General features: G+C 20.7%; 2 protein-coding genes across 10 annotated transcripts; one reads left to right on the forward strand and one right to left on the reverse strand.

Annotated features, from left to right (window-relative positions):
* The first annotated feature begins 5,634 nt into the window (after window positions 1–5,634).
* On the forward strand, window positions 5,635–36,578 carry LOC129610826 (rho guanine nucleotide exchange factor 18). 7 transcript variants are annotated; one of them, XM_055523571.1, is made up of 27 exons: window positions 5,635–5,777; window positions 5,887–5,999; window positions 6,151–6,329; window positions 6,391–6,514; window positions 6,599–6,738; window positions 8,590–8,661; window positions 9,407–9,513; window positions 10,318–10,429; window positions 13,364–13,438; window positions 19,405–19,464; window positions 20,216–20,381; window positions 21,186–21,358; window positions 21,472–21,587; window positions 24,283–24,431; window positions 24,528–24,784; window positions 24,855–24,990; window positions 25,367–25,524; window positions 25,662–25,771; window positions 26,318–26,341; window positions 30,989–31,200; window positions 31,288–31,452; window positions 31,546–32,112; window positions 32,293–32,452; window positions 33,280–33,385; window positions 34,704–34,809; window positions 35,409–35,500; window positions 35,581–36,577. In XM_055523571.1, the coding sequence occupies exons 1-27, from the start codon at window positions 5,717–5,719 to the stop codon at window positions 36,137–36,139; spliced, it is 4,299 nt and encodes a 1,432-aa protein (XP_055379546.1). In that variant the 5' UTR covers window positions 5,635–5,716; the 3' UTR covers window positions 36,140–36,577. The 7 variants fall into 7 exon arrangements, 6 of the variants coding, with proteins under 6 accessions (XP_055379546.1, XP_055379549.1, XP_055379547.1 ...); XR_008697107.1 differs by lacking the exon at window positions 34,704–34,809 and having other exon boundaries at window positions 35,581–35,637; XM_055523574.1 differs by lacking the exon at window positions 8,590–8,661 and having other exon boundaries at window positions 35,581–36,578.
* An 11,051-nt stretch (window positions 36,579–47,629) lies between these two features.
* LOC129611064 (zinc transporter ZIP11) lies at window positions 47,630–52,221 on the reverse strand. 3 transcript variants are annotated; one of them, XM_055523988.1, is made up of 9 exons: window positions 52,081–52,221; window positions 50,894–50,962; window positions 50,591–50,825; window positions 49,191–49,235; window positions 48,871–48,980; window positions 48,700–48,805; window positions 48,566–48,632; window positions 48,227–48,484; window positions 47,630–48,153 (listed from the first exon to the last, which is right to left on the reverse strand). In XM_055523988.1, exons 1-9 carry the CDS (start codon window positions 52,117–52,119, stop codon window positions 48,075–48,077), a joined length of 1,008 nt encoding a protein of 335 aa, XP_055379963.1. In that variant the 5' UTR covers window positions 52,120–52,221; the 3' UTR covers window positions 47,630–48,074. The 3 variants fall into 3 exon arrangements, with proteins under 3 accessions (XP_055379963.1, XP_055379962.1, XP_055379965.1); XM_055523987.1 differs by having other exon boundaries at window positions 47,631–48,153; window positions 49,173–49,235; XM_055523990.1 differs by lacking the exon at window positions 49,191–49,235 and having other exon boundaries at window positions 47,631–48,153.
* Window positions 52,222–72,089: the final 19,868 nt, after the last annotated feature.

The raw sequence follows: 72,089 nt of genomic DNA on the forward strand, positions 1-72,089 counted from the left end.
AGCACTGAAAAACAGGATATTTTTTAAGTTGTTAATTAAATGTTTACCTTAATATTATTTTACAGGTTTTTTTTTATTTTTTTAAATGTAAATATTATGTAGTCTGAAAATTATTTACAGTTAATTTTTATTAGAATTTATACACTTAAGTATATATACATATTTTGGGTACCTACGAGTGCAAGCATACTTGAGAAGCCAGATAAAAATTAATGGATGTATGCATATATGTATGCGTGTACATAAATATGTAAATATCTATATGGTTAGCCCATTTAAATTCCAAATTTTTATAAGTAGACATTTAAATCTTAGTGATTTCTACATTGTATAACGTAGATGCATATTAAGTTTGTTAATATTTTAGTTTACTTACATACAATTCCAAGTACAGATGGTGCATTTAATATAATTTTATGTAGACATAAGGAAGCTAATCATGTATAACTACATTAAGCAAAAACTGTCAGTGTTTCTTTAAAATAATGTGTGTTTGCCATTTGAAAAAGAGTTCTTCTGAAAACTTCTTGTAACTTCAGTAACAGAATTAAATATAAATAATGCGCCTTTGAAATAACATATTTGTACATATTTGTAAATTCTCAATTTTAGAAAAAATAAATATATAATTTATGTCATTATCTGATGATTCTTTCTTACATGAAATTGGAAGCCCAATGATATGACAAATTAATATGTATTTTCCTTCATATTTATACTACACAATTTATATTTTGTCTATAATATTTTTAAATTAAAATTGAGTTTTAAATTACCGTTTTGGAAAATGGTTAAAAAATAAATAAATATATAACATAGTTTTTCAAATTCTGTTAAAAAAATTGATTAATTTGGATTGATACTAAAAATGTATTTTTAATATTTTACAGCCGTAATGTTAAACTATCATTATGCTCTAGTGTGCTTCTGAATTTATTTCATATCGCTTCCAAAATAATCCAGTTTGATAATTTTTTCTGAGAATTTATTTTTTAGATCAAACATCCACAACTATGAGAGAAGTAATTTTGATTGCCAATACCTTACTAATGTACGCTATAATTATCATTAAGAATTAATTAAAATTTACTTAATATAAATTTTTAAAATAACCATTTCTCAAACTGCAGTTTGTCAAACAACATGTTGTTCATTTTTATTAATTAAGTAATTGCCTTGCGCTCATTTTCCTGTTCGCTTACTAAATTTTCTTATCATTGGGAATATTATTAATATTTTTATTCATTTAAATAATTTTCGATAATAATAGAAATTTTTTTATACAATCATCACTGGCATTTTTCGTAATAATTACTATCTGGGCAGTCTAAACCAAATATTGAGACAAAACATAAATATTAGGTAAGGCAATTTACCTAACATTTAAATGAACTAAAAATTAAAACAAAAGGCAAAATTAAAACAAAAACTCGCTATCTAACATACTGTTTGTTTACTACTATAGAGTCATATTTAAAATAAGTAGTTGTACGTAATATACACCATAACACTTAAATTTTCAACGGATTAATCATAATTTTTCAATATTTGTGTATATACATATTAATATGTATATTGTTATATAAGTATATTTATACATATAAGAATGTAAACATGTAAAATATTTATGAGTATAATTATTTTTGCATAAATTTTTATGTTTTACAAAATGCATTTACTATATTTACAGTATAGTAAATGCATTTTTAAAGAAATGCCCATTCATAATTTGTCACCATGCATTGTAACCAAAATTGCCACTAAAGAATGAGTCACTTATCCATATTTAATTATATGCACACATAATATCGCAATATTCTTTTATTTCAATATCAAAGGTAACTTATTTGAAATAAAAAAAGTATAAAGTAAGCAATTAAATATAGTTTAATTAAAAACTTGTTCATTCAAATTGACAATCTTTGTGTATACTAAGCGAAAATTTGAGTATACCTAGTTAATTTGAAAATAATACAAAATTTTCAAAATAAATACTGGCATCAAACGCTCTATATCAAAAAATTAACTTGTTTTAATTTTTTGCATAAATAAATTTTATAAATTTTAAAAGAAAGTATAGCTATAATTATGTTTGAATTGTCTAACATCAAAAACTACTTATTAATGACGAGTACTTTTATTGTTTTATACTCTTAATTATAAAAAAAAAAATGCAGGAACATTATCAGTGCAAGATAACAAAGGTTAACATACACTTAAAAATTTCCTAAGCAATACGGAATTTGTGCTGAATATGCCATACGTGCAATAAAATTATAAATAATATTTTTGAATTTCCTTATTACTTAATACTAATTATAAATTCAATACACACCTCTAACCATAAAACTGATTAAAATTTTAAATATTTAAAAATTAATATTGAGGGACTACATAAAATATCATAGATATTCATTTTGATATTTCAATGCCTATTATATGGTCACATCAAAAGTGTATTTATGCTATTGAAAAAAAATAGTATACGGCTTTCCAAGTATGTATGTATATATTCTGTATTTCTGTAAACAAATTATTATGTTTAATATTATGTCACATAGAATACTTAATTTAGTATATGGGCTTTTCTAGAATGTTATTTATTAATAGTTAAAATTGAAATATTCAAAGACTACTTATTAAGTAAATTTTGAGATTTCGAATGGCTCATATAAATAACTTTTTATCAATATCTTTAATAAATATTATGTTTAAAAATTCATTTATAAATAGAGAACAGGGCAACACGCCGAAAACTACATTCATCCTAAGTTACCCAATACTTACAAAATAAAGTAATAATTTTTAAGAGCCCTATATAATATTAAACTGTAATTGGGACGATTGATATATTACTTATGATGTCATATATTATTATGTGATATTGATAAGATATTAATGAGGGAGTGTCAATAATTAATATACTTATGCACAAACATTTAGTAAAACATTGATTATTTATGTACTAAAAACGTAGTTATCCGTTACATATATTTTTTTTTCTTATTTTTCACATTACAAATCACGCGTAAAATATGAATAATTATTATGCATGTAGTTACGTACATATGAATAAATACATATACATACATACATCATATGTCAGGTGTCATAAAAAATCAACTCAAGTTAGTTCAAATTATTATCATTAATCAAAATCCATGAAATTAACACAAATAAAATTGGAACCAGACCAATGATTTGTAAAGTTGTTTGAAAATGAAAAACAATTTATTAATGTCTAGAATCTGCTGAAGTTTTTAAACTCTTACTGTTTAAAGGAAAAAAGGTCAACATTTACTTTTACTTTATAACACCATTTTGTATGGTGTTCCGCAGTAGGAAAAGCAGGTCTTCATTTTTCTACGTTTACGGAATTTAAAAAATGTTTGTGATTCCGAAATATTAAGATGTTTTATTATTTCTTTATTTGCATAGGAATTTTTTTCTATGCAAATAAGCTTCAGCACTTCAGGGTTTATTTGCGTATTAAGTTTCAGTATTTTGTCTTAAAAAATGTAAAAGTTTTGTATTAATTGACGGACATTTAAAAAGAGTGAAACTAATTTACAAATTTTTCCAATTTTATTGGAAATCTGATGAAAATTTAAAAGAATTGTGAAAAAATAATTTTATTTACTTTTCAATTTAATTATCTGAATAATGTAGGTTATTTTTGAATATTTGCAATTCTCACCTGTATATATTCCTCTTGAAAATAAAATTCAATAAAATTTGATTTCTTATCTTTTTATCGAATTTTGTTAAGTATAGCTATTATAAATTATTTTAATTATTTCATATTTTACTTTTAATTTTTTGCTTTATCTTTATACGATGGTGACCTATATATAGGGTTGCCCTATATATATAACTTTGTAAGTAAAAAATTTTTTACAACAATAGGCCTCTACCCTGACCAGTTTAAGAGGTAGATGCCATTATATGCAAATATTTTGTTCTTAGTTGATTTTATCGAAAGTAGCTACATTGTTTTAAAATATTTTAAATTTTACAATAATTTCCCGCCAAAAATTTTTTTTATCAAGTATGTGTATTTTTCTCAATGGAACGTAGGTCACTTATCAAAGAAAGTGGTGTAAGACTAGATTCTTCGACTAGAACTAAACAACTTTGTTCATTTCATTCAGATTCGATTTTCCAATACATGAATTGCAAGTGAATTAACGTGTACAGTAATAACGAACAGTTATTACTGTAAACCTATATTTTTACTATATGTATATATATTATAACTCATAAATGAAAAGGGAAATATGTTATTATCAATATGAAGTTATGAGACTATAAATTCCATTCTAACCATTCACGATAAATTTTGGAAAAGAAACAAGCTTTTTAAAATTTCAAAACCAATCTATGTTTCCAAATTCTAATTGAATAATTCGTATTCAAATTTAAATATTGTTGTGGGTGTCTCAAAAATTAAAATTAAAACACCAAATTTTTAATTTTTTTTTTGCTATTAACATATTTGCTCTTCTAGTCATAATATGAATTTAAGTGAAATATTTATGTAGCTAATACGAGAAGTTGTTAGAAATATTTTGTCACAAATATGTAAATAAAAGTATTTTTAAAATTTATTTCATTTAACTCCCAAATCATGGCTTTCAGGAAGAATATTTTAGTTAGAAATTATTCGTAACCACTGGCAATACATTATCATTGTTATATTTTGTTTATATATCCACAATATGCTTTTGTACTGATATATGTAAATATTTTTAAATCAATAAAATCAAATATGTTCGTACAAATTTGTAAATTGTTAACTTTAAAAACAAAATTAAATTTTCGTACTGTAAAATTATTTTATTTAATTTATTATAATCTAATTGCAAAAATTCGTAAGATGTACCTAAAAGCGCTAAGTTTTTAGTGAACTACTAGCAATAAAGTAGCTCAGCAAACTTGTATTTTGCGATTTGTAAGTTTATTAATAGTATAAGCTTTTGCAAATGGCCTTTGTTAGTATCTAAGAAAAATTATATAAGTATACTTATATTTTGTATAAATTGTTATAATTATTGAGTAGCCCATTAAAGATTTTGTAAGTTTTGTAACACTTTACCTTTGGTGAAATTTTAAACCAAGACTTTTTTTTCCAAACTATTAATATTTATTTATTACTTTTATTATAATTTGTTTTTTATTTTTATATTTATTTTCAGATGATGATAGTGATGGTGATCTTGTTACAGATTTTTTAAGTTCTGATGGTAATGATAGTATAATTCCACCACCACAATCATCTTCAGCGTTAATAACAGCAGCAACAACAACAACAACAACAACAGCAGCTACAGCACCCATTCAACAAAATATTTGTACAAATCCATTTTTAAGCAATTTTGATGAGCAACAATTTAATAATTTAACAAATACAACAAATAGTAATAATATTAGCAGCAATAATTATATAAATAATAATAATAGTAAACCAAATAATGTAATTGGAGTTGTGGCAGCTAAAACAATAAATAATCAATGTATGTCATCGTCAAGTGGAAATAACGTTCAACAACAATTTCAAAATTTATTTCAAAATAATCAGCAAATTTATCAACAACAACAACAGCAGCAACAACAAAAAGTAAATCAACAAAATCAACAATTGCATCCGAATTTTCAAAATATTCCATTGATAAATGTGCCAAGTAATCCGGCTCCATCGATAAACACACAAGTCAATATGGTTCCAATAATTAGTGTTACACCTCATAGTCCCGGTACAAAATACAGTAGTATTTTGGGTAAGAGATTTTATATTTTATATAGTTTTTTAACTTGTTGTGTATCAAATAAACTTTATCCAATATACCAACTATGCATAACAAAATTATATTTTTTTATTTTTTACAGAGGACTCATTATGTCATCTACAAAATATACGAGAGAGCGTAGTTCAAATGAAAAATTCAACAGTTCCGATGCATCATGGATTTGTTCCCACGTCTTTAGTGCAAAGTGCAGTGGTAAGTTACTTTAAATATTCTAAGCAAGTGTGTTTATAATTCTGAATAATAATTTTTTTTTTTTGAATTTTTATATTAAATTACTTGTTACTAGAAAATTCTGATATGGCACATTAATTTAATTACATTTTATTTTTATAATTAATTTCAGTTAAGTTCATCTCGTTTATTTTCATCTTGTCCATCATTATCGGATCTTTCAGCAAATAATTTAAGTTGTAGCATTTTTTCACCACAACAACCATTTTTCAATTCTGATAGAAGAAAATCATGGACTGGCATTGAAGATTTAACAGAGTGTTCACATAATACAAAAAGTTCTCATAAGAGGTATAAAAAAATAATAATTCCTATTAAAAAAATTTATTTATCCTAAATTTGAAATTTTTAGTGTTAGTCTTTCAAGTTTAGATAGCGAAGAACAAGAATCAATTAGAGTCGCTGAACGTCATAGAAATAGTCGTAATAGTACTGGTGGAATTTCAACACATTCATTAAATGAGGCTGAACTAGCGGTAATTCTCAACAAAATTTATTTTCTATTTTTAAAACATATTTTGATTTTTATTTTTTAAAATAAAAAAAATTCAATATTTTAGAGAGATTTCGAACGTATAGCAGCAAAAAGAAATTTGGCACCGACATTAATTAGTAGAATACCATTACAAAAAAGTATTTCAACTCCATCAATAGCTCCTTTACGTATTCCCGGTGCCAAAGAAGAGACTACAATAACAACGTGAGTTAAATTTGCCATTTTTTTCTAAAATCAGTTACAGTTTTGTTTTATTATTTTAATTTTTTTTGTTTTTGTAAGAGGTTGATGCTTTATTTCAGTTTTTTTTTTATTTATTTTATTTTATAAATACTTATATTTGTAATTTTCATATATTAAGTTGGTTGGCGTTATTATAATGATATTATTATAATCAAATTAATTAATTTAAAAAATTATTATGAAAGTTTAAAGTTGCTTTGGAATGTACAGAATATTAAAAGCTTTTATATAATATTATTAGTTAATTTTGTTTTTATAAAAAGAATTTAATAATTTAAAATATATAGCGCTGAATGATTATAACGCTTTTTTTTTATTAAAAAACAATAATTGAATTTTGGAAAAAGGTAGAAATAAATACTGCAAAATATGTAATTAAGTTTTACTTCATATTTCACATATTATTATATGAATACAAATAATTTTTAATAAATTAAGTACAAAATTTGAAAAATTGTAGATTAGTTTATTAAAATTATTTTTAAACAATTTTCAATTACAATTTTTCAATTCACTTTCCTTTTGATAACTTTATTAATTTTTTTTGTACCCCATTTAATTAATAAAATAAAATAGTCAGTTAATAAATTGACTCACGTTTTCTAAAAACTTAATGAAAATATTTTAAATTACTTATGATTATTATTAAATTAAGCACGATAGCTGTTTCAATAACATAAGAGTTTTGTACTTAATTTTGTTAATTGTTAATTTCAAAAGAATTTGTATTCATATTTCATTTATAGCAATTAATAGTAAGATAATATTGTTTTATATATATACATATATATTTTTTTTAAGTTGAAGTTTGAAATGTAAATAAGTAGAAACAAGTTTTGATGCAATTTGTATAGCTCAATGTATATAAACTTATCTAGATTATTATATATTCTTAATTATTAATTAATCATTCCAAAAAAATAATCTACTTAATACAATTTACTTAACACAAAGCTGCAAAATCATATTGCCCCTATTGAGCAAGTAAAATTCTTTACTATTATTAATTATTCAAAAAAAAAACTTAAAAAGCCTAAAGTATTCAAAAAATTAATCAAAGGACTGATTTTAAAATTAATTTTCTTCTTGTATTATTATATACATATAGTGTTAAATTTGAATTCTTGAATTTTCAAGATGCATAAGATCTTAAAAATCCAACTTTCAAATAAAAAATTACATATATTAAAATTAATTTAGGAAAGTAAAACCTTTAAAAAAACTATTATATTAAATAACAAAACTTGTTTCAATTCATTTACATAATTTATTTAAGTATGAAGGACGAAAACTTATTGTTTTGTTTTGAAAAATTTGTGAATGAAATTAAATTATTATTCGTTCATTATTGCCGAATTTAAATAGAAAATTTATATTTAAAAAATAATTTTTATATAGCTTTTTGTTTTAATTTTTTTTTTATAGTTATTTTTTTGTTTATAGTTCTTGATTTTTAATTTTGCTTATATTATTAAAATTTCTTATTATTTTATTTTTTTTTTTCTTATTTAATTCTTATGTGTGATTTTTTGATTTTGTTTTGGTCAACATCTGGATGTCAAAATTTTTAACAAATTAATTAAAATATTAAAACACAACAAAAAAAACAAAACCCGAATTTTTCAAAAAACCAAAAATAAAAAAAAATCAAATCATAAAAATAATTACGAACACAACTTTACAAAAATTCGAAATAATTGCAATTGAATAAACGAAATATAACTATCGATGTACGCAAAAAAAAAAATAAAATTCATTTCAAAAACATGAAAATATTCAAAATATATATAAAAAATATTCGAATACACTTAGTACCAGACATCTATCGGATAGTGAAGATGACCAACAAGATGATAGATCGTTACTTTGTGTACGAGATAAAAAGTAAGTATATTGTTCCTATATTCTAAATAGGGGAACAACTTAACAAAATTATAATGTTAGTAGTAAATTATATATATTCATTAACATGCTTCCAAATTGATATTTAAAATTTTGCACAAAAATTTATTTTTATTATTTATTAATTATTACTAATTACTACCTTTTTTTTTTATTTTTTAACGAATATTTTTTAATTTAATGAAATTTTTCTATACTTATATTTATAAGTTTTAATCTATGTATTTTAATTGTTTTTATCTATATATATTACGTAAATATCATAAATATATAATATTTATACAACTAACTCTATTTTATTATTTAAAAAATGCTAAAAAAAGAAATATCACAGTTGTTTTTTTTGTTTTTGTAAATTTTACTCGCACTTCAATTTTTTAATTTTAATAAAATATAAAAAGTTATATTATTTGTTTTATCTGTCTAAAAATTTTATTTTATGTATAAAGCTACATTAATTATATATATATATATACATATATATAAAATAATTATTTAAAATTAAATTTATTCAAAAACAAAAAAACAATTATCAAAATATTAAAAAATTATAAAATAAAAATGATAAATTAGTTTTGATAAAGAAAAACAATTTTTTTTTCTGTAATATTTGTTAAAAAATTTCTATTATTGTTAAATTTTAAAATATTTTGATAATTAATTTTAAATTCCATTCTTAAGTAAAAATAATAATATATTAATTAAAAACTTTTTAAATATTTTACAGTGAAGTATATGCTGACCATCCAGAAAAACGAAGAAAACGTGGTTCACTGTTTTTCCGTAAGAAAAAGGATAAAACAAAGACGAAAGGACAATCGACAAATTGTGATGGTACAAGTTTGATGAAATTTAAATTTTTTTTTATTTTTATTTGTAAATAATTTGAAGGTTTATTTTAAAATTAGAAGCTAAAATTTTATAAAATACCATTGAAAATTTAAATTCAATAATCTGTTTAAAACTATTGAAAATATAAAAGTTAATAATCAAATTGTTAGATTCAAGTTATAAAAACTAATAATTTACAAATATTTTTTGATGTTTTAAATTAAAATATATACCTATTTTTGCTCATATGCACCCACTGCTAACTATGAGTTATCCTGTAGCAGCATAAACATTATTCTAACTATGAGATAACTCGTACCAATAACATGCGATTACATTTAAAATGATTTCGATATAATTTTACTATTTGATTTTAGTACAACTTTCAAAAAATGTCTCGACACAGGTTTTATTTGAATTAAATAAAAAATTTTTAATTAACTAAAAAATTTTATCGAGATATTCCCTAAAAAATCTTAAATTTATGGTTTAACTACTTTTTTAAATAGTTTTTTAATTTTTTTAAGTTTTATTATTGCAATACCTTTTATGAAATCAAAATTTTGAATTGACAGCTGACGTTAAATTTATGAAAACGGCGTTGGCAGTGAATACGATTAAATTCTATATTTGAAAAATATTAATTGTCAAGATGGTATTAAAAATCTTAAAAAAAAAAAATAAAAACAATTTTAAATAAACTTTCATAAATAGCAATAAACAAATAAATTTTGTATACTTTGTATAAGTTACCTTATGCCTCAATTTTAAAGAGATTAATTGAAATTTTTAAATACTATATTTTAGCTTGTGGAGCTACAATTAATTTGGCAACAGTTAAAGATCATGCTGCTGAATGTAAAGGAAAAACATCAAAATTATCAAAATCAGGATCTGGAAAAAATAAATCAAGTACAAGGTGATTATTGAGGAATTTTTATTTTGCATTGAAACATGTGAATTCTGTTTAAGAAAGTTTTCGCATTAACATTTTTTTTTTTTATTATTATTTTTAAGAAGAAAATACAAAAAAAAAATAAGAATATATTTCATTAGAATTAATATAAAGTTTTTGTTTTTTGTTTATGTTTTTCATTTTTATTTCTGTTAGTAATTCTTATATATAAAAATATTAACATTAAATTATGAGTATAACATAATTTAAGTATTTTAAAAAGAAAATAAAAAAAAAAATATCGTTAAGTATTTTAGTTGACAAACTAATCTAATCATTTAATTTAATCGTCTTTTAAATTTACTTAAAAAAATACTTTAGTAAGTTTAAAAAAAAAGCAATTTTTTTTTTTGATTAAAAGAGAATTGAAATAGAATTTTTATTTTTGTTTCTTGATTTTGTTTTTACACTGATCGAAAATGTTTTAAGAAAATAAAACATAAAAATTTTCGATGACATTGTCAATTTATTTTTTTTTTTTTGATAATAAATTTAAAAAAAAAAAATCCAATTATCCGACTCCTCTGTTATATTGAAAACGAAAGGTAATAAAAATTTCATCAGAATTTTATATTAGTCATTTTATATTATTATATTATATACTTATACGCATAATTATATATACATATATTTTTTTAAATTAAATCATTTTTAATGAAATATAATATACTTATATATTTAATTTTTTATAATATTTATATATAAGTATATACAATAATAACGAAATTTTGTTTAAAAAAATAAAATATGTATTGTATAAAAATAATTATATATAAAAAAAAAAGATAATTTTAATTTTTATTTATTTTTCATTTAAATATCCGCTTCTTCGAAATTTTAGTTATATTTTTTACTACTTATATTTGTTTATAACTATTTAATTTTAGCAAGTAATTTTTTCTTTAAAATACTGTTTTTTTTTTTTAATTATATAATTTAACGTTCTTTAAATTTAATTGCTACCGGAATGTTTAATTTAATTTGAATAATTTTGTTAAAAATACGAAAATAAAATTATATTTAAAAAAAAAAATTATAGTACGGAAAATAAAACAAGAAATTTGGTGTATATGAAAGTAAATGAAAAAAAAAAAATTTATTTTAATTCATTATATTGATAATATTATTATGTATTTGTGCTATATGAAAGAAAAAAAAATATTTAAACTAATAACTAATATTTTTTTTTTTAGCTTTTTTACTATTATTTTATTTATACTTTTATTTAATTAATATTATACTTTATAATATTTATTTTGATTTGATTTTGTTCAAGTAAATTCTTTAAATTAGTTTAAAAAAAATATACAAGTGGGTTAACAAAATTTTTGAAATCTAAAAGAAAAAAAAAATTAAAGGACTCTCACTAAATTAGTAAATTTAGCGAATATTAATGATTAATGAATAAAAGAATATTAGTACTTTTATAAAATTAATTAAAATATATAATAGCATTTAGTATAAATTATCCAAACAGGTTCCAACTAAGTTTAAAAAGCTTAAATTTACTATTTAAATTCAAATAAAACCTGTTTTCAAACATTACCTCAACAGCAAGAAATATTTAAGCCAAATTGTGTTGTACGAAAATTTACTATTTAATTGAAATTATTTGTTTTATAAGAAGTTATAATTATATATTATTATAATATTGAAATTTTAAAATATTAAATGATTGAATAAGGATTATTTGAAAAGTATTCACAAAATTTATTTAACTCACTAAAAGTTTTAAATTAAAACAAAAAAAAAAAAAGTATTTTTGTTTTTCTAAAATTGGAGTAATACATTATAAACTAACGATATTATGACACTTTTCATGCTAGGTTTATAACTTTATACTTAATATATTTCGAAATCTTAAAAAAAAATTTCTTTGATTCTTTCATTTGTTTTTAGTCTACTTGAATTTTAAATCTTTTTATCACCTTTCACCTTTATATAAACCGAAAAAAAGTTAACATTTTTTTTAGAATCAAACTTAAACATTTCCCCTTTTTTAAATTTATATTTCCTCTTTTTATTCAATTAAATGCAATAAATTATCTTTTAATCATATATTTGCTAATAATTTTTTTTTTTAATATACCTAAAATTATTTTATGTAATGAAAAATATTTGAAAATGAATAAAACATATCATAATTATCCTTAATAAATGATGAAATGTAGTTAGAAATTAAAACGGCAATATTTATTCACGTAATTGAATTTTTTTTATATATATATATATATATTATATACTATTTGTGAAATGGAGTCACTAACTTTTAAAAAAACCATTAAAAATAAAACAGCTAGAAATAAAAATATAGTGCCTGCTGAATAAAGTAGAGTGCACATGTACAGAAAGCACTTTCCAATTAATTAATTTATCATAATTATTTTATTTTTATTATGAATTTAATACAAGACTAGGAAAAATTTTGAATAGATCCTAAAAAGAAATTATATTATATGAAACGAATACAAAATTATATGTATAAATATTTTGTTTTTAAAAAGAAGACAAAAGAGTATTTATTAAAAATTAAAAAGAATACTCTTTCTTTTTAATTTTAATACATACTCCGTTTTTTAATTCATTCATATTTGATTTTGATTTTTTTAATTTATTTATTTTTTCATTTTATAATGAAATTTTGGAAAAAACAAATATTTTCATTTTTGAATTTTTGTAAACAACGTTTCTGTTTTTTGTTTTAATTTCAAATCGTTATTTTTTTACTTGTATGTTCTTTTGTTAAAATTAAAAAAAAAATATTTTTAAAATTAATTTTTTAATGAAAATAAAAATTTGCTTACATGAAAAAAAATAAAACAAAAAATATATTTTTTTTTAAATATTCATTTATTTGAAAAAAAAAAAACAAAACAAACAAAAAAATTAAAACAAAAGCGGAAAGAAATTAACTGGATGCTACTCTCCTTGGAGATTGGTTGCTAACAAGCTAGGTGTGACTTCACACGCTAGGTAAAATACAACTAAAAATTCAACAAATAAAGACAACAAAAAAACACATATATTTTTTTAATTGTTATATCATTTTATATTATACAGAATACTAAGTATTACTACATTAAAAAAAAACAATTAATGAAAAAAAAAAACAAAATATACATTAATATTATATACATATAATTAAACAAATATAAAATAAATATAATAAATTAAAATTTTATAATTAAATAAAAAAAAATATTATATACATATGAAAAAATTTTTGTTCTTCAACAAATTTTATTTTAAAATATTTTCTTAATTTTATTATTCGAAATGTTAATTTTTAATTTTAATTCGAAACCTTTGTATGAGAAATTATTTTCTATTCTTTTTTCTCTATTAAGTCATTCAAATTTTTTTAAATTCCTCATTAATTCTTGAATTAAAACGAAAAATCTATTACACAATCTATTTGCATTAAGGAAAATATTTTTTTTTTCTTTGTTCAAATTTATTTTATTTTTTTACATTTATATCAATATAATTTTAAAAAAAAAAAGTTCGCATATAAAGTTGAAAATTTCAATTTGTTATTAAAACAATTTTGTTATTCTGTTTCTGAATTCTTAAATCATATTTTTAAAATAATAAAAAAAAAATCGTTTTTCATTTTTGTGTTTTCATCTACAAAGTAGCAGTATTAAAAATATTAAAAATTATTAATTATTTTTAAAGAATTCTAATCAAATCATGTTTTTTTTTCATCACATGAATTTGTTTCAATAAAAACCGCATTCAGAATTTAAAATTTACTAATTAATTTCGATTTTATTAACACAAATTTGCAAAATATTAAGATATCCTAAAATACAATTTTATTTCGAAAATATTTTAAGAGATTAATTTAAATTCTGAAGTATTTAAATAATAGATAAAAGTTGATTTTTAAAAAGATTGATTTTTGAAAATTTGGTTCTCAAAATTAAAAGAAAAAAATTATTTAAAAATAATATTGTAAAATTCTAATCAGATTTTTTTCCCTTCAAGTATTTTTAACTTCATTTGGTTAAAATTATTTTAATTCAACTTAATAAATTGTATTCTAAAATGTAATTTTATATACACGCATATCAATATAGCGACGTTTATAAAGTAATTTTATATTATTTCATACTGCTATTTTGTGTTACATCATTTCTAAAAAATTTATTTTTAATCAAGTTAAATAAAATTAAAATTTTATTAATCTTTCAATTTATATAATAAATATTTTCCATTTAATGCCTTTTTAAATTTATTTTGAACGCTTTATTTTTTAAAGTATGTTTCATACATAATTTAATACTTCATCATCATTAAAAAGAAAACTCCTGCTTTTGTAATTTGATTTTTTGTTTTAATTAAAATTTTTATAAAAATTTATATAAAAATATATTAAATAAGCAAATTTAAATAAATAAATAAATAAATAAGTAAAAAAAAAAAATCAGATTTACTACAAATACAGACATCATTTTTTCACTCTTTAAAACAATCTGAATTTGGTTTTTCTGTGGAAATTTTCTGAAATATATTATTAAAAAAAATTATAAGAAATTTTAAAGCAATTGTTGTTCAAATTTTGTAGTTTTGTTTCTTGAATTGGTATTTTTCTTATAAAGTATTATTTTAGTTTATTTTTTTACTTTCTTTAAATTTTTTAAAATTAATTTTTTTCATGTTGGTTTTTTTATTGAAATTTATGCAATTTTTTAAAAGTATTTTGTCATAATTTAATATTATAAAAAATAAATTTAAAATTTGGATTTTTCGCAGACAGTTAAATATTGTCTGTTATATAAGGGATGAAATACTAAGTATTAAAAAATAAAAAACGCTAGCTTTTAAATTTTCGCAATGTTGACTAACATGTTTTCAAAATAGTATAGAAATGTTCTATTCAAAATATTAAAAATGACATTTAAAAGAATTAAGAAGTACAGAATCACCAATAAATCTCGGTTTGCTATCAAGTGCATAATAATAATAATAAATATTAAGTAAGCTGATTTATTAATAACAATTTCGATTAGATTTCTTGTAAGATGTTATAATTTTTATAATCAACAAAATGTTCTTAATCTTTTTAAGAAAATAAGACGAAAACGGTAACCAATTTATTCTAAATTAACCGAACATCCAAAAATTGCATAAATTTTAATACATTTTTTGTAGCAAATCAAAAAAAAAAAAAAGAAATTAAAAATTAAATAAAAAAATTTTCACACAACTTAAAAGTAGTATCTATTCAAGTTTTTCGTGCTATCTTTTTTCTTGTTGAAACAGTTTTTCCTGCACCAATTTTATAAAAGGTTCTTATATATTTGTTTTTATATAAGTTATATTTACTTATTCGAGTAAAAATTTGTTAAGAATTAAATTCACACCCTTCTTTTAATATAATTACATATTATATATTTTTATATATATATATATAAATATATTATTATAACATATATTATAAAATTTAAAATATTAACCACGATTATTTATTATTTTAACCTATATATAATTATATTATAAACATATAAATATATAAATGTATGTTTGTAGTTTCTGCTCTTATTAATTACCTATGTAGTTGCAAATAAATACAATGTAATTAAAAAAAAAAAAGTTTAAAATGAAAATTAAAAATTCCTGCTTAATGTACATAACAATTTTAATCAATTTATTGAACTAATATCATTATCTAAAGAAAATTTTAATAAGACAAGACTATACGAGTTCATATTAAATAATTCGAATTAAATATATTTTTAAAAATAAAAATAGAAAACCTTTTCGGTTAAAAAATTAGGATTCTTATTTATTTAATATATAAATAAACTAAATTTCAGATCTCTTACTTTTATTAAATTTCAAATGGTTCATAATAAAATTTTGAAAACTACAAAATATTTGTAACAAATTTTTTAATTTTTTTAATTTTGTAAAATATTTAAAAATTTGTCTTATTTTCCTTTAGCGTCTTACAACGATGATCGGTTGATTTGCGTAGTTTCTTAATATACAATCAGATATTGAATAAATTAAATCATTTAATAGCAGATTCTGTTAAAATTTAGGATATTATTTGAAAAATTTATTATGAATTTTAGATAATTAAATATATGATGACAGAATTTTGTAAAATTTTCAATTTTTTTTAATAGTGCTTTGCTAAATTTACTAAGTTTAATTTTTGATTTAACAAATATTGTATTGCATACATTTGTATATATATTCATGTTCTAAAAAATAAATAATGCAGTGTATTATAGTAGTATTCAAGTAATAGCTTATAAATTAGCTTTCTGAATAAGAAAATCAACCTGAAAATGTTTTCAAATCTTTATTTACTTAATAGTTTACATTAGATATATCAGTGATTTTAAATACCGAAATAAACGAAATATGAAATCAGGCATACAAAAAATTTTATTTTAATTTTGTCGAATTTAAATTCTTGATCTTGTATATAATAATACAAGGTAAATTAATTCTCTTAATGAATAATGTCTCTGAAATTTGTTTTTTTTTTTTAATTTTCTAATTTTATGTTTGAATTAATATGTTGCAAAATATTACAAAAGATTAACAACACTATATGATATCAGGTTCAACTTTCACATTAATTTATGAAAAAAAATAATTAAAAGAAGATAAGGCTTTTTATTAATTTATTTCAAAAGTTAGGACAATATAATAAATATTATAGAAAATATAAAGTAAAATGTAAATTACCAAAAAACATGATTCTGAAAATATAGTTAGAATTTTTTGCTCTTCTATAATATAGAAATTTCATTTAAAACTATTTTAATTATAATAAGTAATTATTATTTTAATTATAGTATATTTTAATTTCTATTAATTTTGTAATTTAATTACAATTTTAAATATACAAAAATCTTTATATTTAAATGTAGGAGGAAAAATATAAAATATTGTCTCTATTTTTTTGTTTGTTTTTATTCTAAAATTTTATTTATTAATTTTTATAATTATTTGGGCTGCAAAAATTTTATTATTTTTGTTTTTTATTTTATTAAAAATTTTTATATTACATACATATATTATATATTTAAAAATATATAAATATATTTTTGAAATTTATAAATTTTATATTATTAATATTTAAATAATAAAAGAATAGTAAATTATCATATTATTATATAATCATGCTTCTAAATTCTTTCTATTAATATAAAATTCTATTAATTTAATTCTTTTTAATAAAGCATTAATTCGTATATAAAAATAATAAAAGAAAACATTTCTGATTAGATAGTTTATATTATAAGTGTGCCGTTTAATAATTTTTATTGAAAATATTTGAAATAAAAAATAAACAATAAGTGGATATTGAACTTCAATTTATATAGAAAAATTTATTTGCTAAAAATTAAATATTAGAAAAATATAAAAATTAAAATATACGGTTATTATAGTATAACTATATATTTGCATATATAGTTATGCTATAATAACCTGATTCGGAAATTCGTGCCGTGCAAATTTTTGAACTTTTCAATAATAATATATGAGTTTGCTTTCTTTTTAATTTTAAAATGTAACATATGTATTATTTTCTTATGTATAATTAATTATTTTTTTAATATAATTACAAATGTTTATCAAAAATCGATTTTTAATTATAAACATTTATTTATCAAGTTTTATTAAAATATAATTAGTTTTTGTTAAATAAAAATGAATTAGCAGCAATTTCGCATTTCATTAAGAATTTACTAATACAACATCATAGTTGTGAAATTAATTAATATTTATATTTAATTATCGCATTTCATATTTAATTCGAACAATTTTTGCGAACATATAAAACTTATTTATATTAAACAAAAATAATAGTATCGCGTTAATAATTAAGACCTGTAATAAAATGAAAACGCACGATTTGCATATTACCTACCATAACTTTCATAAATTTTTATATTATTTATTTTAATAAAAATTATTACAGTGGTTTATTTGCCTATATTAATACAAATATTTTTTGATAATTATTTCAAGTTACTAAATTATATTTCAAATATTTTCTTTAAAAATTTACAATTTTATTATTAATATTTTTTTTTTTTGTCATATATTTTGCTAGTGTATTTTTTTTTATTTATAAAATTTAATTCTCTCTAAAAAAAAAAAAAATTTTAATCATTTTATTCTAAGTATTTATAAATATACAAGTATAATACAATAAAAATAATATTATTTAATAATAGTATATTAATGCCGCTATTATATACCTATATATTATTTATTGTACATGTTTATATAATGTAATAAATTATACTTGTATATTATATTATTTAGAAACATTTTCGACTATTTCGACGTTTAATTTGCATATTAATATTTTTCTTCTTCTGCTAAATATTATAAAAAAAAAAAATATTCGAATATTGTTTTTATCTATTCATATATTTTAAATTTTAATATTAAATTTTTTTTTTGTTTAGTAATTTTTATTTCTTTTTTGTTTTTCTTCAAAATAAAAACTAAAAAGAAAACTTGTTTAAGAACATGTAAAAATGTTTATATTTTTTCATTGTTATTTTAATTGAAGAGTCCTTTTTCGATTTTATGAATATTTTTCTTTAATTTTTCCTCACTTTCAATATTAAATATTTTATTTTAATTCTTTTTCAAAAATTCTTTAATTTTTTAAATTACAAAATATTTGTATAGGAATAAATCCTTTTCTGATTAAAGGATTCTATGTTCTTTTCTATTCATATAAAAGAGATTTCCTTTTTTTTTTTTTCAAAAATCCTTTATGTTTCTTTACTATTATTTTTTTTTCTTCAAATAATTAAAAAAAATTTTATTTGTAATTGTTTTTCTTTCTATAATTTTTTGTTTGTTATTATTTCTGTCCTTCTTTTGTAAATTTTTTTTTTTACGTTTTTTTATTTTCGTTTTGATTTTTACATTACGCTTGCATTTATATTTAGCCATACTTCGCATCATGATGATAACCGGGACTACTATGATGGTCACAATGACAATTCAAAGTAAGTATTTTGCTATGAAATCATAAGAAATGCTTTTTTGTTAATTTTGAAATTTATTTGTAATATTTTTTTTTTTTTGTGAGAAAATATTATGTTAATAATAGTACAATTTTTGAAAAACAAATTTTTTTTTGTTTAAATTGTAAAAATTAAGAAAAGAACAAGTTTTTCTTTTAGAATTCTATGGTTTTTGTTTTTTTTTGTTTGTTAAAAGGTAAAATTTATTTAGAAAAAAAACAAAAGCCGAAATATTTTTAAAAATATTTTTTATACTCGTAAAACCATTGATTTGTATTATTGTATATAAAGTGTAATAAAAAAAAAAAAAAACAGAGAAAAACAATTTATTTTTTTTAGAGCATCTCATAGTCATAAATTTGTTTTTGGTTTTTCTATAAATATTTAAGAAAAAAATTAATTAATATTAAAATTATTACTTAGAATTTCATATTTAACATTTTATATATATATATATAGTATATTATATACATACAATTATATATTATAATATATTGTTCAATGTGATATACATACAAATTTTTCTATTTTATGTTTTGAAAATTTTTATTTTCTCTTTTTATTTTCCTTTGTTTTTTTGTTTAAATATTTAATTAATAAATCTATACTTGAAAATTTAAACAAAAATTGAGAAAAAAAAAACCCAATTGAAAATTTTATTTTTCATATGAATTTGGAATTTATTTATATTTTATTTTTATTTTTATTTTTTTTTTTCATAAAAACATTTTAGTTATTCTGATGATACACCATTAATACGAGTTGAATTTTTAAATGAACCACCGATTGGACCTCATGATTTAGGAGCTGATCCAGCATTAGGTATTGCCTTAGATGAACATGATTCATGGAGTCCTAGTGTGCCAAAAGAAATTGTTAAATCATTAAAAGATAAACAAGTAAGTTATTAATAAAATTAAACTGCATTCGGTATCTTCCAAAAAAAGTTGCTTTTAATTATAGTTTCTTAAAAGTTTCTTTTAGTTATAATCAATATTTTTTTCCGTGACATTGAAGCAAAACTGATCAAATCAGAATAATAAAGCTCTAAACCATTGGAAAATCTTATTTATTATAGTTTTATTTTGATAAAATCTTTTGTGCATCATTTTTCAAACTCTTGTTTGTCCATCTTAAAACTATCTCAATTGAATACTAAATGTAGTTGGGATTAAGTGAATTTGGAATATAAAAAAATTGTAATTTTTACTAAATTAAATTTTACAATATTTTATAATATTTTCGAACGTTTTCTTATTTTTAAATGATATTATGCCATCAACTACAATATTAGAATTAGTAAAATTTTAGCATTACTTAATAAAAATTTAATGTTTATAGCTTCTGTTAATAAGCGTCAATAGTTGAAGACTTTTAAGGGTAAAAGTAACAAAAGATATTTATTTAGCAAAGAATTAAATAAATAGCCAGCAGTTTATTTAATCATAATTTTACAATATTTGTAACTGATTATATTGGACAGCACATTATATATTATCCACGATATATTGGAATCTTACATTATTAAATTATTGACACAAAATTTTTTTAATTATAAATAATTACAATGTTAATATACCGTATGTTTGTTCAATAAATTTCATTTTATGTACATATTTATGCATATATACATATATTTTTTATTATCAAATATTAATATGAAATTTCTTTTGTATATTTTATCAAAAATTAATATAATATAGCAGGTGAAACGTCAGGAACATATATATGAGTTTATAATGACAGAAAAACATCACTGCCAAACTCTTCTAGTCATGCAGAAAATTTTTGTTGAAAGTATACAAAGGCATTTTAGTCGTTTAAATATTGAAAGATTATTTCCAAGATTATCAGAATTAACGGAATTACACACAACGTAATTTTATTTATTATTACTTTTTTTAATTAAAAAAATGTTTTAAATAATTTTCATATTTGTGTGTATAAATTCTTAATTTACTGTCTTTTTTTTTGTTCGAAAATATATAGATTTTTGAAAAAATTGAGACAAAAACAGCGTGAAAATGCAGTTGTCGATAGTATTGCAGATATTTTATTGGATTTTCTTTCATCAACATCAGCTCAAAGATTAAAAAGTGCTTATGGTAAGCCCAAAATTTATATTAATTTTAATGTAAAATTTATATTAATAATATTTAGAAATAATTGTAGCCAAATGCCAAATTTTGGGTTAATTTGAATGTAATATAAAGTAATCAAAGAATATGTATATAATTTTAAAAATTTAATAAAAGTACACAATATAATGTATTTATTGGTAATTAACACATATTAGTTATATCAATAAATGAACTATAGTTTCTATAACTAATTTTATAAATATAACAATATTTTACTTTGTTACGTCATAATATAGCTTGTGATAGAGGTAGAGAAATGTATGTCGTACCCTTTTTGATTATTGTGTTTCCCAAAAGCTATTTGATTGTAGAATTTTTAAAATTTAGATTTCTTAAACCAAGTAAGCTTCTTTCAGAATTAATTCGCGTAGCACTTCGTTTTTCATGCTATTCATTTTTCAGATCTAGAAATAAATCAGAATTTCTTTTCCTCATTGATTAGTTTCAATAACTTATTAAAAATTTTTTACAAGATATTAGACGAAATCTATAACCATTTTTCCATAAATTTTAATAAAATTTTTTTGTATTATACACTAATTGAATACAACATAAGCAAATATATAGAAGATTAAAATAAACAAAAAAAAAATTATTAGCATCCTATTTTAAAAAAAAAATTTTAACAAAATAAAATTTATTTTCAAATAATTATTGTTATTAATCTTACATTATACTAGTAGCAATTCCTCTCGACACAAGATCACTGCACTAACAGTTTCATAATATACAATAAAAAATTAAAATGTATAATTGCATTTGCAAAACAAAACAAAAAAATGATTAGATAAAAAATAATAATTTTTTTAATAAAACCGGTTAAAACACACAGCAAAATTCACTTTCATTCACTTTGGGTCAAAAGCACACCGCGTATACGTTATTGATTAAATTTTTTTCACTTTTCATTTCAATTGCATTTCAACATTTTCAATTTTCACAAAATAATATTAAAGTAAAATTTATTAGCATAAAAACTAAGTGGAAAAAATGATGATTTCACTGTTTTTTTTTTCAGTAAATAAGTAATTAGATATTTTTATACGTTTATTTATAATTATTAAAGCTATAATAAGATTATTGCAACTGTTTGCATTACTCTTTTACACTTATAACTTGCGCACGTTGCGTTAAGTATTCTTATATGTGCTTATGGCGGCAATACAAATAGCAATATTTTTAACTACTGTATAAAATAATAACTGTTTTTATTTTTTATTCTCACATGTTGTATATAAAATGTTGTGATTAATTATAGCTTAACTTAAAACATGTTTTTAATTTAATTTTTTTCTCTTCTCATGCCTTAAGCTTTGAAGTTTTAAGTTGTTCTAAGGTGTAGGAAAATTCAATTGGTTATTAAATATTTTATTTTTTTTAACTTTAAAAATTAACAAACTACACAACAAGTAGCTACAACCACATGTATTGTACAATATATGTGAAATATTGTATTTTTTATTTCTTATACGAATTACTAAATATCAAAATAATTACTCGATCCCTGGCCAATTCACCTGATTTTTTGCAACTAAAAACAATTCCAGTTTTTTAAAATCAATGCAACCTAAGAAAAAAATTAATAGGTGCAAAACTGTTACCGTCATGCAAATTGACAACATTTGCTGAATGTTTGAAAATAATTCTGAAAAATCGAAAATTCCGTTTGCATATTACAACTTCCTTCATGAAACGGTAATTTTCACAGTTAAGAGTTTTTAAACTTGCTTCTAAGAGGATTTTATAATTTGCCATTAATAATTTGGGTTTTTAATTTTTTACTTTTTTATTGAACTTAAAAATACTTGAATTGTAACCAATTTCTACACAGTTAATAAACAATTTTTTTCTTTTTCTTTCTCATTTTAAAAATAAAAATTGATTTTAATCTATATTTCAAAATTAATTGTTACTTGTTAGCAAAAGTTAATGCAAAAGCTAAATTTCTTTATGGAAATCTCGAAAACTCTTGAAAGCCATTTTGACAAAATCGTAATATCTGGACTCCAATTGTATTATGTACGCTTTATTTTATAAGTCATAACAGCTTAATTATAAATTATTTTTTGATCAAACAACCAAATTTATAGACTAACAATTTTCATTTAAAATTTTCTTATATTTTCACATATTTTTATCTATATTGAATTTTAAATTCTGACCTTAATAGATGTAAATGAACTTATAAATGTTAAAAATAAATTTTTTTTTAATTTCAATAATAAAAATTATATTTTTAATAAATTCTGAATATTTTTATGTGATCTCGAGACTTTTTGATCGAATTTCAATTTAATCAGCAAAAATTAATGGCATAAGAACGGTATTAAAATATATCGAACGATTTATAAAATTCAAAAAAAAAACATAAAATAAAATTAAAATTTTTATTTCATTAACAAAAAAATAACGCCACCCAATGGTCTTCGTTGTTCATTTGATATAGAATAAAAATTGTATTTATTGTTCTTATAAATAAATTACAATGCACTTGAAAAAATAATACTCTGAATTCTTAAATACAAACATGAATAAATTATTAATTTCCGCTGATTAAACGATAATTATCAATTGTTTTTAATTGCAAATTTAATTGAATATTATTGCAGTGTGAATATTAAAACTAATATTGTATTTGTTTTTTTTGCTGTTTTTATAGGTGAATTTTGCTCAAATCATCGTTCAGCTCTGGAAAAATTTAAATATTATACTAGTGATCAAACGTTTGCTGAATGGTATAAACATTGTTTAACAAATCCTTTATTAAAAAAGAAAGGTATACCTGAATGTATACTCTTTGTAACGCAGGTGAGAAATGTTTTGCAAATTTTCTTCTCTTTTTTTCTTTTTAATTTTGAATTATAATTAATTTTTTGTTATTTTTTTTTTCAATTTTATTTTAAGCGTTTAACAAAATATCCCCTACTTATTGATCCTTTATTAAAAAGTTCAAGAGAGGATCGTATCGAACAAGAAAAATTACAAAGAGCAATGGCATTAGTTAAAGGTATATTAGTTGATGTTGATGCAAGAGTTGCTGAAAAAGAAAAACAAGATCGTCAATTAGAAATATTTAAAAATATTGATGTAAAATCATCGACAATGTTTAAAAATAAAATATTTAAAAAAGCTGATGTTGTTGATACAAATCGTCGTTTGAAGTAAGAATTATAAAAAAAAAAATTGAAATTTTATAATAAAAATTAAATAATTGTCTATTTTAAATTTTAGATTTGAGGGTTTTGCAACATTAATGCAAGGTCGTTCCAAAATGCAAAATGTTATGGTTGTTGTATTATCAGATTGTTTATTATTTTTACAAGAAAATTCTCATAATAAATATACATTTTTTACTCCAGAAAATAAAGTAAGATACTTCAGTAAATTTAAAGGAATAAATTACGTTCTATTTTCTTGAAAGTGTTTAAATATCTATATTTTATTGCTGTGAAATAAAAATGAAGAGTGTATAAGAATTAATTGTTATAAAATTAATTTAAATTAATTACTTAAAATTATTTTATTATTCGATTTGTCTTTGAAAACAAAATCATAATAATATTTATTTAATATTCATTTAAGTTAGCTAAATTAAAATAATGTTTCGATAATTAAGACACCGATAATTTATAACAATTTTTAATGTTTTTCAAGAAATCAGAATTATTCTTAATTCTCTCACAAATTAGAATTAATAATAAATACATACATAAATAAAATTTAAAATATTAATTTAATTTTAGGCTGGTGTTATATCATTACAAAAATTATTAATACGTGAAAAAGCTGGTACTGAATCCCGTGGAATTTATATTATTTCATCAAATCCAGCTTATCCAGAAATGTATGAGCTTAAAGTTCAAAATCCAAAAGATAAAAATGTATGGATTCAAGCTATACGGTAAGTTCATTATGAAATAAAATAACTAAAAATATTATCTTTAAGAAGTTCAGAACCTTCATGAATTTTAAAAAATAAAAAGTCATTATATAATTCTAGCTGTAATATTTAAAAAAAATTCCTAAAAATTATTATAGGGCGGCTGTTTTAGAATGTCCGACCGATGATTTGGAAGCGGATGATCTAACGGCTGAAGAAAAACAAAGACTTATAGATGAAAAGCAAGCAACTATGAGGGAATTGATATGTAAGTTTGTTTAAAATTAAATTTATTATCATAAGTTTTTCTTTTAAACATTTTTCAAATTTTCATTTGTTATTTTTTTTTTTTTTTTGGAAATTCATATAGTTATTTTATTACATTTATATATTTATGTATAGGTAATTCACCAAAAAATAATGTTTAAAATATAATTTATTATTTTTTATTATTCAAAAAAATGTAGTTGTGCTATAATTTATTAAACAAATAATAAATTAATATAATAGTTCGTAATATTGAATAGAATCAGAAATTCAATTTTATAATCTCGTCTTTTGAAAATAATGAGATTTAAATAGAATTAAATATTTAATATGCACAACTTTTTTATTTATTCTTTTTTTTTTGTTTTCATTGAATTCATTCACTTTATATTAATGTTTTTTAATTATTTTAAAAATATATATATATATATATAAAAATATACGCTAAAATAATTAAAAATAAAAATAAACATTATAGCTTTAATTGTTACTTAAAATTACATTTGCTTTAATGTTATTTCATTATGCTATAATCATAACGCTTTAGCAATGGGAAATAGTGAACTTGAAGGTAAGCTAATAATAATTTAAGACCCCCAAAATGTAAAACAATTAGCTTTTTGTTTTTAATACATCATCACATTTCATATTGTAAATTACAATATTATATAGATATTTAGTGTCCAATTTTATAATTCCTATATTTTTTGTTTCATATTATTATGATTTTTGTAAATTTAAAAAATGTTTGTTCTTAATTCTTAATTAAATAATGAAAATTTTCCAAGAAAATAATAAATTTGCGTAATCTATGTATGTATTTTAATTACTTTTTGTAATTAATTCTATTTATATTAATTATTATCTCAACTATAATTCAAATAATAGCTGTATGTAATAAAATAACGTTAAAAATGATCTCAATTCAGTTCATAAAATTTTCATCATCTTTTATAATTTTAGTAATCTCCGGTTATTCTAGCTCATAAAAATCAAATGTCATTTAACTCAAATATTAAATTTATAATTATAAAAGTGAAAAAAATATTTAAAAATTTATCATTTTAATTTTAATAATAATAATAATTAGTTTCTTAAATGTATATGTAATTATAATTTAGGCATCATACTTTAGGCATTCTTTACTTACAATTCTAAAATTCTTAAATTCTAAGTTTCATTATAAAAAGTCTTCAAATTATAATTCTGTTTATAGAACATTTTTGGTTATATAAGTACATATATGTTTAGAGTTTTACAGCATCATGATAAGCTGGCGGTGGAGTTTCTGGTCTTGGTATATCCGGACCATGATATTCTTCTAAAGACATTCGTCTATTATTTAATAATCTATTACTACTATTATTATCATTTTCATCAGGTAGTTGAACAATTAATTGCCGTAATACTTCTTCACTATCAATTTCAGTTGAATTTAAAGGTGAAGTATTTTGTTCTGTAGTAGCCGGTTGTTCATTTCTATTTCTTCCATTACGATTTCTTGTTGTTTCATTAAGAAAATGTTGACTTACTCGATTATTTACTAAACTGCTACGACTTAATCTTCGAATTAAATGTGCAGTATTTTCATTAAAAGCTCTATAATAACGATGACGTGATGGTCGTTCAAATATTCTGGTAACAAATGCTGCAAAATTGCTTACTGTTGCCATTGGTTGTATATTAGCCGGTGTAGATATTGAACGATTTAAAGGTGGAGGCGGTGGCGGACGACGTCTTCTACGACGTGGATTGCGTACAGGTATCGGTGGTGGTAAACCTTCAGTGCTTCTTATCGATTGATTTATTAATTGAACTGGTCGTTCTGCATGTAAATATTGAAATTCTACAATGAATATAATTATATTAAAAAAAGAAAAATTAAGTTCAGTTCTTGTTATTTTGATAACATTAATATTCTATATTTACCTCCATTAGCTGATACAAGATCATTCATATCTGGACTAACTTTTTTATTTGTAGATTTACAAATTTTTGTTGCACATAAAGTACATGCAACCATTACAAAAACTATTGAGGCTCCTATACACATTCCAAAATAAAATATTAATTGTGTATCTCCAATTAAATGAAAAAAATCTTTATTATTATTTATTTCTGGTATATTACTTTTTGAATTTTCAATATATTTCGATACAATTGTAAGATTATTTAAACATTGCTGATACAAATTACAGATATATAAAATGTTATTCACTGAACAAGTTTCCAAATCGTTATCAGCTTTATTTAATTTTTTCCATACTGATTCAATAATAATTCTTGATTTTTCTTCATTGTTAGTTTCAATTTTTAAATTTGGATCAATTATCATTTTTTCAAACATATGATTTCCATTGTTACCACTCTTTTTCAATTCAAAATGACACATATTAAATTTAATGTCGATATTTTTACTTTTAAGCATTTTAATAACATTTTCAATATTTTTATCGCTTATCCAACGATTATTCTCTAAATTAATTGTTAATAATTTTGTTAATAAATTAAATGGTTCCGTTGTTAATGTTATCATTAAATTTTCAGATAAATCTAAATTTTCTAATAATGGCATTTTTGAAAATAATTTTGGATAAATATGTGGTATTTGTGAATTTTGAAGTAATAAACTCTGTACTGATAAACTTATGAATAATGGCTGATTTGGAAATGACATAAATTTATTTCCCGATAAATTAACTTCAATTAATTGATAATTATATTCGAATATTTTTTCATTTATATATTCTAATCGATTATATGATAAATCGATTGATGTTAATTTTTTCAATGTTGAAAATGCATTCAAGTAAATAGTATGAATTGCATTGTAAGCAACTGATAAACTCGTTAAATGAATTTGTTTCTGAAAAATTTAAAAAATCAATTATTTAATAAGGTACTTCAATGTATAAAAATTATTATAAAAGAAAAAATTAATTATATGAAAAAATAAATAAGTAAATAATCAATAAATAAATTAAATAATTGATGTAATGAAAATAATAGTTATTAATGTACTTTGAATGGTTATACTTTTAGGAATTTAGGTCAATGATACATAGGTCAATTTAGAAATGTCAGGAGTAGGTAAATTTTTTCAAAAGATAAGTATATATCAATTAAGGAATACTCAAATTTCTAGGAATACAGAAATTTTAATAAAATTACTTTTGATTCTAAATTTAAGTAAAAAAAGCTCAGTTCTTCCCAGCCGAATAATTTAAAAAATAAATTTATTTCGCGATTAATTTCCACATTCTCCATTTTTTTTCAAATGAATACCTAAATTGTATAAATAAACAAATGTTTTTGTAGCTTAAGTTCTATTAATAATTGCTCTTCTTAATTCTTTACTTACTTAATTCCTCACAACTAGAATCTAAGTTCGGTATATCTATACATTTTAAATTTTTGCGATATTTGAAAATTCTAAATTACAAATTGATATTAAAAAATTGTTTTTATAAAATATTATAGAAAAATTATAAATTTGGGTGTTGAAAATTTCAAAAAAGAAAGTAAATAATTCTTTTCTTTTTCATTCTATTTCACAAAATTTTCATTAAAACTGTTCTAAAGCGCATATTGAGTCACAAATTTACTGTATATATATTTATGTTATCATCAGGAAAACACAAGATATCTGATAAGAAATTATTTGTGTGTATAATTGTTATAAAAAAAAAAGTATGTCAGAAAAATTATAAATGATTCATTTAAATATGAAAAGAACAACAAAGAATGAAAATTTATAAAACTAAAAATACTCACTTTAAAACATTCGTTATCTAATACTGTAATTTCATTTTCATCTAAATTTAATATTTGAACATATTCCGATATTTCTATTAATGCACTTATTAATTTTTGCCTTCTAAAATTCAAAAAAAAAATATAATTTTAAAATTACATGTATAAATTAATTTAAAAAAAAAGTAATAATAATTTTTTAATAATTGAAATTTTATAAAGACCTGCAATTAGCACGATTAAAATTTTCATAAGAATCACATTCACAACTTTTCGGGCAATATTCTTGTCCCTGAACGTAAGTTAATGTCCGTATTATTAATATAAATAAAATAAATTTTATAAATTCCATATTTTAAGATCATTTCCAAAAATATATTTCAAAAAAATTAATAAAAATAATTTAATTATAACAATTTTTTAAAAATTTGTTGCAATTGTAATAAAAGTAACTCCATTTTATAACGTTTTCAAGTGAAACTAAACTATTCTCATGGCTTTTAGTGTTATAATTAGAATAATTAAAAAGCCATGAGCTTTCAAAAGCTTTTCCATATCTTATCATTGATATTTTCATTTTTTTTTATCTTATCTATAATAATATGATAGAAAATGCATAATTTTTGTTAATGGTTACGTGAAATAAAGTTTTGATAAGAAAATTGATAATGGCTTTTAACATAATTTTATAGTAAAATCAGATATGGAGCTACATATTTTATTACCTTAACTTTTCCTTTATTAATTGAACAACTTGTTGTCCAATGGATGTGCCAGTAAAATTGACGACGTGGGGTCTATTAATATGCGGTAATAAATTTATTAGATCGTGTTTTATTTCAAACATTTTGTAATCAAAAATATTATTAAATATCATAAACTTCAAAACACTCTTAAAACATGTTAAATATTTACGACTTTTGAACTAACTATTAAGTACCACCTCAAAATTGCAAAACCTGTTCATCATTGAAATTTTAAATTTGATTTATTTACAATTCTGAAATATTTACAATTATGTCTTTTCCAATTTTCCCCATTTAATAAGATATCAGTGACAATTTCGATAGATTCATAAAATTTCTAATTCTATTTTCAAATAAATAAATTAAATACCTGCCTCGCAGACGTTTTTTCTCATATCTATATTACATTTAAACATAAGATACTGATGTTAAATTTAAACATACATAAATATCTTAAACTAATATATTTTTGTAAACCAGCTTAAACATTTAAACATAAATATAACATATCATAAACGTAAATATAACACAAAACTTTCGCATTCATCCGCTCTACATAAATATACACATAAAATTTACACAATAAGTAAATGTTGTCGAAAACAATACGTAAATAATTATATAATATTAAAATAATATTTAAATGTAATGAAAAAACAACAAAAACAAATTCAGTACTTAATTAAAATTAATTGTAAAATTATATTTAATTATTTTAGATAAAATGAGACAAAAGGATATTGAACAAGCGTTATTATTAGAAGAGAAAATTTTGTTACAATTAGCGTTAATAAAGGATAAGAAAAATATACCTGAAAATGCAGTACCTAAAGCTGAAGAATTTTTATCAAATTTTGGCTCCTACAAAGACTTAATTACTGATGACTGTGATACCGTAGAAATATGGAAAAGAGTTTTAAATACTGTTCAGGTAATTTTACATTTAATATTTTAAATTTTTAAAATAATATTTTCAAAGTGAAATTCATTTAATTTGCATAAATTGTTATCATTTTAGGAAATAAGCCAATTGGCGGCAACATTATATACGGCTGCAACAGGTTTACCTGTTTCTAGATCAGTTAGCTCCGTTGGTGAAAAACAAAGTGATACTTACTCATCTCCCACATTACCAAAGCGTGCAGAAACATTTGGCGGTTTCGATGATAGACGTGTTAATAAAGTAATAAAATATTATATTTATAAATTAATTTTTTTTTTTTATTAAATTGTATACATTGTTCTCTCCTAATAATTTTCTTATTTCTTTTTTAAGACAAATATACCATGGCGGGATGCCGTTTTATCAACTCTTCCGATTTCAACATTGCCAACAAGTAAAGACAATCAATTTTTAAATAGCAATATAACATCATCGAGTGGTAGTGGAAATATTTCTGAATATGATAAAAATTTAAATACATTAACAGCAGCTCAACATAATCAAACGGCACAACAAATATCGTTAAAAGATAATAATTATGCTGCATTACAAGTATCACATCATTTGCATACATTATTATGTATAATATCACAACAAATGACAACAATACATAATTTACAAGCTCAATTAGCAAATTATCGTGATAATCCAAAAACAATTTATAAACATAATGATCAATTGGAAGAGTTAAGAAATTTACAAGATAAATTACAAGAAGAAAAACAGGCTTGGCAAAAAGAAAAAGAACAACAGGAAAAAGAATTAGAAGAACAACGTGTCGCACAGGAAGCACTACAGAAGCAAATAAAAGCTGAACAAGAAGATATTAAACAACAACGTGAACAATTATATCGTAAAATGGAACTACTGTCAAGTCAAGGATTATTGGTGTCACCAAATGTAAAGTTTTTTTTAGCGTTTCCTATTATTGAAATTTTTTATTAGAGTTTAAAGACTAAAATTAAAAATCAATAAAGTTTAACAATTTAAGACCTAATAAGACACAACTCAAATAGAAAAAGATTAATTTTAAAACTTGACCATTAAAATATTTATTACTTTTAATTATTTTTATAATAGACATCAATTCCAATACCAAATATCGTACAAACGAATGATGATGGAAATAATCATCAAACTTCAGATGATATTCATACCACACCATCAGGTATTTCTGTTGCGGATGGTAGCAGTAGTTGTATGCCAGAAAAGAAAAAAGAAAAATGGAGATCGACGTCAAGTAAGTTTAATGTTGCATAATTTTAAAACCAAAATTTGTTTTTAAATTTTTATTAGTTTTAAATTAACTATAAATTTATTTATAATTTTTGTAGTGATGAAGAACAAATTAACACTTGCAATACATTTTCAATCGCCTGAAAATTTTTTAAAAAAGGATAAAAAAAAATTTAAATATAAGAAAAGAAACTATTAAAATTTCACTTAATATATTTCGTAAATTACATAAAAATTTAATGCGTAAAAAATCCAAGTGAAGATTCTTAAAATGCGTTAGGAATTAAAGTTTAAGAATTCAAATTGTAGTATTACAATCCTACAAAATTCCAAAATAGAAACAAGTTATACATCTCTATTTCAAACATACCAACTTTTATCTACTTTATGATTAAATTAAAATTAAATTTTTAATATTTTTAGATTTCAAAAAACAAATTCAATTCTGTGAAATTAAAGCAAAATAGATTTTTTTGGCTGTGTAATTTTGCTTCTCAAATCGAAACCATTTATTTTTTACAGCAACATTCAGTAGTAAAATAAACAAATTAACTACTAAAAGTATACAGATACTTCAGACTTTTTTTTTTCAGATATTTTAATTGAAATTGCAAAATGTTTTTAATATGAAATAAAATTTATATTTTATATTAAAGTATACAAGTAAATCTTGTCTATTTCAATATGTACATAATTCGATCTTCCTCATATTCAAATCATAATTCTTTTTTTCATATTATGTAATTTAATTTTTGGTTTTTATGTATGATTTTTTTGTTGTAAAATTCTACTATTTTAAATTAATTTATTAAAAAATAAAATTTATTTTAGTGTCGAAAGCGCCGCCAGCAAATTTAGTAAGTGCGAAAAATGCACCAAAAGTTAACGAAGCTAATATTAAACAGCAGATACCAATGAAATTATCATCATTATCAAGGTAAGATGATAAACCAGCTGCGCTTTTATGTTACTAGTTTTTTTTTTACTTTTTTTTTTTTGCAATAATACAAATTAATTTTGTTTATTTTTTTTTAATGTAGAAATTTTTTAAATTTAATATTTTTATTATATATAAATTTATTTTTTTAATTTATTTGGACTTGATTTTCTTTGCATTTTGTTTAAAATTTTATTTCTTGTTTTTTTTTTCTTTTATTTGCAAATATATAATACAAGGTAAAGAAAAAACAAAAATTTTTTTATAAAATTTAGAATTTCACATTTTGTGTCCTATATTTTTATATACATATATATTTATATATCAAAATTCATTTACTTCCTCCTACCTTTCACTATTTTAAATACACAAAAAACCCGTACGAAATTTTTTTAATCTGAATAAAAAGAATATTAGTTTTCCTTTTTAATATTTTTTTGAAATAATATTCTATAAAAAATTGAAACATAATATTATGTAGTTATATTCAGATATACATATTTGTACATAATTCTCAATTCATTGGAATTATAAATACTGAATATCAGTTCAGTCATGACATCACCATAGACCCATTTCAATTGAGTATTTTCAGTTAGTATCAGTAAATAATTCATTTATATTTAAAGCATGATGATTGATATTATATATTATAGACCTTCATTTAATCGTTGTAAAGGTTCAATCATTTTAATTTTTAATATCAAAAAAATATTGTTTGATTTAAAAAAAAATATTGTATTAATTTATTATTGGCAATCAGAATTAAAAATTATAGTTACATTCATGATATTATTTAACACATGCTTCAAAGTTTCGACGAAAATTTCTAAAATAATTTTTAATTGAAAATTTTAAATGACTATTTCTTCTAGTTTTTGTTAGAAAAAATTTCTCTCCTCTAATACGAAAACCAAAATCTTTTACAATCTTTTTTATAATAAAATAAATTTTACCTAAATTTAAAAAAACCAATTGAAATAATTTTGTATTTATTAAGGCTTACTTAAGTTTAAGAATCAACTCTAGTGATTTTCTATTTATTTATTATTTTTTTAACCAAAAATATACACAATTTTATTATTTCCCAAATAAATCCCTTTCGTACGGATAATTTATAACTGATGTTAAAATTTTTTAAATTTCTTAATATTAGAAAGTTTTTTTATGAAAAATTTAATAACCTGTTTTACGCAAATTTTTTAAATAATCTGCTTATGCATAATTTATTCCCATAACTTTTCTTTTTTTTTTGTAATTTTGTGTTTTGTTTTATGCATTTGTTTTTTTTTTCATACATAAATAACGTATTTTTTAGCACTAAAACCGATAAGGCACCAAATTCTAGCAATAACATCACTTCACCAAATAATTCAAGTGGTGTCATCACACAAATGTTCCCATTGAAATTAGCTGATAAAAAGGTAGGAATTATGTTACTTTTGTTGTTGTTGTTGTTTTGTTAATTAACCTCATTAACTACTCTTATTTATCTATTGTGAGTTTTACAAATTTTTATGATTTATACTTCGACATATTGCATGATTTTTAAATTTTAGTATTTTTAAATAAATATTTAATCAATTATTTTAATTTTTAAGTGAATTATTTATAAACAATATCGTAAATTTTTTTAATATTCTACAAAATTTATTAAATTTTTGAAATATTATAATCTAAAACTAATTCGAAATATTTCGAACCAAAAAAAAAAATTAACTCTTATCCAACTTAAAAATTATGAATAATTGATTAAATATTTTTTTTTTGGAACAAATTTTTAAATTGTCTTAAAAACTATTGTAATATGACTGTAAGCTTATTTGGAATACGTTTTTTTAAACTCGAAACGTTTTCACAACATAAGTATGAATATTTTTTTATATTTTAATTAAAAAAGAGATAAAATACATTGTATATATATATACTTGTATATATTATAATAAAATGTAAATATGCAATTTATATTCATTAACAACAAATTGAATTCAAAAATATAAGAGAATTATATTTCGAATTTCAGAACCAAAATATGACTCCGAATCATGCCAGAACCGGTAGTAGTCCAGCGATTATCCAACAACCGCCACAACAATCTGGTAATCCAGCAACGAGGTAATATGCTAAACAAATTATATTATTGTATTATATATTTGTAATTATTAAGTAACACTAATTTTTAAATTTAATTATAGAACGAACACTTATCCAAAACTACCGGACCGATACCGATTAAGAAATTCTGATGCTGGTATATCACCCGGTACCGTTGCCCCTGGAACTGGAACATTAACATCACAATCTATTAATAATACAAATCAAATACCAGTATCACAATTGATATCTTGTCAATTGTTGACACAACAACAGGTGCAACAACCCCCACCGCCACATCCACCACGAAATCCATCACTATATACACAGTTAAATACAATAACAGCCTTAACTGCTATAACGACAACAGCAGCAGCAATTGGGACAAATACAGTTTTATCAACAACAATACCAAATAGACAGTTACAAAATTATCCAGCATCTACTATAATCGGTAATAATAGTATACAACAATCACATTTACCATTGCATCAACAACACCAACAACAGATGCAGCAAAAACAATCACAAATAACTAGTAACAATCCTACAACAATAAATAATAATCAGTCAGCAATTGCGACATCATCTCAACAGCAACAAGATAATCAAAGAATAACAAAACCTAGTACTCCTGAAGAGGAAGAAATTTATTTCTGATATATGCCTCTGGAAGTTGAAATCTAGAAAAAGGATTTAAAACGAAATGTAAAGGAGTATTTTATATAAGAAATTTAAGAAATAAAGAAACCAATTGTATTTTAAATTAACGGGCTAATGTTGTTCATTTTGAACTATTGCAAAATTAAAAAACTGCAATGGCAAAGAGATGACAACACATATTTTTTTTTTTTGTAGATTTAGAAAATCAAAATCAATAGTAATCATGATAAAAAATTGAAAAATAAAACAAAAAATAAAAAATTTAAGGAATTGAAACTAAATAAAAATAATTAAATTTTTAAATTAAATAATAATTATATTAATTAAATTTTAATTCAAATAAGATTTAACAAGTAATATTACATGATACATATATATACATAATTAAAATATGCTTATACGTTATATACATATAGTTAAATTGTAAAACAGCAGTACGTTGAATTCTTAATGAAAATCGATTTTTAAATTTTAACTGAATTGAAACCGTAAAAGAAAAAATGTAAAAAACCTTAAAAATATTTTTATTTTACTTCTGTTTTTATTAAAATAAACCGCATAGAATATTTGTTTATAATATTTTGTATTATTGAAATAATACTTATTCTTGAAATAGTGCTTATTTCCTTGTCCTTAGCCTGAAATGTCGACAAGGTTTTGTCTCATCCTTTGCCCGCGCTCCATAGACAAACACCATAATGATATAATGATCCTTTTTCGCCATCGCCAAAGTAAACAATTTATTACAAGCAAATTTTATGATTTATGTTAAAATTTTTATTGAAATAATACAATATCATTTATTCACAAATCATTTTAACGTTTATTTAATCTTCGTTTCATCCAAGTTCATATTTTGTTTTAGTTTGAATCGTCGGATTTCGTTAGTTTCAAAGGTTCATTTTCAAAGGAAAGATTGAAAACGGTTCAAATTTAAATTGGATATTTTTTAGCGGTCTTAGTTCAGTTAGTTTAATACTCTGATTTATAATTCGCTAACCAATAAGATTGTATAATAAGATGTATTAATAATAATAAAAAATTATTGTTACCTAGATAACTTTTTAAGCGTGCTCATTTTGAAAGCAATTGACTTTGATTTTTTTGTTCCAATATTTTTGCATTATAACACAATAATAGATTCACAATTAAAGGAAAAAGTAAAACAAAATTTAAATAAAAATAAAAAAAGAAATTATTCTTATAAAAATGTTATATTTAATTGTACGTAAGCTAAAATATTTCATAAAATAACAGTTTTATAAATAAAATAATGTTAAAATAAGTCTTTATTTATTTATAAATAATATTAATATTAAATTTTTTTTCGATAAGTAAGTTATTTTTTATTTTTTTTCTATGTAAGTAAATTTTGTATATGTTTATGTTTGTAGACATAAAAATTGTATTTTATTATTTAAATCATTAAGTAAAGTATATATAGATAATGTGACAACTATTGTAGTTTACAAAAAACAAAACTGTGTATAAAAATAATAATTTAAGATAAAAAAAAATAAACATAATATTATTAATTTAACAATATTTTAAACCAGTTTTAATATTAAAATATATAATGTCAGTTTTATAAATTTCGAATTTTATACTAATTTAGGATGAAAAAAATGTATTTAAATTGATTAATAATATCCAAGATCTTTTTTTATTTAAACTCTGGCCACATTTATATAAAAAAATTCATCAAAATTATATACATATTCGTAAACTGTTAAGAGATTAACAGTGCAAATTTCAGTACTTGTATCATTCACAAATTTTCATTTTTGTTTAAATATCCTAAAACTAAAATATGATATCAAAATTAATATTTATATACAAAGTCACATAAAATTTTAATAAAATATACACAAATGTATGTTTTAAAAATATAGAAATCTCCATGAAAAAAAATTTCAACGAACCCATATTATTTTCAAAATTATTTTCATAAATTTTTATAACTAATTTTAGCTAATTCTGTAGTTAACGTATTGTTATAGATTTTTTTATCTGTACTGAAATTATTGCCGAGTTTTAATTATTCGATTTTTATAATTAAAATTTAAAAATATAAAATTTTAATGAAACTGAAACAAATACAATACAACCATTATTCTATCTGTATAAAAAATATTTTTAATTTTTATTAAAATTATTAGTTTTCTTAAAATATGTTTTCGATTTAATTTAGAAAAAATAAGAGAATAAATATATTAAAAAATAAAAGTTATATGAAACAAGTTACGAACGTTTTTTTTTATATTATTATCAATGCCCACTTAGTATATTATCCACTTTCTAAATCTCTTCAGGTTTTCGATTTCTATAAAATTTATAGTTTGTATTTATTTTAATATTAATACAAACTTAAAAATCTATATTTTATATTTAAATATTCAAGAGTTAATTTTTTTATATACAGATATAAATTGATATTTAAATTACCATATTTTATTAATTATAGAATAGAATTTCTTTGGCAATAGAAAAATATTTGGTACAAAAGTGGTCTTAACATTTACGTATTATCTATAATATACACACAATACTTAATAAATTAATTGGTACTTAATTACCAACAATAAAATAGAATACTTGTTAATAACAACCATTTACATGAAATTTAAATAAAGTACATATTAATTTTCCGACATATCTGTGCCAAGAATGAACTTTATTTTTTTTACTAATTATGTTATATTATAAATTTTTACTAATTATGATCTTGAAATACATATGTCCAAAACTTTTTAATATTTTTATTTTTTAAATTGATAATACATAATTAAATGTATTTAGATACTTTATATGTGTGTATATATAGCCAAAATGATTTTATTACAATTCTATTATATTAAAAAAAGAATTTTTATTGAAAAATAATAATTATATTAATTGAAAATGAAAGTTAATTATTTTAATCAATACCACCTATAACAAATACCTACAAATCTAGTCCTTCCAATTAGATTTTCAATTTACTACCTGATTTAAAACATATCTCTTTTCATTTCAATTTAATTATACATAAATATTATGCATAGAAATAATTACTTAAAAATAAAAAATACTAAAATAATTTCAAACTTTGACAATACAAAACTAGTTAATAAAAACAATATAGAAGTCAAAACAATTAAATAAAATAAAAAATGTTATAAATTGCAATAAAAAATTTAAATAGAAAAATAAAACCTGAATCTGTTATAATATGTAGATAATTATATATACATATATATTATATAAATCTATTATAATAAAAAATATTTTTATATCTTTTATTTTACTAAGCTAAGTACTTTACATTTTTTTTCTTATACATAATATGTACAATGTGATGAAAAATTGAATTTGTAAAATATTATTTGAATTTTTATTTGGTCAAAATAATCATGATTTATTGCATTCTCCGAAAAAAAGTTTTTCAAGTTTTTATAAAATTAAATTAATAAATAAAATACATATACAAAAATAGAAAGTTTTTATATCATAAAAATAATTGTAAAAATCTATTCAAATATATTTTATTAACTTCAATTTAAAATATTTTTTGAACTATTATTGCTGTATAAACATTGTTTGTTATGGCCTAATTCTAAAATTAATTCTTAATTAATTGAGAAAGTATACTATCTAATAGAACTTGAATTCAAATCCTAGATTTTAAATTTTTTTTACTGACAATTACTTTAAATTTTTCGTCAACAACTAAAAATTTTCATGAAAATTAGAATTCAAAAACAAAATATGTACATATTTTAAACAATTCTTATCAAATTTTATTTCGATTAATTTAATAGCTAATTATAACAAAAATAAAAAATTGATTAAAATATGATAAAATAAATTTTATAAAATTAAAATAGGATAAGAATATGTTTTAAAAAGTTTTCATTAAATTGAAAGTATGCTTTTCCAGATTCTTGTACCTATAATTAATAAAATTATAGATTTAGATTTTTCTTTTTCACATAAAATAAAAAATGTACATATTATAATTAATATAAAAATAAAAAATGTATAATTATTGTAATATTTAGTTAAAAATAGAATCACAATGTAAATAAATATTAATAATTAAAAAAAAAAAATTAATAAAAACAATAGTTATTAAGCAATTTAAATACAGGCTTTATTGTACTATTTGCATTATTTAAAATATAATTTTTCTTATTATATTAATATGAGATTGTTATGTATCATAAAGTACAGCAAGAATTAGTAAAACAATAAAATTATATTTCGATTTAGTAAAAGTATTAATCACAATTTGAAAATGCTACTAATTTTCAATAATTTTATTATAATCAAATTATTTTCATTATTAACTTATTTTTCAACTTAAATTTTCTTTTCTCATATTTATAGTTTTAAAATTGCATTAATTTTATTACAAAAATTTTAAATTTTAATTCCAATTCATTTGGTTAAAAATAAATTATATATAAAATAACATAAGTAGAACTGTAAAGCCTACATATTTTGTTTTTTTTTGCATACTAAATATTTTGTATACTTGTTAACATAATATTAATATCTGACTAAATATTTTAAACATTCGAACAATAATTATTACATTACATATTTTTAAAACAATATTATTTTGCTATAATAAATATTTAAACTAAATAAATAAATTGTGCAAAAATTAAGTATACATTTATTAAGTATACGTACTTTAAACTTTATAATATTTAATTAATTTCAGAAAATAGAAAAAAAATTTCAGAAATGAAAAAAGAAAAAAATATTTGAATTCTTAGATAGAAATCTTTACTACACATTGCTATTAAAATTAATAAAATTATATATAATGAATATTCTACTACAATTTAATTTAAACTAAAAATTTTGTTTCCTTAAAGATTTTTTTTATATGTTTCGATGAGCTGATCTGTATTGAAGTTATTAATCGTATTTAATTAATAATAATTCTTATAAAAGGCCAATAAAAATATATCAAGTTGAAAATATTTTATTACCAATAATAAAAATGTTTTTTAATTGTATCAAGAAAAAATTTGAGGATTGGTTCCTTTTAAAGTCAATACGAACCATTTTCGTAGCATATTTAAAATGTGCCACTTAGTTTTAATACTGAAAAATAATTGTACGGGTAAACATTTATTACATATTATTTATTTTTAAATAATAAGGGTAATATGAAATTTTTTTATTTGCATAAATTAAATTATTTGATTCTTTTTTTCTTTCATAACCACTACATTATTTTTATAATTTCCAAAAATAATTATTCATAATTTTCAAATTCTTTTCCAAAATCTTAATACTTTATTAACAAAATTTTTCAGTTTTATTATTGCAATCTTACAATATTGTTTTAAATAAATCTGCTGATTTTTATTTATAAAACCAAGATCAGTATTTTGTATATTCAGTATTGGATGTGATCGGCTCATATATAAAATTAATAAATTTTATTTATTAGAAAATTAATTAATTACTTATTATTCGTATAAAACAAATGAATTTCAAAAGACTTACATATATTTTATAAATATAAAAAGTGAATTATGTATGAAAAAAAGTTCTATACTAAAATTAATTTTGAAACAAAAAAAATATAATATATAATTGTATATTATTCATAATATAATTATTTTATATTGATAAGTTACATAATGTATGTATAATTGTAATTAATAGAATATTAATAACAAAATTCATTAATTTCACTTGTAAATAATTAAATTATTTATTACAAACATATATTTATGGACTTTAGAAAGGAAAAAAAAACTAACTAAAGTAAAAATGATTATTACTAAAATTTAGTTTAGTAAATTTAGAAAAACAAAAAAAAATTAAAAGTAATTTCTTATTACAAGGAAAAACAATATAACAAAAAAAAAAACAAACATTTTAAATAATTAATTTAGAAGAGGCCACACTTTTATATACATTGTATTAGCAATTTATTATTGTATAAAAAAAATATTAACAATTATTTAGAATGCCCATATTGGCTTTAAAATATATATATATATAAATATATTATATATGTAAATTATTAAAATATTTGAAACAAAAAAAAAATTAAAATTTATGTAAAAGAATACAAAATGAACTGTCATATTATTGTCCTTTAAAAAATACTGTTATTTAGATTATTAGATAAATATTGTATAAATTATTTACATCAAAACTATTATGAAAACAAGATGAAAATTTAACATTGTGAGAATTTATTTAGAACCAAAATAGAAGAAATACAAAAACAAAAAAAAAAAACAAAAACAGAAATGTTACACTACGTTGTATATGTTAAATGTTGCAATGATTAAAAATTAATAAAAATTTTCTTAATTATAAATATTAATAATTAATATATTTTTGGTATATAAATAAAAACATAAACACATATTATATAAAATCACAATATTACTATAATATAAAAGAATATAGAAATTTTTTGTTTTTGTAACTGTACTATTAACCTGCTTTAATTTTATAAGCCTTAACCTTAAACCCAGAAAATTTTTCAATAATTCATTAAAATTCCTAATTATTAAAACTAAAATGAACTAAGTACTGTAAATATCTTACGGTTATATGCATAAATTTTCTAAAATATTTTTAAAATTAAATAATTTTACTTTAATAAAATATTCTAGTGGGAAAGTAATAATTGTAATAAAAATGTATAATATTTTGTCTTAAATTTAGTTAAACGGGAAATCTTAAAATTTGAAATTTCAATAAAATTTGATAAATTTATTTTATTAAAAAATTAAGCAGATAATGTACAAAGGAAGGGTTTGTTCGGAATCATCAAATAAAACTTGTACGATTTTGTCAAAATCGAAAAATAATTAAATTTCAATTTAATTTTTCATACAATGTATTCTTTATTTTTTTTTATTTTACATTTGAAAACTTAAAAGTCTTGATGCATTGTATTATTTCATTCCATTGCTTACTTTAATAAGTGAAGTTTTTATTTTAATTTCTTTTAATTTAAAATTTTCTACTTACAACTGAAATAAATATATACATAAAAAAACATATGTATTGAAAAAGTTTCGAATACACGATTTGATAAATATTTTAGTGTTAACAACGTCTCAAACAACAACATCAAATAAATTTTGAACATAACACATCGGGAAATTTTTTTGTTGATATTTTTGAAGATGATATAATGTGTCTGACGCGTCATAGATTCAATTCCGAAGATACCCAAAATTTAATTAAAATGTTATTCAAAATCAATATAAAATTAATATGGGACTCCTTTTATACAATTAAGTTACAAAATGTTTACAAAATGAAATAGAAATTAATTTAGAATACCCAGAACGCTACAATAAAAAATTGATTTCTCATCCTCTAATATTTTTTTTTAATAAATTAATTAAATATTAAATTATCATTCGTAAACAATATTATCCTTTTGTATATCCTTTTATACTATATTTTAAAATTTTTCTAATATTACTGTAATTAACACAACTTTTAAGATATAAATTGTATTTTTAATCTCCGACGGAATACAAAACTGCATTGGTATTTCGCGCCCTTATTTAAAATCATTTTTATTATCATTAATTAAATGATTTGTAAATCGTTTACTAATGAAAATCGGGTGTATTTATTTAATATATTGTTATTTTTAAATTATTGTGATATTTGTCTTATATGAATATTTTTTTTGTTTACAAATCTGCCAGAATATAAATATTATGTAAAAATTGAAATCTGAATCCTAGAATAGATTAAAAAAACAAAAAGATATATTAAATATTTAAAAATGACCAGTAATTCCCATTTTGTTCTTAAATAAAATTATTTAATATGAATTTATTTCTGATTTTTGTTGCATATCGTACAATTTAGTTGAAAATAATTTTGTGTTTATATTTACTGATTAATAATTTAATTTAAGGACGGCCTAAAGCAAGTATGTACATATATATATAATATATATATTTATATAAATTTTATAATATTTAAGAGTATTGCGTGAAATAAAAAAATTAAATTTTCTATTATATTATTAATATTTCGCTTCCTCATATTTATAAAAAAAAAAAAATTATACAATAGTAGCTCTTATAAATTTCTTAAAGTTTTCTTATATACATACATATATAATATTTATAAAAGTATGCTACAAATTATATAAAATAGATACAATAATTCACTTCTATCTTAAAACCCATCTTAATTAAACCCCTATAATACAATTTAAACATTCTTATTATTGTAATCAATTAAAATTTAAATTTTTTTTTTAATTATTATTACATAATTCAATCAATTTTTCCTCCATTTCTAAAACAATATTACATATAAAAAAAATATGAATATAATAACAAATTAACAAAAGAATATAAAATTATTTAAGCTTACAAAAAATAAATAAACAAAAAAAAAATTAAATTCTAAAATTTGTACATATAACAAGTTTATTTAAAATCAATAACATTTTTAATATTATTATTATTAATAAATAAATAAATAAAAAGAAAAAAGAGAAGAGTAACATGTTATCGGAAATAAAATGTTTGTTTCAATATAAAAAATATATGACATATTTATATAAAATGTATTTAAATTATTATGTACAATATTATATTTTTTCGATAAAGAAAAGAGGAATGAATTCTATATTCAATAGAATTATAATAGTTATTATAATTATATTATTAAAATGTATTTGACAAAAAAATAAAAAAAAAATTATGGAACTCGTACAATTTATTAAGGACAACAGATGAAAACAAAAATCCTTTACATATTTATTTTCTTTTCTTTCAGTTTTACAATAAATATATTGCAATTTAACAATAGCATAAATTTATTTTATTAAACAGGACTTAGTTTAATTGTTACATTAAAAATTATAAAATATTCTTAACATTTATTTAAAAAAAAAAACAAATTATTATCTATTACATATATAAAAATCGAAAAAAGGACTAAAATAATTTATTTAGATCATGAAAATTATACAAGAAATACAAAAAAATTGTTGTTAGTCGAAGATAAATATTAAAAAAAAAAATAACAAAAAGAAAATGAAACAAAAATTAAAAACAAAATAAAATGAATTTAATATATATATATATATATATATATATATATATATATATATACATATATTATTTAATAAATATATAATAGAAAATAGGATTTATTATTAATATTTCTATTTAAAAAAAAAACAGAGAAAAAATTTACGATGAAAGTATAATAATCAATAATAACTATTGTTTGTTCTATATTTATCTATGTACATATATAAGTTATATATTTTAATACATGTATATATATATAAAAAAAAATAATATTAATATTAAACGAAAAAAAAAAAGTTAAAAAAATGAAAAAAAAAAAAAATTATGTTAAATAAAACTTGAAAAATAATATATATATATATATATAAAATTTACAAAAATATACGATGGCGTTTTATTCAAAATGAAGATGCAATACCATGAACAATAAAAAATATAATCGCATTAAGATATTCCAAAGTAAAGAGATTAAATGGAAAATTTATCTGCCAAGGAAAATGATAAATCATTTTTGAAACTTATATATTATTACAGCGATTACATTATTACAGCAAATGATGACGACTTTAAAAAATTTAGCATTAACTTAAATCTTAATATAAAGAATATTCGACAAATTAAAACTACAAGATCTTCAAATAAATGTAGCATATTCGGTAAATCTTTACTACAAAAGAAGCACGTTCATGCAAATCAATGCAGCATATTTGAAGTTCTAAAGCATCATTTTAAAGAATTGTTTTGAATGGTGCAAAAATATTTTAAGTTTGTAAAAAATTACAATCATATACATGGAAAAATGTAAAATATAAAAAAATTTAAATCTGAAAAAGTAAACTAATTACTTCCTTTAGATCTGAAGTGATGTAAAACAAAAAGATTTTAACATTTAGGTTAGAACTTTAGTTGCAAGAGGGAATTATCAAAAATCGCCTACATCATTACAGTCAAATAAACGGAATTACATTTATTACAAATTTTAGAGCATTTTACAAATCAAGGATTTGATCATTGATATATTATTGGGACAATGGTGACCTTTCTTTTTTTTTAGTTTAAGAAAATACATCTTTGTTGCGTATACGAATGTTTTCTGATAAATAAACTTTTTCGTTCAGACTCGGTAAGAATTAATTGATAAACGCAAAATTGCTCAAAGAATTGAAACAATTCTCAAAATAATTTAAATAAGATTTAACAATTTCCAATAATAATCAAAATAATTTAATTTAATAATTTTATTACATATTTTAATTTATGAACCTTTTAGGAAAATTTTCGTTTGCATTTAATTAAAACTAAGAATTTTTCTCATCTTTTTAATAGATTTTTTTTATTGAATTTTCATTTAAATCATTGTTTTTTTTTAAATATTTTTTTTTTCTATAAAATAAATAGAATTGTTAAATATTTTAACATTCATAAATATTTTTTTACAAAAGCTCTTTATCTAAATAATTTTCTATTGACTAATCTTTTTTTTTTTTAACTAAATTAAAAATATTACTTAAAACTAAAATTGAGCTTAAATTAAAAATATTGTAAACATAAAAATTTAAGTAACAATTTTTAAGAACATTTTTATTACATTTAGTTTTTGTTTTACATTTAATTTGTGCCAGGTTATCGGAATATTTAAAAAATTTTTATAATAGCCATAAATGTAAATTAATATTTAAAATTTTTGTTACAAATCTAAAAAGATTAAGTTTACAAAAAGTAAATATATATTAAAAAAAAAAATATTATTTAAAAAATTACAAAATACTTCGAGTATTAAAAGAAAATAATTACAAAAAAAAAGGAACATAACACTCCTAATGAAATATTTATGTGTGATATAAGAATTATAATTTATACTTTAATATTTGGAATTAAATTTGAACCTGCATATTTTTATTTTAAGAAATTTATTTTAAAAATTGATAAGGAACACTAAAATTATTAATAATAATAATAATATGCATTAAAAATACCTGGCATTTTCTTGATAACTATTCTGATTTAAACTTACTGATTAATATTTAAAAGCAAATATTGTCTTTATTCATAAATTAACTTAATTAATGTAATTTAATAATTTTACATTTTGTTCTACTTGCACATTTAAAAAGGTGGAAAGCGCTATTAAACTGTATAGTTTTATATTTAAGAGTTTTATTTAAAAACAAATAAGACTTCTTTTATAATAGCAATAATAAAATAGTATTATTAATATAAATTTATCTGTATTATACAATTTTTATTTATAGCACTACAAGATTTAAAATGGAAGAGATAATATTGCACTGTATATATATATATATATATATATATATATATAGGTATAAAAAGTCAGCATATTTAAAATTCTATTAAATTATTACTAAATTTAATACAATTATTAAATTGAAGGAATTTGATATATTGCAAGGTTTGTGATCATTAGCGGAAATTTAAAAGTGAATTAATTAAAACTAGTTTTTTTTTTATTAAGAACATTATAAAAGAAATCTTTTTACATTTATACTATTAATAGCTTTAATTTTTTTACAAAAATTAAATAAATCACTTAAGTAAAATTCAATTAAAATTTAACATTTTTCTTTGTTTTGTTTTGATGAATTTCAGCCTTCAAAGGTTATTAAGGAATTTTATTTAATATTTTAAATCCTAAATTAAATCGCTCCAAATTTTTCCATTTAATTCTAAATTTTTTTTTGCCAGGAATTAATATGAACAATTATACAAAATATGATAAGAAATATTTTCAAAAATTGAAAATCGTCCTTTTGTAAACACAAAATACATTCTACATATATGTATAATATTATCTACTTATACATAGATATACATAGGAATACAAATATTCTATTTACTACAAGAAATTAAAAATTGCTTCATTATTTTTTTTATCCTAGGGCAACATCAAGGCACATCATAACAACAAATCCCATTATAGTACCCCACGTAGCTATTAAACCGTTCCCACTAAAAATGATAAATTATAAGTATTATGCTTATCTATAAATAAAATAAATTAAAAACAACAATCATTATTTACCTAGCATGAGCTTCTGGTAATATATCATCTGCAACAATATAAATCATAGCGCCAGCTGCAAATGCTAATGCATAAGGCAATATCATGGAAGAAATAGTCACTGCAACAGCACCTAATACACCAAAAATTGGTTCAACCATACCAGATAATTGACCATACCAAAAGCTACGCGGTAAACTAAATCCAGCTGCATGTAATGGTAAACTAACAGCTAAACCTTCTGGAAAATTTTGTATACCAATACCGATTGCGAGATTTCTAAAAAAAAAAAAATTAATATTAATATTTTATTCATTTGAAATTTAGGGCAAAAAATTTCTAACTTAGGAAAAATTATACCTAGCAGTTTCAAATGTTGCAGATTCAGTTGTACCAATTGCCCCAAAACTCACTCCAACTGCTAATCCTATTGTTATTGTAAAACAAAAATAAGTTAAGGTCTCTTGATTTATATTTGAAAATACAATATTTACCTTCAGGAATATTATGTACTGTAATGGCAATAACTAATAGCATTATTCTTTTCCATTGGGAAACTGCAATATCTATATCTAATTTTTGTTGTTCTGAATATGATACCTGTTTGATAAAACAATTTCAATTTATGATATTTTTGAAAATTAAATTTATTAAGATTTTAATACCGTATCTCTATCTGGTGTACATTTCTTTCTTCTTCGTGATCGTCCATGTTGTGTATTTAAACAGTCTGAGAAACTGTCCATACCTTGGGTTGTGGCAATAATTTCATGATCTAAACGTAGAAAAATAAAACAAAGAAAAAAAGGACAAGGACAAAAAAAATCGTAACAATAACACAAAAAAATATTAGAATAATAAATATTTTCCAAAAAATAACAAAAAAAAAATAGAAAAAAAAGAAAGAGAAATGTATATATATTTTTAGCTTTTGATTCTACATTTTTAAAATTTTAGAAAAACAAACCACAACTCTGTATATTACTTTCCAAATTGTCCAAAGCTTTATCCCTGTTATTCTGTGATAAAGCTACAAAAATAATTAACAAAAAAAAAATAAAAATTTTACATTGTTAATTCTAAGCATTGTTAAACTACATAAACAAATACTAAATATTTGAAGCTTGTTGAAAATTTTTTAAATTAAATGAAATACAATATTTCGTTCGGATTAATTCTGTGATTTTTCTACGGAAGGGATAATTGTTATATAGCGCTCAATTTTGTATTTTTATTAATGGAACTACCAATTTTTCTATATTCGACCCTCAATAAAATCGGCCAAGCGAATAAAGTTTTTGCCGAATATAAATTTTTTGTATTATGATAAGCAAATTTGCCTAAATTTTAGGTGAATAAGTATTCAAACCTGTCGAATGAAAATTCTGTGTGTGACAAGCTTGGCGAATGAAACCAAAAATCAAAATAATACATATGTGTATTATTGAATATTATAGCATTTATAGTGATATAATAGAAAAATCTAAACTATCTGTAAAATAGTTCATAAAATTTTACAAATTATTGTAAAAAATATTCGCTGTTTAATATAAATTTAACCGTGAAAAAAAACGAACCAAAAGCAATTCGAGCATTTAAATAAATTAATTGACAACAACCCCGAATAAAAGCATTTACCGATCATAATTTAAAATTTCATTCGATTCACCTAGTCCATTCGACTCGCCTAGCCATTCGTTTCGCTGATCATAATAAGGGTATTCTATTTTTCGGGTCTTTTGTTGAATGTTGAAAGTTATACATCTAGTTTCTAGTTAATTTGGAAAAAGTTTTAAAAATTAAATTCAATTTTTAGTTGTCTGGTTCCCAAAAATTCCTTAAGAATTCTTTAATTACTTCATTTTTGATGAATGCTAAAATATCATTTTACAATATTTGAATTTGTAAAAGATTACCTATTTTTCCGAAAAAAAAACACAGAATTTAATATTAGTGTTAGAGAATAAGTTAACCAAGGAAATTGGAAAATCTTTAACAATATTCTACAATCTTTTTATAAACTACTAATTTAATAATTTGAAAGTTAACATTAAGCGTACATTTACTAATTAATTAGTACAAGAATAATATAATTTATTTAAAATATTGGAAATAATCACAAATTTAAGATATTCAAATTCTGTTAACTAAAATACAACCGTAACCACCTAAAATTAATTAAAAAATTAATATTTACTAAATAAAAAGTAATTTAAAAAAATTTACTACAATTTTAATATTAAAATTATTTTAATAAATTTTGTTTTTTACAATACATTTTTTTAGTTCAACAAGCCCCATTATAATTAGTTAATTAACTACTATATATAATATTAAATTTTTAGCTTTTTTTTCTAATAAAATATATATAATTAATTATCTTACCTATCATCATTTGTGAACTATGTAATCCTAAATATGATATTAATCTATCGCAACCAAATACAAAAATTGAACCTAATAAAAATCCAGCTGCAACTGGTACAAATGCATAACGGCCTTTTTCACCATATAAACCAGATGTTTCAGCTAATTCAATTGCTGGTGCTAATAAAGACCAAAATGATGCAGCTATCATTACACCAGCTGCAAAACCTAATGAAGCATCAAGTGATTTTCTCTAAAATAAACAAAAAAAAAGTATAAATTAATATTAAAATTAATAAATGAATTTGGTAGATTGGATACCTGACTGCCTCGTAAAAATACTACCATTCCTGCACCTAATGCTGTAAGACCCCATGTTAAAAGGGTGCCCTATTAAAAATAAAAAAAAATTATAGATTGTTAAAATAATCATTTTTATTTGTTATTTTTTTTTAAATCTTTATTAGAAATTATTTTGAAAAAGTTGATTTTCTATTGACAAAGTCAAACAAACGAATGTCACTGTCAAACACTAATCGGAAATATGTAAATGTTATCGAATTTAACAACCGTTCTTTAAATTTTGATTAAATTTAAAAAATCAAAGCATTGCTGTTTGAATCATCAAAATTAATGTACGCATAAACTTTGTCATCAATAGAGCTATGTAGGTATTTTGCGTCTAATAAACGAAAATTTATTAATATATGAAATAAATTGCAATGTAATTCGTATAACAGTTAACTTTTATTACTAATTTTCATTCACAAAATATATAAGTTCACTTTTTCTGATTTTCAATATAGTAATTGAACTCAGTGTCAATAATTCTTCGTTTTATAACTAAACTATAAACGGTAAACAAAATTATTTACTAAAATCGGAGACTACTTTTATTTTGCATTTTCTTGAGCAACACATGTGTTTCATAAAAAAGCAAAAACATAGGTGTATACATAACAATTATGTATATGTATGTATGTACATATATAAAAAATTAGAGAACATTGACCCGAAACAAAACAATTGTTACATTATTGAAATCCATCAGTGTGCTTATCAATATTAAACTTGTTATGTATGTATAAATGTCAAATTTGAACTTGTGATGTTTCGATATTTCATACACTTATATATGCATAGAAATAATTACATACGTATACATAAATAAAATTGTACACGTTTAATAAAATATAATTTAATTGAAATATTAAATATAAAATGATATTTTACACACATACATACATACATACATATGTACGAGTATGTGGTTGTTAATAAAATATTTTAAATTTTATTTTTCATATAACCGCAAAGTAAAAAATTCAAAAATGACATTATACTTCACAGTGTTCATTGCACAAACAAATAATTTTAATTGCGTTATTAATTCAAATCCAATTTTTCACTTTTATTTCTCAAACATAGTAATAAATAATAATGAAAATAAATATATTTATATTTAAGTATGTATATGTAAAAATAACTGTTAATAAAGTTTTACTTACAAGAAAAGCTTGTGTCACCGCACCATAGCCGGAAATCATTTTCTAATTATCCTTTAGTCTGTTTTAAATTTAAATATGCTCTTTGTTTTTTTTTTTCTTATTCTATGAAAGTCTTTAATAATTTCTATTTAATTATTTTTTATTTATTTATTTTTTTCAATGTCTCAATTTGACAATTCAATATATATATTTTTTGTTTTTCTAATTGATTATTTTATAATTTTTTTTAAATATTTTAAAAATTAAAAATTTTTTTCAACAAAATTTAACAACATAAAATTCACCAATTAAAAAACAAAAATTAAATTAATAAAATAATATTTAATATTATTATTATTTTTTTTAAGTATATTCCAAATTTTTCATTCATATACCAATATTATAATTAATTTCACATATTTAAACATTAAAAATATTAAGCGTTCAATTGAATTAATGTTGAATTAATTTTATAAAAAATATTTTTGCAATCTGTAATTGAAATAAAAAACAAAAAATTAATTTAAAGGTATTATTTTAATTTATTTATTTTATTTAATTAATTTAATTAATATTAATACTAATAAAACTATTTTCTACCATTTAATAGGGCTGTATGTAAGTGTACATGAAGATTACAATGCAACTGTAATGTTAAACTCCTAATATTCTTAATAAAATTTAATTAATTCCGAAAAAAATATTTTCTAAAAGCTTTTATTGGGAATCTAATTATTAAAAATTTCATAAATAATTCAAAGTTCCCAAAAAAAATAAATATTAAATTTACATTTCCTTTCGTATACGTATAACAGAAGACGAACGAGAATTTATTTAAAAAATATTAAACATGTTATTAAACACTTGTGCAACTTTATAATGAATTAAATGAAATGCTTTTAGTCAAAAAAGGTATTAAAAAAAATTCTATAAATTCAAAATGAAAATAAAAAAAAAAAAAATTTAGCGTACATCATCACGTTCAAAGATTTATTCTATCTGCAGTAATAAAAGTTTACATAACAATCAACCGTTATCAGTTTAATCACACTTAGACAATGTTTTAAGCAACAACCAAAAAAAAAATAATAATGAAATAAAAATAGCAACGTTTCTTTTTTACTCTTTACTTTGTAAAACGGTTAAAGCGTTTTTTTTTAAGAAAACTACATTTACTCAATTATAAACTATTCAAAGCTTTTTAATACCTATTTAATTTATTACGAAGGTCGATTAGTTGAACATAAATCATTTAGAAGAGAAGAGAGATAACATAAAAGAATAAATAAATAAGAAAAAAAATATAGTCTCTCTAATATACCTAGAGATTATACCTACAGTATACGTCGTGTTTATTTTTTCTTCAGGTAGATTATTAATAATTTTATATTTTAATTAAAAATGTTGAAGAAAATCACGTTGAATATAGAAGAGAGAAAATTGAAGTTGAGTCAAATCAATGATTTGTTAAAAAAAGCACATTTCAATTTACATATATAAATTAATTAATTGCAATGTAAAATTCACATGGAACCGGGTATTCTATTGAAATTATATGATTTTCTTATTGACTGCATACTTTAAGGATGAATTTCGGGAGAGAAAACTTGTATATTACAAAATTACAAACAATATTATGTCAATATTTATTTGACAATTATGTTAACTTTTATGGGTAAATTAAACAATTTTTGTGTTAAATCATAATATTCTCATTTTTAGGCATACGCTAATTAATTAAGATTTCACAAGAATTCTCATTTTATTATGAAAGCACAGTTGATTTTGAAAAAAAAAATCAATTTTGAAACAAATAAAGTCATTGTTATTTTAATTTCATATTGAGTTTTTTCTGTTTCCGCAAAAATTAATGCTTAAAAATATTCCCTATATATTGGAGCTTATGGAACAGATTTAGAGCTGAGGCCAGGTAATTTTGTTTCTTTTATAGTAAAGAAAAAATTCTTGCCAAAATTTATTTAAATATTAATTCTAATTTTTATCTCAAAAGTCAAATAAAATTTGCGTAAATACGAGTATTTGTACAGGCAGACGAACAGAAGGACGAACATTTTCCAAAAAAATTTCCTTATATAATCGTAATTGAAGATAATATGCTAAAAACTCATTAAATAAATACTTATATTTCTGCCACAATCTGCTGAAAAATTTGCAATCATAATTAATTTAAATTATGACATTAATAATAATCTTTTTCCTGTATAAATATTTTGTATGTACGAATGAGATTTACAAAAACAAAAAATTACTTCTTTTAATGAAGGAAGAATTAAGGTTTCATAAATTTACCATTAGATGGTAGTTTGGTTGCAATTGTCTTTGTTTTTGTTTTTTGTCATTTCATGAATATGATTTCTAAATAATTGTAAGCGAAGAGTTGTCTAAGTCATATACCAACATCATTAAAATTATTTAGCTATAATTGATACCTAACTATTGATAAATATATAAAAATCTTGTACAAAATTTTAGAAAAATGTTACAAAAAATGAACTGTAATGAAATTTTCCTGAATATTTATTAAATTTAAACTCGAAAATTGAACGACAGTTTATAAGGACAGAAACTATTGTTCATCCAAGAAGTGAAATTTTTTGAATTGAAAAATTTATGAGGCAAACCATTGAAATATGTAAAACTACTTAGTGAAATATATATAGAAAAAATGATTTTATTCCCTTACAATCAGTGATAATTAAGAAACGTAAAAAAAGAACAGATTTCAATAATTGTGACAAAAAAAGGATTTTCTAAATACCTACACATATACATACATGATAACTAAGAATAATAATTATTTTATAAGCCATAAAACGTAGACAGCGACAACTATAATAAACTAATTTTAACCTGAATTGTAATTAAAAGTGTAAAATTTTGTTGCTGCTAAATGCCTGCAAACATTCTATATTCTTAAATGCCAATAAAAACATTTTGCCAATGAAACATAAACTTTAATGTAACTCAAAAGATTTCTAATTGAATCTCATTTTCCAAAATTTTCCAATATTTAAATTCAATATCAAATATTTATAGGAAAAAATTTCAATTCAATCCTGAACTAAATCGAAATCAATTGAATACCAATCGCTTGTTTAAATTTAAAAAAAAAATTTTTTTTTTTTTGAAAGCTAAAATCAGAGTATTGACCGGCAAAAATAAAAATTAAATTAATCGAATCGAACAAATCTAATTCCAAAATTTTTAAGAATATTTTCGTATATAGAAAATTTATATTAATTTTTTGGAAATAATAAGAAGAAAATGTGTGCTAATTGAACCTTATCTTTTAACCTATAATTTTTCCAAATCAACTTCAAAAAATTTTAACAAATTTAAAAATATTCTTTTGTACCAACTATACAAAAGCAAGTTTTTAAAATGTGCACATCAATAATGATAAAACAATAATGATTCTGTGGCATTTGCAACCTTGAAAGAATTCTAAACCATGAAATTTTATCAGTTCAATAAATTCCATATACGTTTGTTATTTTTAATATTATTGTGTTCAAATGCTATCAAAAAATAGTGAAGAAACTTACGGAAATATAGAAGTACCATCAGTGCGCGTAAGATATTTAACTTTTCAATGATAAAATTGTTAAGATAAAAACTGAAATCTTAAAAATTTTAAGAATGTTATAATGAATTTTCACTAATGATAAATTTTAGAAAATTTTATAAATTTAAAATATTTTTTACATGTGCAACTTTGCAAATGTAAATGAAATGCAGACTTGAACATCAAGGTAATTGCGACAATAAATTATAAACAAATTAGAATTAGTTTATTTAAAGAATAAGTTTCCAAATTGCACCATCGCTTTTGATATAAGTTCATAAATTTTCAATAGAATTGAATTCGAGACATCCAATAATTTGATTTTCTAATTGCTCCTGAATTGTAGCAGTAACACTTTATTCTCAATTTTTTATTCTCTTTATTCTTAAGTTTTATAATAATTGTGAGATTGAACATAATATTAACAAATTTCGACTCATTTAAGATTACATTAAGCTGACTATTCTCATTCTTGCCCAAATCGAATTTAATTTTTTTGTTTTTTACATTGGATGGTACACTACTTTTACACTTGTTTTCTGCATATTTACAAAATTGAATATTTTTCATAAATTTAATATGCGCTTAAATAATCGTAACTAAATTAATTTTTTTATACTAATAAAGATTTAAAATTAATTGTGGTTTAATGACCGTCAAAGAATAAAACAAAAAATTTCAATGTTAAAAACTTGACAAGCCAAATTTGTATTTAAATCAAACAAATCTAATTTGAAATTTCAAGAATATATACTTATACTTTTGTAATTAAATTTATTTACAGTGAGTTTTTGAAAATTACCAAAAAAAAGTATGCCAACTGAACCTTATCTTTAACCTATTATTCTTTTCGATTAATTAATAAATTCTATAATCGCATTATTAGGGGAAAAAACATTAATGGCTTAAACAGATTTTTTCAATTTCTTTGAAATTATATCAAATATAAAAACTAAAATGTTAACAAAGAAAAAATTACAATTTTACTCACAAATACTATTTTGAGCAATATCTACGTGATATGAAGATCCGAACTCGTGTTCTACTATTAACTTTATTTTTATCCTACAAATATAGTTTATTTATGTAAATATTATATTTTCTTATAATAAGAATTAAAAATTCAGATAACAGAACATATTTGAAGTAAAAGTAGCAAAAATAACACATAACAGTGATTTGTTACAACAGTGAACAATGATTTAACAAACCAATATCACGATCCAAAAAAATTATATAAAATCGGTTTCTATTTTTTATTTGTTACCTATAATTAATTAAAATTATTTTCGAAATTTAGTAAATAATTAATTAAATCATGGATCACATTTTATGGGCTTGTTATAGCCCCAAATAGGGTTTCATTTCTCATTATTCAAAATAAGTGATATAAAAGTCACAAATTATAAATAAAAACAGTTTAAGAATCACTGTTTTGTTTTCTATTTTAGCTTAAAGAGTAATAAACTGTCAAGATTTAGCATTTAAATAAAAAGAACAAGATTTAAATATAATCTGATATGAGAGTGCATTTAATTTAAGATAATAATTAAAAATGAAGATAAATTTTTGCTTAAATCATCATTTTGTAAATATTTAAATGAAACTCATAATAATATGAGATTATAGTTAAAGTTTTATTAAATAAAAACAAATAAATACAGAAATTATATTAAATTAAGATTTAAATAATATTATCGTGTGGCTTTTATTTATACTTCTTAATTATTCTCTTCTGAGTGAGTATTTACCCTATAAATTTTGCATTATCATACAAAATGTACCGATAATATTTTAAGTTGAGAGATGAATATTTTTATGATTAAGATAAAAACATACCAAAAACCTCACGTACACCATAATCTGGATGGTAATTTTAAAGTATGCCACAAATTTTTAAAATTTCTTTGTCCATATCAACAAGTAATAAGGTTTTAATAAATATGTCATACCCGACATGAAAAATATCATGCAGTTAGGTTTACTTTTTTTTCAAATTAATATTAATAGTCAGCTTTTGAGGTTCTATGGCAACTACTCAAACCACTGCAGTAATTAAACAGAATTTTTCAAATTATCTATACTTAATATATAATTAGACAAATGAAAAATATTGACATAGGTACATTTAAAAATATAAAGTTAATTCATGTACGAAAACTACGTAAAAACAAAATGAACCCGAAATATTCAAAAATAGCATCTTTAGCTTGAACTTTTTATTTATTTATAAATTAAAACTAAATTTAAATTTTACAACTATTTAAGATTCTTATAAAAATTTAATATGTAAATAATAAATGATAACAATCTAAATGTTAACGTTCCGACTATTCTAATTGTTAATCTTTTGAATTTCTAATCCTTTTCCTCTTTAAGCTTAAATTAGTTTTACACCGTAATAATTATCATAAACTCAAAATTTTATAGATTTTATGATTTCATTAAATTTAATCCATTCGAAGCTAAAAATATAATTAAAAAACGAGAAATGTTTTTATTACTCAAAATTCACCAATTTAACAAATAAAATATTAAAAATCTTTTATTACCTGTCATTATTTTAGTACAATTAATAACCGCTATATAGGTATATAAAAGTTTTACAATTTATCGTTTATTTTTGTCACATAAGTTGATGTTTTTCATAAACACACTGAGTTTCTAAGAATAAAACAACTAACAACCGTACACACATAATTTTTTGTTATTATTTTATCTAAAATTAAAAAAATTTTCAATCATTATTTAATTAATTAGGTGAACAATTGGTCGGAAATTAATTTTGTTCCGCACTATTATAATTCACAATAGCACGTGAATAGGTGGCGCGCTATTTTAAAAATTATGTTGTTTGATTTTTGTTTAACAATAAATATTCGATTACATAGAAATTAAATCCAATAATTAACAGAGCACATAAATATTTGTTGTATTATTAATTTTAATAAAAATTAAAAATTTAGTACCTTGATTTTTAGATGAACTATTTAATGCCTTAAGATTAGCTATAACTTGATTTTTATTACTTAATGTTAAATAAAAAAACGTAAAAACTGGAACACAAATAGGCATAATTAAACATTTTACAATCACATTAATTTTGTAAACTAACAAGCAATAAAATTAAATTGAAGCCTTTATACAGTAAGGTTATTGAATAATTTAAAAAAAAAATATTATATTTTTAAGTGAAAGCGAATAAATAAAATCAGAAGGCGAGTGGGAGGTAGTGCTGGGAGGGAGTGGGTAATATTTATTTTCCTCTCAACTCCCGCTCCTACTATTTCTCATTACCATATCTTTGCTCGTTCTATAGTAATAATTTTGTAAATTTCATTTTATTCATAAATGAGAAAAATCACTGACTAAAATCAATAAACAATAATTACTTATTGTTTATTTTATAAAACAGAACAGAAAATTAATTTTCTCATAAATTTCTTGATAATAAAGTGTGTAATAATTTTTGTTTATTTTTTATGCAAAAGAATTCTTTATGTCAACTATTTTGAAATTAACATAAGTGTAGATACTTTTATTAAAGTCAAATTAAAATGAAAAGATGTTTGTATTTGACGCTATCGCCTTAAACATTTCAAAAATACTTAATATTATTTTGCAATTCACACTTGAGATACTTAATATTAAATACTTAATATTTACACAAAGATGAATATGAAATGTAAACTAAAATTTGAAATGTTAAATGGAAAGCGACATAAAAATGAAATGTCAAATTTAAAACAAATTAAAAGAATAAAATTACGAATTTTATTTAGTAAAATAATCTTTAACTTTATCGGAACTAAACTAATTAAAATTTAATCAATTTGAATTTTTTTTTGATGTCGGAAAAAGTTTTGCAAGTTTAACAGAAAAAAAAAACCTGTCAGAAATACAGAATATCAGACCACATAAACAAATTATCATGAAAATCATCTTCAATATTGACCCAAAATATAAATTACACATAATTTACGAATATTTTTCCAGAAATAGATTTAATATTCTGAGAAAACTTAAAGAATTCTATATACTTATGTGTAACATTCTAAAATTCGATTATTCTGGAGATACGTTATTATAATTTTAGAATCCCATTTATTTATCTTTTTTAATATTTTTAAACACGTTTACATAAGTGGAATGTTATCTATCAAAGTTCAATTTATCGGTACATATTTTAATATACAAAAATAACTCTTTATTTAAAGGTTTCATTCTCAATTCAATATATACAGGATGTCTGAATCTCTAACTTTTTTTTAAATATTTTTACAGCTTAGAAATGATACATGGATTAAGAAATCAACATTGTTAACTAATCAGAGACGTTTATTAGAGTAGTAATAACAATATTTAATAAAAAAATTTACAATAAATGCTCAAATATGCAGTAATACATGCACGGAAGCGCTTTGGAAAATTGTTGACAATGGTCGTGCGTTTTATTGCATCATAGAAAGCCATTTTTTTTTGTAACAAGTCGTCCCTACAATCTCATCTATCTTCATACCTGATCTGTGTAATTCTATAATAGTAATGCGCTTGTTATTGCGACTCATTTCTAGACTAACAAAAAATTAAGACACTGTCAATAGGTACTATTTGGGGTAACATTGCACGACGAATGTAAATAATGAAACCAAATTACAAAAGAAAACAGAATTATAATACGTACGGGAACTTTATAGTCATCCTAATCCCAATCCTAATTTTAGTATAACAATAATTTTTTTTTGAAATTTCTTAAATTTAGACACTGAAGCCTAAAAAAAATTAAACTTTTTTCTGAATTCTATTTTACTTTTTTTTATTAATTTAAGTTCGCTCGGTTTACGATCAAAATAATACTATTATAAATTTCAAAAATCGTTCATAAAGTACAAAATGAAATCTTGGATCATTTCATTTTTAATCTCAGAAATAACTGAGAGAATTGAAAGTGTGTTTTTAATACAGAAAACCACAGCGCTATTGCAACAACCAGTTTTACTTTTTAATTTTTTGAAAAAATATTTTCTTATTTGCATAGTTTGTTAGTATTTTGACTTTGAATGCAATAGACTTTTTCTATTTTTTAATTTTTTGATCAAATGATTAAAAAAAAATTAAAAAATTCTTAGTGCAATAGGGCCCTCTTCTTAAATTTAAATTTACAACACATTTGGTATTAAAAAAATGAATTTTTCGACAGATATGGTCCCTTACGTTTTAGGGAAGATATTAATTTCCAAAATTAATTTTAATTTCAAATAAATGTACAAAATTATGTTCTCTCAATCTTGAGTAACTCAAAATTAGCAAAAAATAATATTGGAATTATTTTAATTTGTAAATAACCTCGAAAAAAAAAATACAATGCAATCGCTTAGATGCTAATGACATCAAACTTTTAACGCATAACATTATTATATAATAATTATTTTGTACAACCACTCACAAGAGTAAATAACACTCTTAAAATTAAGGTACTTATTATTTCAAGTTATTCTTTAAATTATTTAAATTCTATGCTCAAGCTTTAAGTATATTTTTGTTTTAATTACAAAGTGACTAATTTAATGCTGAATTAAAAAAAAAAAAAAGAAACCAGTTATTTATTTTTTGCAGATTTTTTTTTTTATTGTATTTAATTATAGATTGAGGAAAACCGAAAATATTTAACATTGCTGTTATTGAATTACTGTGACATTGAACATTAAAATTTTTTATTATACATATATATACCTACATACATGTATTATATTCTTAAAATTTAAATATGATTTTTACACGCGGTCAAATACAGGGTATTTTTTATTTAAATTTATTAAAATTTTTAAAATTTTTGAGTATAGAATTTAAATAATATTACTGATAACAAATTTTGTTAGAATATTCGTCATTTAAATCTTTTATACTACGAATTAGAATTTTCAAAATTACTTCAAATTATAATAAAAAATTTTATAATAATTTTTATGATAATAGTCTTTTTTTATTGCCTTATCATAACAAACTGACGTTTTCATGATTCAAAAGAAATTTACGTTTTAGTAAACAAGACCTCAAGTTTCAATGAATCCTTTAAAATATATTTATAATATTTATTTGGTATTAGAGATTTTACAAGCAAAATATTAGATTTCTTCTTCTTTTCGTCCATAAAGAATTTGGAAACAGAAATTAAAATAAAAGTTACAATGGTAATTACCGAATAAGAAAAATTTTAATTTTTTGAACAAATTTAATTTCTTAAAAATTGTAATGTAATCTAATTAAAATATTAATTTTCATACTCTAAATAAAATTAATTAATTGAATAAAAATTTTTATTATTTCGTTTAATTTTTAATAAATTTCAAGAAAATTATAAAATAAATGAATATTTTTAATAATATTTATAAAATTTAGTAATCTTTTATTAAAAGAATTCATTCAGAACCAAATTTATGCTTAATTAAGTACTTATTGCCTACCGGTTTCAGTATCACATAAAATCTATAAGGCACGACTTATTACTGTTTTTAAAGCTCAAACAAATATCAAACCACTTGTTGTTCCTATTGATTTGGAATAATTATGTTTATTATTATAAGAAAATGGAAATCTTATCCAACATAAAGTAATTTAAACAAAATTTCTCAAGAAAGCAAATTTTACATAAGAGGTCAACCAAAGAATGTATTATATTCAAATATACAGAGATGTTTCAACCAATATATAAACAAAAAAGAACTATAGCAATGTAAAAAACATAAGCTTTATATTTAATAACAGTGTTAATATTTACTTTACAAAAAGCCGAAATTAATAAAACTTTTATCTGACACTATTTAAAAAGAAACAAGCTGAGAATAATTTTATATTCTTTGAATACAATATTATTCTTGTATTTAAATATTAAAGTTATTCTTCAAGAAATTGTAGACTTAATTAATTACCATTTGGGATTAGACCAGATAACTTTTGAGCTGAATGAAACTATTAGATGAAAACAAAAAACAATATAATATTCCAAGTAAACTCACAGAGTGCACCTATTGAACTTTTGTATGAGCAATTTTTCAAATACAATAACCGCATGATAAATACGAATTCAAATTAATGTAGAAAAAGTTTATTAACTTTCAATTCAACTTTATTCTATTGTAAAAATTTATTCTAGCTAAGATTTCAGTAAACGACGGAATATTCAAAGTTATTAATTTAAAATTTATATTCATTTTTACATTACTTCCTTTTGGCATTCAAATAAGCCTACATTTGATTAAGTATTTACTGAAAGATTTTTAAACAACATAATACTTAATGAACACATACAAAAATATTATGTGAATTGAGATTTTTTTTTAATTTCCGTATAACATCCCACACTAAAAATCTTAATTACTACATACATAATAAGAATGTGAAAAAAAATATATTTAAGAAATTGAAAACAGAATTAAGCACTCAGTTCATTTGACATACCAATAAAATTTTTATTTTGGTAAAAAAAAGCATCCCTCAAAAATTAAAAACTTTCTTATCATAAGTAAAAGGAACTAAAGATAAAATGGATTTATTTACTTATTTAAATTCAAATTGAAATTCAAATTAATTTTATCTACATCATTTAGGAAAACTTTAGATGATGTTTTTGTTTCATTTTACTATCAAATAATTTTATAAATTTTACCGCCAAATTGCCTTCATAAATTAATTTAAACTTTTTTTTTTATTTAAGAACCACTTGTTTAAATAAAATTCAAAAAGTGAAATACATATGGGATGTGAAACAATGTAAACATTATTTAAAAAATTTTTTTTTTTATTTCTTCCAATATAAATTTCCTACTTATTTAAATTTTAGTCTGTTCCATGCGAATGAATAAACTAAAATTGAATTTGCACGAGTTTAATATTTAATATTAATAATCAATTTGTTATTTTCGTTTTTTTTTTATTTTTAATGTTTGTATATTAACATTTAACTTTTTGTTTATTGAATGATGATCTTTGTTTCTTATAGTAAGTACCTACGTCATGAAAGATCATAAAAATTAAATTATCACATTCTGTAATTAATTCAAAACCTAATTTTATAAATATGAGTTTATAGAGTAAAATTATTATTGGTAATGCATTGCAGTGACCATTTAAATAAGCATTGCTTCTGGAAAAAATTCTAATTTAAAATAAAGACCACATATTTTTCAAATTTCATTGAAACAAATATTCTAAAACGAGTCGGACTCTCAATTCAATTAGGTAACTACTAAGAAGATTTCAAAATTTTTCTAATACTTTCAATAAAAATTTTGTTATTAAGAAAGCGTTGTGTAGAATTTGGAAATTGATAAGGTTTTTTAGAAAATACAATTTTTTTTTATCAGCAAATATAGTGGAATTTTATACATAATATAAGTATATATATATATATATATATATATATATATATATATATATATATATATATATATATATATCAAACCTACATAATTAAATATATATGTATAATATAAAATATCAAAGAATTTCGAATATTTTAACATATCTGGTTATATCCTGTTTCTCTTGATTAATCAAATACATATACTTAGTATTAGAATGAAATGAAAATGATTGAATTCAGTTAGAATCAAATCATATATGAAACTAACTTTTACTTTCTAATGATTCCATTGCATAAATCTGATTAATATTAGTCTTAATAAACAATACAATTTACAATTTGTGTAGATACCTAGGTCAAAAGAAACATACTAACCTACATATTTTAGTTTCATTTTACTATTTAAATCTATTTCTTAAGTATAATAAAAATTAAATAATAGGTACACTAAATTTAATTTAATAAAGTACCTAATTATAGGTACGTTATCATGTGGACACAATCACAATATACTGGATTAAATTTTTTATTGATTTTATCAACTCCAATTAAACATTAAGTGTGAATAGTTACATATGTATACCAAATGTATAGCGTATTAAAATATTTAATTAATTAAAAACACTTAGTTTAAATGATAAAAAAAAAAAAACAATTATTTAAACTTACATAATTGTTGGCATTTAGCAAGATAAGCATAAGTAAGCTAGTGTAGATTGTTTGATCTTTTCTCGGATTTCACTTTTATTAACTCTTCTTTTTTTCCCAATGATTTTTTTAATTGACCACCGTTTATAATCGTTTTTTTATAGACTTGCTTAAAACATTAAAAATCAATTATCAATTCCAATTATTTGTCTTCACTATCCAAAAATTTCATCACTAAAATAATAATAATAAAAAAAAAGGAAATTTAAGAACTTTTTTAATATTTTGGGTTTTATTAAAATATATTTTTGTTTTGCATTTTTCTTGTTCTTGCACTAAAACAAATTATAGGCTCATTTTTTTTTTTAAATACAATGTAAGCACATATTATGTATATTATGTTAATTGCACATCACAAGTGCAACAACTTAAATATCAATAATATAAAACCACTTCTTAAGTCAAGAACAACAGGTGCATAGAGAATTTGTTTTTTTTTTTGTTTCTTTTTATTATTTTTATTGCTAAATACATTTATGTGGGTAAGGTATGCATATAAAATATATGCTTACTGCTTAGAGTACCCTATACTAAGGTAGATAATTTATGAGTTGTTTAACGTGTTTAATTTGCGCAAACAGAATCGCGAAAGAATAATTAATGAGACATGAATACATTTATTTAATTCATTTTTATAAATGTGATTTTCAATATGATTTGAACAAAAAAAAAAGAGAAAGAAAAGAAAAATCCGGCAAGCAACTAAACTAGTAGGTGTGTGTAAAAACTGAACAGGAACAAATTCTCGCGATTTTTTTTTTTGGAATTTGCTCGTGGTTTTTTTTTTATATGTAGATTAATTGACAGCTCAAATAGATAATACTTAAACAATTTTCAAGATAAAAAAGTTTTTTTTTTATCAAACTTCAAATTAATTAAACAGAAATAGTAAAAAACAAGAGCAGCCCATTCGTTTTATGAAAATTTGTCACTTAGAGAACTTGAAAGAGCAAAAAGAGCATTTTCTTTAAAAGAATCTAAAAAGTTTCTTAGTTTATTAATTACTCACTTATTAATTTTATATGAAACTTACCTAATATTCTTTAACCAAGGCTAAATTAAAAAAAAATTCATCAAATGCAGTCTAAATTTTTAATCAATACTTTTTTTTTGTTTTTGGTCTTGTTTTTTCTGCTTTTTTTTTTTAATTCAAATGAGAGAGAAAATCAAATTAATTAATAACACTTTTTTATCTTTTTAAAATTTTCTTTTTTCTGTTTCTTTAGCTTTTTTTTTCAGTTTCCTTAATTTTAATAAAATTCTCTCAAAAAAAAAAAAAAAACTATTTCAAGTTTACTTTCATACACGTCGTCACTCATAGAATTAAAAAAAAAAGAAACGAAAAGAAAAACACAAAAATATTAAGAATGTTATGACAATTTTGAAAGTATATTTGACGTTTATTAATTATCAGCTGTTTATTGTAAGAAAAAAAATGGTGCTGCCAGTTCATATAAAAATGTAATCATAAATCATTTATTAATATCTTTTTGATGATGGCAGCGCTCCTATTGTGTAATATTATAAAAATTTCAGAAAAAAGTTCCATTATATGAGAGAAGGGATTTTTTTTTGTTTTTATAAATTCACAATAATATTTAGTAGCGTTTTGAGAGTTAATAAAAATTTTCAATTCACAATTTATATAAACTTAAATATTTATATTTATTATAATTATGTGGTTCGAAATTTAATTATTGTGAATTGTATTGCATTTTATAGAAATTATTAAAATATATAAAAATATATTATAACGGTAAACATACAGGTCATCGTCAAATTAACTGTAACTATTGATTTATTCAATATTTTCAACCACAATTGATAATTGACAACTAAGGATATTTTTTTCAGTATTAAATTGAAAATTCAAAGCAAGAATATTGTTGATTTCGTTTTTATGTATTTACTAGTACGATAAAGCAAGCCAAGACGACAAACGTCATTAATATTATTTTAATTGGATTTTTATTCGTAAAATAATCTTAAATTTAAGAAGTTGGGTAATGAAGAAATAGCAGCACACGAATCTTTTAAAAACCACAGGAATATCCCGCATCGTGCAATAAAAAGCGAATAATTAAGAAACTTTTAAATTAAGGGTCTAAACAGAATTAATTTCTAAACTTAAAAAAATTTAATCAATATAAATTTTCAATTTCAATCAGACAAAATAATTTTACAAGAAGGAATTTGACTATACCCATAAATAAAATTTGAAAATTACAAGAATTAAGGATGGAATGAGTACAAGTATGAGTGCAAGTACAACTTAATATAAACTATGACTTGAAAATTGGATTAAACTGGTATGTGCATTTATTAATTATCATTAACTAGATTTGAAATTTCAATAGTAAGTTCAACATATTAAATGCAATAAATAAATATAAGTACATATGTTTGTAAGTATTTTATATTAGGAGCTGTTTACACATAAATATGAAAAGAAATATTAATTATATTTAATCTTATTAAGTGAATTATGAGTAGGTACCTAAAAACCTAGTGCAGATCTAAGAGAACTTACTTGTTTTTATTTCAGTTTTAATCGACTTACAAGCATACAAAAATATATGCAATTTTAATAATGGCTATTCAAAGATTCTCAAGGTTTCAAGTATCAAATTCATTGGACATAAAAATTTTCAAACAATTCACAATAATTACATAAGTGTATAGAAACGCATGCTATATAATCTCTTTTTGTCAAAGTGTTAAAATAAATGAAATATTATTAAATTAAAATTTCATCGAAAAAAAAATTGCTTTAAATGTCAAATGAAAGACATAAAATTGTCCAACAAAATTTAAATATCATAGCGTTTTTTTAAGCAAACAAAAAAAGCTGGGATTTTTAACTTTTTGTTCAAATCTCGTTATTATTATTTGCTAAAATTTTTTTTATAAATAATATGTATTTACGTACCTATGTACTTACATGACTTGCATTTAATTTTTGATTAATATTTGATAATTTTTTTTTTTTGTATTTAATCATTAATTTTATACTTCAATAATTCACGAGAAATCGAAAAGAAAAAAATATTGTGATAAAAGATTATTTTAAATTTATGTACATATGTTTGTATGTATGTTTGTATGTATGTAATTAAAAAAAACTAAATTTTAATATATGTACATACAAGTATACCTTCATATAATTTAAAATTAAATCTATAAGAAAGAAAATTTTAACAAATTATGGGTGACAAAAAATAAATTTTAAAATTCGTTCTGCAAACTCACTACATTTGGTAAATTGTGGAAAATTGATTGAGATCACATGCTAGATGTTTTTTTTTTTCAAAATTATTTTATATTATTACTTGCGTTCACACTTTTCGTCCCAAGAACTTACTTAAGCCTAGTGCTGTATCCGCAACATTACAATAATTGCCAGTAAAAAATATTGTTCATTTTAATGGTATTCATGAAATTGGCTAGTCTCCTTCACTCATTTTTTCTTTTATTTCATTAGCTTCTTAATGGTGAAGACTAGAATGTTATACATGGAACAAATAATAGATCAGTATTGCTCATAAGGTATAAACCTATTCAAAACTGGAGCATTCATTTTTGTCATACCTTTGATGCCACATAATTATTATAATAAAATTTGTATTGCACTTTCATGTACACTTTCATGTCAAAACCATCTACGTAGGTATTAATTTATACCAATAATATTAAATATTCTTGTATGTATGAATTTAATATTTTTGGCTAAACATATTGAAAATATGCTTAACTCGAAAATTTTGAAGGTTATTGTAAAATTATATTATATAATTATTTCAAATATAAGGAACAAAAAAATCTACTCTTTATCTATTGCAACATATTTTTGTATGTTATTTTGCGTATAATAGTTATAATTGTATAATAAAAAAAATTGTGAATTAAATTTAATTACACATAACTTGTATTTCAACAATATAATATGTACGTAACCTTAAAGAAAAAAAATAGGTAGATAATTGCAAATTTTTAAAATTTAATTAAAAATTTACTAACAGAAAAATTTTATTTCTTTTGCAAATTCTTGTCTTGCAAATCTTATTGCTCATAATAGTTATTGTTTCTGTTTTTTTGTTTTGTGAAAAATAAAAATGGATACCTTATAATTTATGCAAGTACAAATGATATATTTCCATTATATTGTTATGAAAATGCAAATATATTATTAAAAACAACAACGAAATGTAAAGAAAAAAATTATTCGGAAAATTTAATTTAAAACTTCTAATTCAAAACTACAACATTATTGGATGGAATTTGATTTTGACAACTTTAAGGTATTAAAGCGTGGCATTTTAAAATTAATTAATATATTAATTAAAATAATTAATTAAAATAATTCGACATTTTAATGCTATTTAAAATAGGGATGACCACATTTTATTTCAACATTCACACATTGTTCTAATAATCAAATTTTTCGACATTATTTCGACATAGTAGTCATTCAAATATCAGTCATAGAAATTATTAATTAAGAGTTTCAATATTCAATTGCAACAATTAATTCAGAATTCAATTTCTTTCTTGAATACTTTATTAATTTTCTTGAATATATTAAATGTTTCAAGTAAATCTCTGATTTAATTATTTATATAACAGATTAGTATAACAGATAAACAAAGTATACCAACAAAAATTAAAGTTCTGGTAACGAGTATGTATGATGATGCTTTTAAATTTAAAAAAAAATATTTTTTATTACCAATTTTTTAACTTTTCAGAACGACGTTACGACACTGTTTTTGTTGCATAGTTGTAATCCAGGCAAAACTTCATTAAATATGAGAAAGTCACATTACAAACGTCACGTAAGAAATTTGATATTCTCTTATATAAAATTAAAATTTTGATCTTTTAGGTTAGAAAAAAAGAACATTTTAATATTTTTGCAACATGAAGAAAAAAAAACGTCGAAAAATTCATAAACTTGTAATAATTTTCAGTATAAATTCAAAGCATAAAACACAATTAAAAGGTGCGCCCACAAAATCTCTTTTAACTTAAACAAACTTAAAATTTAATGGGAAATTTTCAAGTTAGGCCATAATAATTTTTAAAAATTCAAAGTAGATTTTTTTTTTGGTTACATGCGGTGGCTGGTATCATAAGAAGAGTTTCAATTTTTTTTTTATTATTCTTTAATAATAACTTGTATATTTTGAAATATTGTACAACAATTGAAATTAACTGAGAATAATATTGTGAATTGCGATAGTGTTGTGTGACAACAAAACAAAATATAGAAATAATGAAAATTAAAATTTTTTGTTGAAATTGTTCTAGTATATGTACGTATATATTACATAAATTTTCCTGACTTAAAGGGAAAATAATAATAATCGGGTGCGAAAATGAATTTTGACTTTACATAGTTTTGTTAAAAAAGAGTAAAAGATGCAGAGAAATTCAACCAGTTTTCAGAATGAGAAAATTGCTTAATATCAGAAAATTTATTAGTTTTATTATAAAGGTATTCATCAGCAAAATATATACATATATATTTACTTTTAGGAGCATTAAATTATCAAAATAGCAAGTGAAAGTTGCAGATATTCAAAATGAGGCAGTATTTTTATAAAAAAAAATCAATTTTCTTCTGAATTCAATGAATTTCATGTAACAAAATTCTTACTGGAAAAATATTGTTCGATAAAATTCACAAATAATACGGTGAAATCACTTCGACTAGTTAAAAAAAAAGTCATAATTTCTTATTGTGATAACATAATTGTGGTCATATTGTGCGTTATAGCAGCATTATTAATTTGTAAATGCAATGCAGTTGACTCGTATAATAATTTCGTTTTAAATATTTAGTGCTTTTGTAAAATAATGTAAAAAACTATTGTGAATTAGCGATTTTCCAACTATGTTTAAATATTTATATATAATAAGGTATTAAAATTCAATTTTATTATTTTAGCAAAATTCATAATGAACATACGAGTACATAACAGTCATGGCCAAAAACTATTTTATACTTTCTATAGGTTGTATGAGGAAAAATTAAGCTACAGAATAATCGAGAAAATTACGTTATTTCGATTGCAATATGACGTACATACTACAAACATACGTATTAATTTTATTTATAATTTTCAAAAATGTATGCACATACAGTCAGTTCTCAAAATAATAGACGAATAACAATTTTACAACAAAATTAGTTTCTGTTAGAGAGGAGTATACTATAGAGGAGTATTCTATTAGAGAGAAGCATATAATGTATACCAATAAGGAATTTCTATGAAGCAAAATGCAATTAAACAATTCGTCTTAAGGAAAATTACGTCTTACTCGAATCTGTATTACTTACTATTTAACTCTTTATAAAATACATATATAAACATGTTGTAATAATTACTTAGTCAATTTTCGGGCAAAAAGAAAAAATATGTGTACGAAAAATACTGAAAGATTTAGAAAGATAACATTTTACATAATTCTTATTACTTGCAAATTAGTTTTGTTTTTTTTTTATAACAAAAGAGTTTACCGCATATACATATAATTATTGTGTCCCATTGTATAACACAAAATGCATTAAGAATTTTTCGCACTAGCCTTTATGTGTATACTTAAATATAATATTATGTATGCTCGAATCTAAATTCTCATACTAAAAACATAATATATTTTTCTTATTTTAAGTACATATTGTAAATTTCAAATTGAAAAGAATTTAAAAATATGAGAAAAATTTAAAATTTAATAAAATTCATGATTGTAAGTTCTTTTAAAAAAATATTGTATATGTACACTAAATTTACTATATTATACGAGATTGTAAGCAATTATGTTTTAATGTCAAGTGTATAAAAATATTATTGTTTTTTCGTACTACAAGTATAAATTCTGGTATTAAGGGCATGTAAGATTAAAGGAAAATGATAATTAAAGAAACTTTTCCTCTAATAATAATTCTAATTCATATATACAACAAATAAATATTCAAAAATATCTTAGTTTTTGATTTTTAAATGAAAATTTATGAAAACCAACACAAAATCCCGTTTATTTACTGGAGATTGTTATATGAATTCTTTTTGGATTTAATTAATAACGAACCGGAATTGAGCTGTTTGACGCTGCAATAATTCAAAGTTAAAATTGTCGTTTAATAATTTTTAGATTAGGCATGGGATCTTAATCCTTTTATTGTGTTGGTCCTATGGTTTTGTTAAAGAATCACTGAAAATCAATTGTTTATTCAGTTCTAGAATAGTTTTAGCTTGCAGTACGTTAGAAAATTCACGCTGCATACACTGAAAATATAGATAGTTCAGAAATACGGAAAGTATTGGGATTCAATTTTATAAACAGTGTCATTTCTGTTATTTTCGCACGACT

The sequence above is a fragment of the Condylostylus longicornis genome, unplaced genomic scaffold, assembly GCF_029603195.1.
Source record: "Condylostylus longicornis isolate FDR11 unplaced genomic scaffold, ASM2960319v2 ptg000048l, whole genome shotgun sequence".
Taxonomy (NCBI): domain Eukaryota; kingdom Metazoa; phylum Arthropoda; class Insecta; order Diptera; family Dolichopodidae; genus Condylostylus; species Condylostylus longicornis.

Bases quoted from the DNA above. Each gene is read 5' to 3' on its own strand.
- LOC129610826 (XM_055523571.1), top strand. From the start codon at position 5,717: ATGGTTCCAATAATTAGTGTTACACCTCATAGTCCCGGTACAAAATAC. The intron at 6,515-6,598 runs GTAATTCTCAAC...TCAATATTTTAG, and splicing joins TAAATGAGGCTGAACTAGCG to AGAGATTTCGAACGTATAGC. The intron at 20,382-21,185 runs GTAAGTTATTAA...AATATAATATAG, and splicing joins AATCATTAAAAGATAAACAA to CAGGTGAAACGTCAGGAACA.
- LOC129611064 (XM_055523987.1), bottom strand. From the start codon at position 52,119: ATGATTTCCGGCTATGGTGCGGTGACACAAGCTTTTCTT. The intron at 49,236-50,590 runs GTAAGATAATTA...TTATTTTTGTAG, and splicing joins TAGTTCACAAATGATGATAG to CTTTATCACAGAATAACAGG. The intron at 48,806-48,870 runs GTATTAAAATCT...TTTATCAAACAG, and splicing joins GTACACCAGATAGAGATACG to GTATCATATTCAGAACAACA.